This window comes from Myripristis murdjan, chromosome 4, assembly GCF_902150065.1.
Source record: "Myripristis murdjan chromosome 4, fMyrMur1.1, whole genome shotgun sequence".
In the NCBI taxonomy this organism is placed as follows: Eukaryota; Metazoa; Chordata; class Actinopteri; order Holocentriformes; family Holocentridae; genus Myripristis; species Myripristis murdjan.
In genome coordinates, this window is record NC_043983.1 from 34,022,653 (window position 1) to 34,093,151 (window position 70,499).

The window sequence follows — 70,499 nt, forward strand, 5'->3', positions numbered from 1 at the left end:
CTGCAAATACTGCATCCGAGCTTGAAATTATTCTGTGAAATGTTTAAGAAGAGGCTGCTTGTGTGTGAGTGAGTGAGTGTGTGTGAGAGTGTGTGTGTGTGTGTGGTAAGCAGACTGTGTGGTCTTGGATCAAGAGCTCAGTCCTTCAGAGCCATACAGCTGCTCAATTAGAGGCAGTGTTGTCCCTTAACCTCCCTCTGTGCAAGAATCACACACTGCAGATCAAACATGGACTCAGAGAGGTAATGAGATTTACGAGGCTTAAGGCCACTGCTTCTCACGAGTCGACTTCATAGGACGGCTTAAACAGTCCTGTTTGCATTGCCCGCTCCATCAGGCTGCTCCTTCTATCTGGGAGATGTGAGGGTTTTGTTCTGGCTAATGACTGTGTGTGAACGTGCGCCGCACATGCGTCCCCGCCGCCCGCGTGTCTCCGTCTTTTGATCATCCGGCGCCTCGACTTTATCAAAGCGGGAAGATTGCTGGAGATGTGAAGTGTGTGTGTGTGTGTGTGTGTGTGTGTGTGTGCACGTGGCAGCCGCTGTGATCTAACTACTATGGAGGAGATGTGGCTGTGATGCGCACATGCAGGAAGGCAGAGCCGGCGGCCCGCGCTGTGATGGATTATGTTGTGATGGATGCCGACTGGCCGTGCGACCTCGCGGCCCGGGTTCAACGCGCGGCCCGACCTGCTGGACACACTCGCCGAGGGAGAAACGCAAACCCGCACACCTCCATCCCCGGCTCTGCCCCGTCCTCTGCTGCCGGCCGCCAGGACTGCACAGTCACGGCTGAAATCAAGAAAAGCCCCTCGCTCCGTCTCTGGCGTGGTGCAGGGGAATCAAAGCCCCTGAAGACGCATTTCCAAAGAAAGAAGTCAATTCCTGCACGCGCTTTTTCACCCCTGCATCGATCTGTTTCAGGGAGTGCGTCGAACCTTTCTCGAGACGACTAACTCTGCGAAATAAATCGATGCAGAGGTGAGGAGGCACGTGCGAGAACCGGCTTCTGTCTTTGGAGATGCATCTTGACTCCGGGAGCCGTTATCCTGCACTTTGCTGAAGTCGGATATCAGCGGCCCGCCGTTTGCAAACACAGCGGCCTTCCGGGTCTCCACACCTGTACGAGAAGACAATTATACCTTTATCGCTTTAATGCACTTTTTGAAAAGCACCGTTACAAAATTCTTCACATAAAAGAAAACTATAAATGAAAGAATATGAATAAAAGCAGAACGGGCAAGGCCGTGCACGCCAGACTCCGTCCCTACAGGCTTATATTTCATTATAGAAGTGAATTCTGCACCACCACTTCCACTATCTTATTTCTGAAAAAGTTTATAGGCCTTCCCTGGAGTCCAGCAATAAATCAAAAACTAAACAAAAATAATATATATCAGATAATATAAATAAGAAAGCAAATAGGCATTTAGGTGAAAAACAAAAATAAGCAAACAAACAAACAAAAATCAATTGAAAGGCTGTATCATATTTTAAACCTGTGACCTGCGATCCATCCTTACAAATGCTCCATGTGCAACAACACCAAACATGAGCCGCTGAACTGCAGGGAGATGTGTGTAAAACGATGCACAGGACAGGTGGATCTGTTCTGTGTGATGTGATTCTGCAGCCGCAACACAACAACGCCATGGCTTTGAATATTTCTCATCCCGTAACGCCTGAAATGCAGCGTCAACATGGTGCTGACAGGTGCGCCGGGCAGGTGAGCTGAGAGCTGGAAACACCTGAGGGTCTCGGGTTTGGAGGTTTGAACATCCAGTCACCCTGCAGTCCAGCGGAGGAAGCTGACAGGTGAGGTTTCAGCTGCAGGTGTCTTCGTTTTCCTGATCCACATTTTCAGTTTTTATTTTGCGCCTCCATTATCTGAGTGAGGAGGAGGAGGAGGGGGAACTCAGGTATTTGACCACTATGATTGGGTTTCTCAATGCCCTCCCTATATGGGATATTGGGCGTTTAAAAAAAGAAAAAAAAAAAAAAAAAAGCAGAGTGCACCAGGACGCCTTTCATTCTGATGAGCGAGCTGAGTCCAGGTGCCCTAAATCATCCAATGTTTGCCACGCACCCAATCATGTGTCTGCAAACAGAACCCAAACAAAACAGACGTTAAAAATCAACTGACTTTCTGTCTTTGGACTAAAAACACTTGGTTATGGTGAGGAAACAGTCACGGTTATGGTTAGAAAATTAACATTACATCCAAACTACTGGATGTAAACTGGGGTCAGCTGAGTGAAAGGTGTGTTGATTGACCCACCTGCCACCCATAAACGTCCTTATGTCTCTCTTTTAACACGACACCACACTGTTGTTCTTTACAGGACCACTAGAGGGCACTCACCTTTAAAATCTAACTATCTAACTAACAGGTCCTAATCAGCTGCTGTACAAAAGACCTGTGGGGTCGTTTCCTGCTGGAGGACAGACTCATTTTGGAGTAGTTGCCCTAACCTGAGTCTAATTAAATTTTAATTTCAAATTTTCTTTTTTTTTTTCTTTTTTTTCTTTTTTTTTTTGTTTGCTTTTGTACAAAAAGTGCTCTTACACATTTACTTACACATTTGGCTCAAGTAAAAAAAAAATGCAGTTAGTGTTGGATATGAATTTTTTTCATTTCCAATACAAATAGCTTAATCACTAATAGCAGGAAGTGCTGATGACAAACGTCGACTCTCCAGTAAATAAAATGAATGATCATTGCCTCCCCCAGCATCCTTATGCTGTCCAAATGCTGATCAAAAACAACAGCAAGACTCTTTCAGACTGCAGAATCAGATTTGCCTCTCAAATCAGATCTTTGAGACAGACCGTCCACACTGTCATTTGCAAACGATCAGATCGGATTTCTTTGTCCAGACATCACCAACCAAATCTGCACGGGTTGCTATGGTGATGATGTAGCCGTCAGTAACTTTGTGCACTGGTGACGCAGCTTTCCGACGTGGAAGCTGCTGGCAGACAGTTTATTTCAGCGTCTGTCGACCTCTGTGTGGCTCTGACGTCGTCGCTGTGTCACGTAACAGACACTTTGAAACCCGATTTGAGCGTCCAGACTGAGATGCATCTGATTTGCATGTGGTTTCTATGGTGTCCAGACTTTCTGAAATCAACCTGGATACAGTCTAGATTTGACAAAAAAAGCAGATTTGGCCTGGCAGTGTGCACAAGGCTTTAGAGGAGGCCTGGATGTTACCGACCCGCTGCCTGACCTCTGGAAAAACTCCCAGTGGTCATTTTGTGCCATGAAATGCGGTGAAAGCCTTCGTCATTGTCCCTTCAACCGCAGCGACTCGACGCTGAGCAGCGTTCAATATTTCATCTGTGATCAGCAACTGTGCACATCGAAACTGTGATCCACGATTAATTGTGCAGCCGTGCTCGCCGTGCAGCGGAGCCAGGCTGCCGCGGAGACGAGCGCAAAGAGAGATAAACGCACAGAGAAAAAAAGTATCTGTGACAGGCTTTGTACCGAAACAATGAAGCCATCCACACAGGCGTACATACAGGATGAAAAAGCCAAATCTGCTGTTTTGAAAAGACACCCTGTAGAACGCCGCAGTTATAACTGTGGTTTTCTCCCCGCCTGGCGAATCGCTACAAAAGGGAGAGGAAAAGCACACCGGCATGTCTGCTGGAGATTTATCGTCTCCAAAATGAGAAAATGATCTTCTCCCACAAAAGGACCATTGTTCCCGTCTCTCTAAAATAGATCAGTGTTGTTCTCCCCGAGCAGGAGCGATTGTGTGAGACAGATTGAAGCGCACAATGGGGTTTGAAGCGTGGAGCGGCTCTGGCACAAACACCACCTGAGGTTCCTGAGGTGATCCGTCTGCGCTCAAGCCGAGGAGTTTCCTGGCAGGGGCGTGGCACCGGGACAAAACACCACCGGAGACATAAAAACAGACTGAAAAGTGGATTTTTTCTGCAGCCAGATGAGTCATTCCTTTGCCAGATTTCACAAAAAAGACGATCGTGATATGAAACTTAACAATGAACAAAGTTTTACTGCGACGGACCGAACAGTTTTCATCAGTTTTCATCAATGATCATTTCATTTTTTTGATGCTAGAGTGAAACAGGCACCTGGTGGACACAATACAGAGCTGCCAATCACCTTTTTTTTTTTTTTTTTGTTTACCAGATTATAAAAAATAACTCTTCTTCCTCTACTTCTTCTGCTTCTTCTTTTTCATCTTGTTGTTGTTGTTGTTGTTGTTGTTCTTCTTCTTCTTCTTCTAATGACCGTTATTTATTGTTAGTGGTTGTATTTGTAGTATTGATTTATTTCTTTGAATCTAGAACCTTCTGTGGTGCTGCATTTTCAGTTCTATAGCTGTGTCCCAATTCAGGGTCTGCATCCTTCGAAGTCCACGGCCTGCGGAGGACCCGGACTTCGCACGACACGTCCTCCCCGTCAACTGAAATGGGACGGTCTAGCCTTCGGAGTATTTCCTGGTCGCGTAACCGCTGTTACCATGACAACAAACTCCGGAGACAGAAAGATAACGTTTCTTTCTGTCAGACGAGACAAAACAGTAAAGAAAGGGGTTTGGTTTAATATATATGGCGTTGGATGTTCAAATGAGTAAAAACCGAATATTCTATAATAGTGAAATCTGAATACTTACATATACTAGATGCCGCCGTCGCCATTTCAGTTAACTTTTTTTCGACTGAGCAGCAGCATGTAAAGCATCTTGGGATACGGGAGCCCGAGAAGGACAGTCGCGGTGCATCCTCTGAATCGGCTACCAACGGCTGAAAAGGAGGACGCATTTGAAGGACGCATTTGAAGGATCCTTGGACTTTGGATGAATTGGGACAGGCCTTCGCGCAGTGTTGGGACATAACTGGCCTTCAAATGCCGACTTCGAAGGATGCAGACCCTGAATTGGGACACAGCTTATGTATCAGTGTTGGTTACTTTTGAAATGCAGAATACAGAACACAAATGAAAACAGGTTACAGATTACTGTTTATCCTGTTAAAAATGTAACAAGTAATGTAGCTGTTTCAATTCCTTCATCAAAGTAATGTAACACGTTACATTTGTTTACTTTCCTAACAAATGTTTTAAACCGAATAATAAAGCTGGAAAGTCCTAAAAACATCAGTTTGAAGGAGGAACCAGCAGAACTCAACACCGCCTGTCAGACTTTTATCACAAGTTCTTCAGTAGAACTTGAATTGAGATTTGATTTTATAACAAATCTTAAGTCTGTAGATCATAACAACCTGCCTCACACTTTGATCTGATTGGCAGATGAGAGAGAGGCGGGTCAAATTCAGACAGGAGAACCAATCAGAAACCAGACTCAGAGTGAACAGAGCCTGTCTGGACGCTCCTGACTTTGACGGTGTCAGATTCGTCCCAGTGGCTTCGTCTGGAGATCTGCCAGAGGACGCTCCTGCACCGAGAAAACACGCAAAGCAACAGGATGAATGTTGGATTCTACATATCAGCCGTCAGCAGACGTGACCCCTTTGTAGCGACAAAACCCCAGTAAAACCTTTCTTTGCCGTTTTCTCAGGATGTAAAGTTTCTGACTGGTGGTGCTGCCCGGGCTCCGGTACTCCACATGCCGCCCACAGCCTGCAAACTCAACTAATTAACATCCACGCGGCACAAACGAGGCATAAATAAGATGCAAAAATGCACGGGGTTATTTAATAAACTGCCAAAATACAAAACAAAAAAACATCTCCACCTGGAATCCTATATTTTACACTCACTTTTGCATCTGCAGCCCTAAGAGACTGAACAAAAAAAAAAAAAAAAAACACTGGAGGAATGACTGAATTAAACAACAATCTTCCAACAGCAGAATAGATAAAACCTTAAAGACATAAACCAATACAATCTGATAGAGCACATGAAGTCAAACTAAACACCCTTTCTTCAATCAATGTACAATATCTTAAAGGATAACATAAATTGAAATAGTCACAAAATATCCAACCACTGCAATAACACACTAAGTGAAAATACTATTTACAATATGGCTCTAACACGCTTTGTAATCATTAATATTTTGATAAGTAACTGTGTTTTAACTATATTTTCTTCTTAGCTGTACAAGATTACAGCTACTTTTATTTTGTAGTTTCTCTTCATGTCAGCAGTTTGTTGAGTGTGTGTGTGTGTGTGTGTGTGAGTGTGTGTGTGTGTGTGTGTGTGTGTGTGCGGAGCGGCACCTGAGCAGCAGCAGGTGGTCCGAGGAGGGAGAGCGAGCCTGAACAGAACCATGTGTTTGGGATAATTAGAAAGCCGTCTTTATGCCCAGACAAGCAGGGAGACAATTGCTCCTGCTTGTTTTCATCGGACCAACTGGCTGGCTGCTGTCGCTGGCTGCCGCCTGACGGCTGCCGACACCGCCAAGCCATCACAGCCGAGTCTCAGAAACCCCCTCACATCAAAATGCAGATGACTGAGACAATATACATGAAGACATATCAGAGAACCACATGGCTTAATGCAGACAGATCTGTGATGCGGGACTGCAAGTGAAAGTGCTCTGTTACACTGCACTGAACATTGGTGAACGTGGACTAATGCACACACACACGCACACACACACACACACACACACACGCTCACTGTGTTGCTGAGCCTCGTTTGCATGTACACACACACGGCCACAAAGCCTGCAGTTACAGGATGAATCTAAGTACTTCTGTTTGTTTGTTAGTGGAGATGTTTGGGAGGACTTCCTGGCTCTGACCGCAAATGAATCGAGACTCGGCGGCCAAGTGTTTGGTCAAATGCTTTGCAAATTACAAATTAAATTGCCGTATGATTCAAATTTAATACAGTGCAGCGGCTCGCCAGCCATTTGTGGTCTTGGCCAGGAGTCGTGCGGCTTTTGACAGAAATGAGCACAAATTAAAATATCCAAAATAAGTTTTGCTGTGTAACCTGTTTGAGCTGCTGGTCTGACTTTGTTTTTTTTTTTTATTACAGTGTTGTGTTTCTCAGACATTGAGTGACCATATTTTCAAAAACCCTGAGATGGGCTGCACTTTTATGCCTGCCCACCTGTATGAACTCACCTGTTTTCATCAGGATGGAGGACAGGTGTTTCAGCACCAAGGACAGAGCCTCAGCAGACAAAAAACAGTATTTCTGCCCCAAACCCAACAAAACTGTTTATTTGAACACTGCATAATAACACTAGTGAACATAAAACACATGGGCTGCATTGCTGTATTATAATATGAACTGTCTGTCACACATTTACAGTGAAACACAGGTTACGCGTGAACGTGCAGAGGCGTCGGCTGCCGGCTCTCACTTTCTCTGCTGCTCCTTCACATTCAGCAGAAAACAGTTCTGCTGCACAACATGTCTGTTTTCAAACTGTGGGCTCGTTTTTTTACAGTTCAGTTTTACTCTGCGCCGAACGGTTTGGTTGTTTATGATTCAGTTTTACACGCCTAACAGCAACACGCTGTCTCACCGTAACTTCACGCTCCAGCCGCTCGTCACAGGTGGGCGGGGCGAGGTGGTGAACGAGGTGATGGAGAGCAAGAGTCCTCAGAAGGGTTGTCAAGGGGGTGGAAAATTTCCAGAAACTTTCCACAAACTTTCAATGGGAAGTTAAGCTGCGGAATATTGGAAATATTCCACAAACTTTCCATTGGGATTAATGGGAGTGTATGGGAATTAACATAAAATTTGGGGTAATTTATACTAACTGTATCATACACAAACATAAATATAAACATTTTTTTTTTTTTTTCGGAAGCAGACGTGCATTCAAACTAGTACGAATTTATAAATGACATTTTCAACTTTGATTTATTTGTATCGATTCTTTCATTGAACAATAAAAAACACATGAAAATGTTGAATAAAATAAACATATTCCCTATGACCTCCCCCCCCAAAAAGTCCCATTCAAAACATAAAATGAAAGACCCCAGCTAGCTGCTGAAAAAACACAGTGGTTTGTTTTTTTTCTCTTTAAACTTCAGTATTTTACACTGCAAAAACTCAAAATCTTACCAAGATTATTTGTCTTATTTCAAGTCAAAAATGTCTTATTACTAATCAAAATATCTCATTACACTTAAAATAAGACATGATCACCTCAGAAGTAAATTGTTTTTAGACGATTTTCACTTGAAACAAGTGAAAATTCACTTGAAACAAGTGAAAATTTACTTGTTTCATTGGCAAAATTTGCCAGTGGAAAAAGTGAAAATTCACTTGAAATAAGTGAAAATTTGCTAGAAACAAGAAACAAATTTTGCCAATGAAACAAGTAAATTTTCACTTGTTTCAAGCAAATTTTCACTTGAAACAAGAGACAGTTGTCTAAAAACAAGTTACTTCTGAGGTGATCATGTCTTATTTTAAGTGTAATGAGATATTTTGACTAGTAGTAAGACATTGTTGACTTGAAATAAGACAAATAATCTTGGTAAGATTTTGAGTTTTTGCAGTGTAGATCAAATATTTACCTGGTAACCTCATCCCAACTGAGCTGACCAGTCCCCCTGCTGTGGTGCAGGCTTCTAGAAATGACCTGTGCATGGGATGGAGGGATGCATGCAAGGGGTGTGGCCTCATGCAGGGGGTGTGGCCTCAACAGCCCTGCAGTCAGTCATGTGCTGTGTGCATGTGGACTGCATGCAAGGTAGAAATTGCACTGAATTTGCATTAAAACTGTTTTTTTAACCAACATTATGCTGCAAGATGTTTTTTTTTTTTTTTTTTTTTCAACTACATTTCAGTTCCCTGTTTTAGGCAAACCTGCAACTTTGCAACTTTCCAGTTTATTCCTTTAAATTCCCATGGAAAGTTTCCAACCCCGCTCCACGTCAGTAAAAAGTCTGGAGGTTCGAGCGTTTCGTTTATGATTCACACATCGCCAACGGATTTCACTTCCCATGCGTCTGGCCCCTGCAGAAAGCATGGATCCAGCTTGAGCATGTATGCAGAATTTGTGTGTGTGTGTGTGTGTGTGTGTGTGTGTGTGTGTGTGTGTGTGTGTGTGTGTGTGTGTGTGTGTGGGGAGAGGAGCTGCTTGGTGCTAATGAGAGGCAGCAGGGTGGAGGATACTGAGTGTCTCTTCATTAGAGAGGACGGAGCAGGGAGGCTGCAGCGCGGCTTTAATTCAATTGCAGTGGAGTGCTGTGCGCAGAATGTTAAGTGGCTGCTGCTAAAACGCATCCTCGTGTGTGTGTGTGTGTGTGTGTGTGCGTGCGTGCATGTGTGTGTGTGATTGTATGGCCTCAACCTCCTCTTTTCACTCCAAATCCATTCTGACTCATCTCGGACCCTTCTTTGATGAAGGCTGAAGGCTGACCAACCACACACACACACACACACACACACACACACACACACATACACACACACACAGTCCACATGTCTCACCAGTCCTAATTGACCTTTAACAGGGTCTATAGATGTGAGTCAGTCAATGAAGACAGCTGGTGTTGTGACATTTATTGCGCTAACACACAGGAGTGTTTTCGCTCTCCTCGCTGGTTTCATGGTCGCCGCTCGCCGCTCATGACGACGACGACGACGACATGAAATCGATTTCTGCAAAACTAATCTGTAAGCTTGGTCTGATTCTCTCTCAATAGACGTGACCCGGCAGTCGCAGCATAGGTCAGATATATGAGGCTTTTTTTTTCATCAGCGGTCAGCTTAATTACAATGTTTTGTTTCATCTTATTTTAAAAGACAAAGGCAGATTTATTAATACAGCACAGTATCATAGACAGTCCTTTACAAAAACAGGGAATACATGCAGATAAAAGCAGGCATATAATGTGATATATGATGCAAAATTCAATACAATAAAATAATTAGCTAAAATAAAATAAAAATAATAAAATAAAATAAAATAAATAATAAATTAAAAGTAAAAAAAAAAAAAATAATAATAAAATCTTGCAAAGGCATATTTACAGTGAAATTGAAGAACAGGGAAGGTTAAAATAGTTCAAAATGATGCTTAAAAGTTGTTATTATTGGTGCTGGCATTATTTTTTTTATATATTGATGTATTGATTGATGTGATGTACTTATTACATCTTATTCCACTTATATTCAGGATATTATATCTTTTGTACATATCTAACCACATCATAACTCTTTGATTTTTTCTCTGTTTTTTGGGGGGGCTTTTAATTAATATTAATATTAATATTAATCAAATTAATCAAAAAGTTAAGGTGCTCGTTCCATTTCTTCTTTTCCTCTTAAACGTTCCTCACCTCAATCCATCTTCTGTTTTGCATCGAGCGCCTTTAAAATTTCTTAAACCACAACCAACCGTTAACGTGGCAGTAACAGGAAATGCCTTAAAACTCCATTCCAGCAATTATGAAAACAACAACAACAACGCAAAGTCGACGAGGACAAGTTACACGCCGACATTAACGAACGTCAGCGAGCTAACAGGGTCAGGGTTAGGCACCAAAATGACGTGGTTAAGGTTGGGGGAAGGTCACGGTTGACATCAGCAAGCAAGCTGACGTTACCTCACGCAGAATTTGTCACTCTTATACAATCTGTAATTTACGACAGCGTACTAGAGCCACTGCAGGGAGAAAAAACATCACAGTGTGTGTGTGTGTGTGTGTGTGTGGAGATTAAAGTCACTAGTGGCTGTAAATTAAAATTTCAACCAGTAAAACCTTCACAAATCTTTAAAGATCCTCTCTTATCCAAATCCAAATCCAAATCCAAATTTATTTATAAAGCACACTTAAAACAACCAGGTTGACCAAAGTGCTGTACATAGGGATAAAAGACATCAGAACATAGAAGAAACATAAAATCATAAAAAGAAAACGTAGATACATAAAAATGTAAAAAACATAAAACATACAAAGTGTAAAAACATAAAACGTAAAAGTATAAAAACATAAAACATAAAAACATAAAACAAAACATAAAAATATAACGACCATAAAATACAAGATTCTACAGCTCTCAGGCTGGGTTAAAAGCCAAGGAGTAAAAGTAAGTTTTGAGCAGTGATTTAAAAACCGGCAGGCTGGGGGCCTGCCTTACATAGAGAGGCAACTCGTTCCACAACCTAGGGGCAGCAACAGAGAAGGCTCGGTCCCCCCTGTTCTTGAGCCTTGTTATAGGGACTTCAAGTCGCATCAAATTGGCTGACCTTAATGACCTAGAGGGAGCATATGGCTTTAAAAGATCAACAATGTAAAGTGGAGCTAATCCGTGAAGGGCTTTAAAAACAAACAGTAAAATTTTAAATTCAATCCTAAAACGCACAGGGAGCCAGTGAAGGGCGGCAAGCACAGGGGAAATATGGTCTCGCTTACGAGTGCCGGTAAGGAGACGTGCGGCAGCGTTTTGGACAAGCTGGAGGCGGGAGAGGGAGGCCTGGCAAATTCCAATATACAGGGCATTACAATAATCAATGCGAGTGGTAATGAATGCGTGGGTAACCCTTTCAAAGTCCTTACGGGATAAAAATGGCTTAATCTTAGAGAGAAGCCTCAATTGGAAGAAACCAGATTTGACAACCGAATTTATCTGTTTATCCAGTTTAAAATTACAGTCCATTTTAACACCAAGGTTATTTACCACATGCTTGACAAAAGGTTCTAAAGGGCCTAGATCTAGCTGAGAGTCAATAAGGGTGTCACTTGGTCTGAATATCATGACTTCAGTTTTGCTCTCGTTAAAGTTTAAAAAGTTTAAGGCCAGCCAGGCTTTGATGTCACTAAAACACTCCACACTCCACCTGTCTCTTCAAAATAAAAGTGTGTTTCTCTACCAAACTGGCATCCTGTTGGTTTGTCCCGCCCAAACCTTCAGTTTCAACAGGAAATACGTCAAATCAAGAAAGTAAGAGTCCTTTCCATGGGGTCTTTAAAGCCGTGCCTTTACGAGAAACAAGAATCGGATATTCTCTGAGATTAAAGTGCTCCATAATTTAATTTTTTGCTCCATACATTGGCCCTAGTACGGTCGTCATAGTGATTTGTGTTTTGATCATATTGTTATCGTGGCATCGGCATGTAGCTTTAAGCGATTTCTTGTTGCCACCATGGAATGCATTCTTGCATATTTCACAGATTTCTACTTACTCATGTCGTTACACATTCACAGCACCAACAAGGTGATGCTTTCATTAATGTTTCCTTTCATTTATTTTTACTTGCAGTAGGTATCACACAAGTTTTTTTTTATATTTTTGTGCAACAGATGGGTGCAGTGTGTGTGTGTGTGTGTGTGTGTGTGTGTGTGTGTGTGTGTACTGGTGTGCTGTACTGGCCCAGTGACGGCAGCGCTGCAGTGCTGTGGTACAGTAAACCTCCTGCTGGGAAACTCAGATTAAAGATGACTCCACTGCACAGCGACACACACACACACACACACACACACACACACACACACACACACACACAAGAGAAAACCCCCTGCCAGTGTTCAAGTCTTTCTTCATCACACACAGCCTCAGAAATAAAATAATTTTCTACCAAAGAGGTACATGTACTGTGTCAGAGCGTGTGTGTGTGTGTGTGTGTGTGTGTGTGTGTGTGTGTGTGTGTGTTTATGCTGGTATAGAAAGAAAGGTGCTTTAACAAACGTGTGTGCCAAAAAAAAAATCCCCAGTCCATGAATTATGCTTTTAAATCTGACTTTTTTGAGGCCAAAAAGCCTCTCCATATTCATGAAGACTTGAATAATACATGAAAAAATAAAGAAAAGACACTGACAAGGTTTAATAGCAATATCATCTGACTCCAGTATCTTCAAGTATCCACTAGAAAAGGAACGGGGCTGATGTGGGGCTTCCCAGCGGCTCGCAGCAGACAAAATGAAGAAGTCGGCAGCGTCTTCAAGCAGCAGCCGAGGCAGAGGGCTCGGCTCGGCCGTCGGATGATTGCTCCTTTTTTGTTTTGCACTGACAAGACAATGAATAAAATTTCACCCTTTGCACAAAAGAGGCTGCCAACCTTTTTATTTTGTCTATCGGAGGGATCCACTTTAGTCTCTCACACCAACTGTCAAATTTAGATTTTGTAAAAAAAAAAAAACATTAAGCCTGTGTACTATCCATACAAAACTGAGTAGGTGGTGTGTTTCAGCTGCAGAATTTGTGTTTGTGGGTTTTGTGTCTGCAATGTGATTTTACTGGTTATCCTCAACCCAGAATGCATTGTGTCACCTCAGCCTGTGCGATGGCGGGCGGCTGTGATGCCGACCAGCAACATTAATACACCAGCAGCAGTGACTCACTGGCGCTGCAGGTACCGTCACTGTGGCCGGTTAGCTGGAAGTCACTGGGAAAGACGCCGCACATCCTGCCTTCAAAATAAAAGCACCGCTCTCAGATATAACGGCGAAGTTATTTGTGAATGAGCAAATTTCCAAACAGGCGTTATCTGGATAAACTGATCACATTTTGGTAATCTACATGGCTGCGCTGTCACATGAATTTTTAAAAAAAAAAAAAAAAACAACTTATTAAAGTGACATATTTACAGTGTTAGAATGAGAACAGCTTTCAGAGCCTGATTTAAAATCCCAATTTTGCGGCGGTCGGAGCAAAATGCATTGTGCGATTCTTAGCGATACACTTCACGCTGTCTTTTCGAGGCTGCAGTGGCTCGGTTTTAAAGCTAGAGTAAAGACATCGGTATCATATGAAACTAGACGACCCAAGGAATCAGTCGATGCAGATGAATCGATGCGGATCTCTCCTGCATCCCCCCTCCTCCGGTGTTTGCACATTAAAAAACAACCGAGGAGGAGTAGGACAGATTCTTCAGAGGTTTTGATTCACTGCAACAATAAGAGGCCCTTGATCCAAAAACAACCCAACCCAAAAACACACAAATCCTACACAACATGAGGCAAGACAAACAGGCTCTCAGTGTGAAAACAAGGATCTTGAAATGAATTCTGAATCTGACAGGAAGCCAACGTAAAGAAGACAAAATGGGTGGACCATCAGAAGACGGTCCAGAAATATTAGGCTGATAGGCTCAGTAGTATTGTCGTGGATTTTTCTCTTTAGTTAGTCAAATAAAGGATCTGGAATCAATAAGTTGTCTTTGGGAATTTTATTATTCAGCGCTGAAGGGAAGAACCAAACAGAGTGCAAGGCAGTCTGCAGGGATGTTCCGCAGAGTGTTTATAATCAGAGATATTTATGCAGAAAAATCAGACAATGAGTCAAAAAACGTTGACATCCTGTCTGGTTATGAGCCACATGTGCCATTTCCAAATTAGGTAATACAGACAAGTTAAAAGTTCAAGCACTTTTGGTGCAAAAGTTCAGGATCCTTAAAAGCAAAGAGTTCAGCTAGGGTCTTACGCTAGCGAAAGTTTTAGTTCCTTAATATCGAGTTCAAAAGGTCTAACGAAGGTACATCTGATATGGAAGTGCGAGCACAACCGTAGAAGTGTAGACATTAGACACAGAGAACAGGAACCTAAAGCAGGAACATAGACACTGTCTGGATGTAATCAAGGCAATCTTAAGGCATATTAACAAGTAAACATGAGCCATTGTATTTGTAGGCATGAGCAATAAATTTCCATTACAGTATATGAGATTAGCTGCAGACAGATACACACACACACACACACACACACACACACACACACACACACACACACACACACATTTGTAAGATAATGTTGGTATTTTCATTTTTGCTGGTCGCTGGTCTTTTGGAATTATTCCTGTCCAGATTTGCACGCCAAGAGAAGAAAACACACCAGGTGGAGATCTGCACTCTTCTGTGGCAAACTGTATAAAAAACTACAAAGTTAAATATTTACATTCAATAGGTTGATATGAACTTTATCCTTCCTGCACATATTTCATTCAACAAGTCCTGAAACCCGTACGACCACACAGGTGGTGTGTTCCTACCCTCTCAACACGAGCCACAGGAGCATTTCCCAAATTAGCGTCGCAGTTTGGTTTAATTTAGGCACCAAAAACACTTAGTTAAGGTTCGGGGGCCTTTGTCGTCATGGTGACCATAATAAACACGCAGAAACAAGTGAAACAGAACACCCGGAAACAAACTCTGGACTCGTTTCACACAGGAATCGGACTCCGGTCTCCGGGTTGACAGTCGGGGCGACCGGTCCACCGCCCCAAATGGATTTTGTGGCTTGTAAAACTACGACACGTCACCTCACCGCCCCACACGCCACATTGTTGTTATTTAGATGGCCACTAGAGGACGCTAAACTTTAAAATGTTAACTCTAGGTTGTAACAAGCTGCTTGTGTGACCTAGGAGATCGTTTTTTGGGTGGAAGGCAGTCTCAGTCCATTCATAATATAACAACAATAACCAGCAACAAACCAGTTTATGCATGTATCCCTACTTCTAGTGTGTGTGTGTGTGTGTGTGTGTGTGTGTGTGTGTGTACCTGCAGCAGCTCTCTCATGCCCCTGTGTGTGAAGCACCAGAGCCCTGCCTGCTTCAGAGCCACTGAATTAGTGTGAGTGATTAGCAGCCTCTCGGAGAGAAATTATCCAGCCACTTGATCCCCGACACTAAACAGGGACGTCTCATTAGGTAAACACACACGGCTATCATCTTCATCACCGCTGCTCGGGCACAAAAGACACAGAACGAGGAAACAGCGAGCCGCACCACCAGGTACGCAGCGGCTTTACATCAGCAGACGTCAGGGGTGGGGAGCCGGATCCTCGGCTGAAACGAGTATCCGGTACGGATCAAGCACTTTTGCCGAGCTCGAGTATGATCCGAGTAACATGAGTCAATATCCGTGCTCGTGATGATTGACAATCCTCATTGGGCAGCTGACTTTGTGATAGGCCAGTCACACGCAGCGCTGATAGTCGGTAGAGTTTCTGCTAAACGTGATTGGTAACAGACGAGCTGCTTTTGAGCAGACAGGCTGAATACGACTCGTGTTGTGTCTCTCACTGTCGACCAGTGATGGGAGTAACGGCGTTACAAAGAAACGGCGTTACTAACAGTGTTACTTTTATCGGTAACGAGTAATCAAAGAAATTACTGTTTCCCCCGTTACAACGCCGTTACTGTTACTGACAACAAAATGCGCCGTTACTAGCCGTTACTTACTACCAATAATTAATTTATTATTTTATTATCCTATTCAAAAAATGTGCGTCTTGTGGAGAAAAAGCGGTGTGTCAATTTTGAAACCAGTCGGACTTTGCAGTTTTTCATAACTTATCAACATGCATGGAGAATGACTGAGCACAAGTTACAAGAAGTTCATGTGTTCCCTGACAGCAGAGCGGACAGTGTCTCCGCCTGCTGTACAGAAGACCGGGGGTTCAATTCCCCACCTGGACAAGCTGACATCACTACTTTAAACTGTAATGAATTACTTTTTCAAAGTAACGTGCCCAACACTGACAATGATAGATGAAATTTGACAGCAATGTCCACACTGCAACAGCAACGCAAAAATATGTGCATTAATAAGAGGATTTAAGAAAAATGAACTAAAAATTACTTTCCCCAGTAATTGAATTACTCTTCTGCAGCAGTAATTGAGTAGTAATCAAAATTACCTTTTTTACAGAAGTAATTAGTAATTGTAACTTATTAGTTTTGTGAGTAATTGGTCCCAACACTGGTGTCGACACACCGCTCAGGGTTTTTTTGTGTGTGTTTTCTACCATCTGCTCGCTCTTACCGGCTGGTTTTTGATATAAAGCCAGTTGGAAAACTTTGCTCGTACCGGACGCGGTGCAGAGTCACAGTCTTAACACACAGACCACTTACAAAACCGTTAAAAATAAACAGAAAATTCTGAGGTTATAAAGCCAGTAACGTCATTTTAAATCCCACCCACCCCAGAGAACAGATTCTACCTGCTGTGTCAGAAACTAGACCTTCATAAGACCGAAGGCATTTCACAGTTAGCGTTCAGATAGCAAAGTTACTTACTCATGAATTACTTTGTGCTTTCATCCTTTTAGAATTTCATTTCAAATGTTCAAAAGTAAATTTTTACAGTAGCACTTTTACTTGTACTGCAGTAAAACATTATCACAGCAACAATACTTCTTCTGCTGGAGTAGAAATCACTGGTACTCGTTCCGTCACCTCTGATTTGCAGCCGGTGGAAACTCAGTACATCAGCAGTGGTTAATTATGCGTGGACTGACCTTTGACCCTCAGGTCTTGTTTTAGGCAGGTACAGGTCAGCAGAAATGAGTTGTAAATAACTGCAGGCAGGTCGTGGGCAGATTAAATTAAATCAAATAACAACATTAAAAAAAAAAAAAAAAAAAAAAACATACACAAGACTAGTCTGTGCTAAATTAGGTCATCCCGGGTGAGCTGCTAACAGACGGATTCAGGTATGTATGCATGTGACACACACACATACACACACACACACACACACATTTCCGCTCCCCTCCCAGTCTCGCTAACTAATTAATAAACCTTGCCGTTACTTGAGTATCAGTTTGTAGTATTCCGCACCTTTTTAGTCTATTTATTAACTATAATGATTTTAATTGTTATTATTTTCTTCTGCGATTGTTTTTTTTATTGTATGGATTTTCTCATTTTCTTTTACATGTTTGTTTCTTTTCAATTGTTTGTTTTCACTTTTCTTGTTTTTATGTACGAAATGTGCTATAGAAATAAAATTGCACTGCCTTGCCTATTAGAGTTTGTTCCCTGGGTCCAGCCTTGCCCCCTGCATCGTTTTCATAAAGCAACATCATCGAACCAGTGAATGATTTCTGATTTCTGTCTGGAGATTTTTCATTTAAAATCAGGTTTCTGTGGTAAATATGATATAGTGCTTAGGTCAGATTAAGAGTTTTATATAGTTCAGAAAATAGAAAAAAAGAAGAAACGAAAAGACAGAGACAGTGTCCTAACAGAACTAATAACATGCACTGTAGTGAAACTATGTGAGCTGCTTACATTCAACAAATCCTAATGAGTAATGTGATTCACTGGAGAAGCGCCACAATATGACAGCTTTAAGTTACTTCCTTAACTTTGCCTGCAAAGTCCACAACATGTGATATTTACAGAATGATTTTCATAATGTAAATTGACTGTCGACATTTATTAGCGGCCATTTTTTCTCTTAAAAAATTATTTGTCAATGTAAATGGCTGTTTTCTTAGCAAACATGCTCCCGAGTCATCGAGCCGGTCAACACGCCATGCAGAGCAGATACTTTGGATAATTAAAAGTTTTTCTGCCCTCCTACAGTAACACTGGAGTTTTCTAATGAGAAAATAGATTCTTCCTCCTGTAATGGGTTTCATGGTGAAGTCAAGTCCAGTTCCATTCAGCCACGACTGCAGCTCATTATTCCAGGAGAGTCACACGATCTGGTAATTGGGTATGAAGTAAATGGATTTTTTTTTCATTCTTTTTTCTTTCTTTTTTTTTTTTCTTTTTGTGGGTGGATGCCACAGAGGCGTAATAAATAATTATATGGCATTAATTATGTTTTAATCTCATGTTCAGAGAACTCACTTTAATTGCCCTGAAGTGATTTGAGAAGAATGGAAAAAAAAAAAAAAAAAAAGATTTTATTAAAATATTCAGAGCAGTCATGAACTAAGCAGTGTTTTATATTACTTTAATTTATTCTGTTTTACACATGTAACCAACCCTCCTCTCCCTCTCTGTCGCTGTATTTTTGGCTCGTTTATTCTCTCTTCTTCCTTTTCTGTTTCCTCTCTGCTTTCTCTCACTTTTGTCTTTTGCTCCATTGCCTCATAGTTCGCTAATGACCAGCAGCAACACATGTAAAGATGGGTGCACATACACACACACACACACACACAGAGAGAGAGAGAGAGAGAGAGAGAGAGAGAGAGAGAGAGAGAGAGAGAGAGAGAGAGAGAGAGAGAGAGTTATTAGGTACACCTTTCTGTTTATGCCAACAGCTCTCTAACCCCGAGCGGTGATGTGACGGTGGCTGCGGTCCAGACTCACCCAGTTTGCATCGCCAGGCCAATTTGTGCATTTTCTCCGCTGCTTTAGCTAAAAGCCCAAAGTTTTTGTCTCCTGTCGCTCCGTTCGTTAACACATTAATGGAAATGAAGTTGGCAGCGGTTCGTTTGTCTTGTATTATCTCAACATAGCTGCAGCGCGAGCAAATAGCTCACTTGATCACCAATTGCAAGCGCAAATACATTCAGCTGGGAGACAAATCCAACAAGGCTGGCACCCCTGAGCCCTAAAACCCTTTTATAATTGGAGCACTCTGTGATCTGATCTGCCCTTCAAGGACAGAAAAGCCTCTACTCTGCTGTGATGACTTTCTGGTGACACAAGCTGCACCTTTCAAAACATCTCAGATGTTCTCACCTTGGGACGAAAATGCAAGGATTTATGTACCTTTTGCATAAGTCCATTTTTTGGCCAGGAATTTCAGTCATTGCGCCAAGGTGGAACTAAATACATTAACTCATTTTAGTGTAACTGAGTTTCTTTTTGAGTACTTGTACTTTTTTGAGTGTTTTTTAAAGTCAGTAATTTAACTTTACTTAAACCATGTCAAAGTCAAAAAACGCACATTGAAATTGTGATAAAGCAGCGTCAGCATTTTTTCTTTTGTTAAACATGGGTATTTCAAATGAATGGTTGAAAGGGTTAGAGACTGCAGCTGTCCATAAGCTCAGTCCAATTTTTGGTGATGGGTGAGCATCATACAGTATGTTTGTTTTCTTAAACCTTTGCCTTTCAGTTGGCATTTAAAGGGTGTCATTCAGAGAGTAAACAGGTCCACTGGTTGATTATGTTAGCTGTTTCATCTAAATACGAGCTAGCCAGGAGTCGAACCTGGACTCTTCTGATCCGTAGTCAGACGCGTTATCCATTGCGCCACTAGCCCACAAAAGCCCTCACACAGACTGTCCCAAAATCGCTGACCCATGGTGCAGTCTCTAAAGCCTTTTTGGTCTACAGTTTGAGTCCCACAGGACACAATGCTCTGCACACAGACAAGATATTGACAATTACTGGCTGTTTTCAGCTTTGCTCAGCTGCCAGCATTATTCAAAAAATGTCAGACGCAGACACACAAGCTCTGCCGTGACCCGGATTCGAACCGGGGTTGCTGCGGCCACAACGCAGAGTACTAACCACTATACGATCACGGCAAGTCAGACCCACGTTGGACTGCTATAGGCCAAGCATCATTTAAAGACCCCATGTAATGGACTTTTACTGTCTTGATTTGATATAGTTCCTGTTGAAACAGGAAGACTCTGGGACATGGTGCAGGGACAGATCATTCACAAGTGCCTACTAAATAGTATGGTAGTATGAGTATTGGAATGCAGGGAAGGACAGATCATTCACAAGTGCAAACCAATAGGATCTCTGTTTGGTAGAGAAACACTTTTATTTTGAAGGGACAGGTGGATGAGAGAGGATGTTTGAAAGATTTATGAAGTTTTCATTGGCTGAAATTTTACAGCCACTAGTGCAGGATGATGTCACTGTTTGGCAGGGAGCAGAGGTCATGTGAGGTCACTTCATGGGGACTTTAAGTACTTTTTTTGCTTGAGCTTTGTCCTTCACTGCATTTTAAATCAGATCCATTACAGGGAGCAACTGCAGGGATCAATAACACACGGTGGTACCTTTCACAATAAAAGCTCAGTCAGCAAAGACCAGAAGAGGAATAAGTTTCACAATAAAAGCTGCACAATGAAAAACTGCAGCAAGGACCATTTGGACTCAAGTGGCAAAAATGTAGAATAAGTGTGGAAAAAAGGGGGGAAAATATCAGTGAGTCAGCCTGATGAGAACCACGTAGACTCTAGACACTTCAATTGACCCTCAACTCAGAGCTGCCACTTCCAAACTTCCACATTGGCTCCACCCATGGGTAAGTGACATGGGGTGCCAAGGACGAGGTGGCCGAGTGGTTAAGGCGATGGACTGCTAATCCATTGTGCTCTGCACGCGTGGGTTCGAATCCCATCCTCGTCGATCTGTGCACGCTAGGAGTTTGTGCAACCCCCAGTTGTTGGTGGTACAAGCTTTATGAGTCAAACAGCGATCCTTGTTTTTTTATGGCAGGGGTGTCCAATCATGTGGCATAGAGGGCCAAGAGGCTGCAGGTTTTCATTCCAACCAAGACCTGCACCAGGTGACTTCACTGATCACCTCACCTTGTATCAGAAAGGAGGAACTAATCAGTGAAGTCACCTGGTGCAGGTCTTGATTGGAATGAAAACCTGCAGCCTCCTGGCCCTCCATGCCACATGACTGGACACCTCTGCGTTATGGTTTATCCTTTCACAAGAAACTCTTCACACACAAGACCCAAGTCACTGAAAGCCTTCATGTGCAACTGTCAAGATTAACTCAACATCACTTTTAGTATCCACCAATTCTGAGTCGCGAGTTTGCCATGAGGTGGCGGGTTTTTGTACACGTGTCAAAAAGGCAGTGCTGTAAGTGCATTGGCCGGGAATCGAACCCGGGTCAACTGCTTGGAAGGCAGCTATGCTCACCACTATACCACCAATGCTGACATCAGCTACCCCCATGGGTGAGTTTTTGCAAATGTGGAAGCGGCATGCAGCCCAGAGTCTGATGCTGTATCTGGCAGCAATCACCCATCGTTGGTGGTGCAAGCTTTACAAGTCAAACAGAAGTCCTTTTTGCCAACTCACCATTGCTTTTACTCCAGTAGATTTTTTACAGCACAGCTTCTACTTCTACTGCAGTCAAATATCAGCAGAGTAACAGTACTTCTACTGCAGTCAAATATCATCAGAGTAACAGCACTTCTACTTCTACTGCAGTCGTATCACCAGAGTTGTACTGTTACTACAGTGAACACCATGGCAAACCAATCTGATGCTTTGATAAATGCTGCTCGCTGCCTGCTCAGACCTTTGGTGAGCTTCTGTATTTTGCTGTCAGTGGGCTCTTAGTTTGAAACCAATCTACCCTGAGATTCATGTCAGAAACATCATATTTCCTGTACTTATGAGTCAGTAGCACATGATCGCCCCCCTCAAACTCAAGAATATCGATGACATCCAAGATTCTGAGTTGTGATGTCTCATGACAGCAGAAGTAGTTGCAGCAGCGGACTCTCTGCTCCTCATTCTACTCATGAAAATCCATTGCAAAAACACCTTTCGAAGGCCATCCATGTTTGATGCTTTCAGGTTTCTGTGGTCACCTGATCGTTCCAACCAGAGCACACAACAGCCAGCCATTAGAGGCAAAAGGCACCTGTTGGCGCCAGTGTGAGATGTGGGTGGATGGTGATGTCTTATAAAATGCGAGAAACTTCGCACACAAGACCCGAGTTCCCAAGTCCCACTTTTCGTGAGACCCTTCATCAGCGACTTTGACCGTGATGCCCAGTCAGTGTGTCACTTTTTGTATCCAACAATTCCGAGTCACAAGTGACGTGTATGTGTGTCAATTTAAAAGTCTGACATCTTAGTGCATTGGCCGGGAATCGAACCCGGGTCAACTGCTTGGAAGGCAGCTATGCTCACCACTATACCACCAATGCTGCTGCTGGTGTGTGAGTTTTTGCAAGTGTGGAAGTGCCCAGGGACTACAGGTGGAAATTAGCAACTGTTGCTATAACCTGGCCCAAGACATCTTTTCTTGTCCTACAAGATTAATTTTTATTTGTGCACTGTCCCTGTTTCAAATAAATAAATTCCTATCCTATCCTGTCCTAAACCATGTGAAGGTTAAAAAAACGCACACTGAAATTGTGATAAAGCAGCATCAGCATTTTTTCTTTCGTTAAACACGGGTATTTCAAATGAATGGTTGAAAGGGTTAGAGAGTGCAGCTGTACATCAGTTTTGTCCAATTTTTGGTGACGGGTGAGCATCATATGTTTGTTTTCTTAAACCTTTGCCTTTCAGTTGGCATTTAAAGGGTGTCATTCAGAGAGTAAACAGGTCCACTGGTTGATTATGTTAGCTGTTTCATCTAAATACGAGCTAGCCAGGAGTCGAACCTGGAATCTTCTGATCCGTAGTCAGACGCGTTATCCATTGCGCCACTAGCCCACAAAAGCCCTCACACAGACTGTCCCAAAATCTCTGACCCATGGTGCAGTCTCTAAAGCCTTTTTGGTCTACAGTTTGAGTCCCACAGGACACAATGCTCTGCACACAGACAAGATATTGACAATTACTGGCTGTTTTCAGCTTTGTTCAGCTGCCAGCATTTTTCAAAAAATGTCAGACGCAGACACACAAGCTCTGCCGTGACCCGGATTCGAACCGGGGTTGCTGCGGCCACAACGCAGAGTACTAACCACTATACGATCACGGCAAGTCAGATCCACGTTGGACTGCTACAGGCCAAGCATCATTTAAAGACCCCATGTAATGGACTCTTACTGTCTTGATTTGATATAGTTCCTGTTGAAACAGGAAGACTCTGTGGGACATGGTGCAGGGACAGATCATTCACAAGTGCAAACCAACAGGATCTCTGTTTGGGAGAGAAACACTTTTATTTTGAAGGGACAGGCGGATGAGAGATGATGTTTAAAGATTCATGAAGTTTTCATTGGTTGAAATTTTACAGCCACTAGTGCAGGATGATGTCACTGTTTGGCAGGAAGCAGAGGTCATGTGAGGTCACTTCATGGGGACTTTATGTACTTTTTTTGCTTGAGCTTTGTCCTTCACTGCATTTTAAATCAGATCCATTACAGGGAGCAACTGCAGGGATCAATAACACACTGTGGTACCTTTCACAATAAAAGCTCAGTCAGCAAAGACCAGAAGAGGAATAAGTTTCACAATAAAAGCTGCACAATGAAAAACTGCAGCAAGGACCATTTGGACTCAAGTGGCAAAAATGTAGAATAAGTGTGGAAAAAAGGGGGGAAAATATCAGTGAGTCGGCCTGATGAGAACCACGTAGACTATAGACACTTCAATTGACCCTCAACTCAGAGCTGCCACTTCCAAACTTCCACATTGGCTCCACCCATGGGTGAGTGACATGGGACGCCAAGGATGAGGTGGCTGAGTGGTTAAGGCGATGGACTGCTAATCCATTGTGCTCTGCACGCGTGGGTTCGAATCCCATCCTCGTCGATCTGTGCACGCTAGGAGTTTGTGCAACCCCCAGTTGTTGGTGGTACAAGCTTTATGAGTCAAACAGCGATCCTTGTTTTTTTATGGCAGGGGTGTCCAATCATGTGGCATAGAGGGCCAAGAGGCTGCAGGTTTTCATTCCAACCAAGACCTGCACCAGGTGACTTCACTGATCACCTCACCTTGTATCAGAAAGGAGGAACTAATCAGTGAAGTCACCTGGTGCAGGTCTTGGTTGGAATGAAAACCTGCAGCCTCCTGGCCCTCCATGCCACATGATTGGACACCTCTGCTTTGTGGTTTATCCTTTCACAAGAAACTCTTCACACACAAGACCCAAGTCACCGAAAGCCTTCATGTGCAACTGTCAAGATTAACTCAACATCACTTTTAGTATCCACCAATTCTGAGTCGCAAGTTTGCCATGAGGTGGCGGGTTTTTGTACATGTGTCAAAAAGGCAGTGCTGTAAGTGCATTGGCCGGGAATCGAACCCGGGTCAACTGCTTGGAAGGCAGCTATGCTCACCACTATACCACCAATGCTGACATCAGCTCCCCCCATGGGTGAGTTTTTGCAAATGTGGAAGCGGCATGCAGCCCAGACTCTGATGCTGTATCTGGCAGCAATCACCCATCGTTGGTGGTGCAAGCTTTACAAGTCAAACAGAAATCCTTTTTGCCAACTCACCAGATTGCTTTTACTCCAGTAGATTTTTTACAGCACAGCTTCTACTTCTACTGCAGTCAAATATCAGCAGAGTAACAGTACTTCTACTTCTACTGCAGTCGTATCACCAGTGTTGTACTGTTACTACAGTGAACACCATGGCAAACCAATCTGATGCTTTGATAAATGCTGCTCGCTGCCTGCTCAGACCTTTGGTGAGCTTCTGTATTTTGCTGTCAGTGGGCTCTTAGTTTGAAACCAATCTACCCTGAGATTCATGTCAGAAACATCATCTTTCCTGTACTTGTGAGTCAGTAGCACATGATCGCCCCCCTCAAACTCAAGAATATCGATGACATCCAAGATTCTGAGTTGTGATGTCTCATGACGGCAGAAGTAGTTGCAGCAGCGGACTCTCTGCTCCTCATTCTACTCATGAAAATCCATTGCAAAAACACCTTTCGAAGGCCATCCATGTTTGATGCTTTCAGGTTTCTGTGGTCACCTGATCGTTCCAACCAGAGCACACAACAGCCAGCCAGTAGAGGCAAAAGGCACCTGTTGGCACCAGTGTGAGATGTGGGTGGATGGTGATGTCTTATAAAACGCGAGAAACTTCGCACACAAGACCCGAATTCCCAAGTCCCACTTTTCGTGAGACCCTTCATCAGCGACTTTGACCGTGATGCCCAGTCAGTGTGTCACTTTTTGTATCCAACAATTCCGAGTCACAAGTGATGTGTATGTGTGTCAATTTAAAAGTCTGACATCTTAGTGCATTGGCCGGGAATCGAACCCGGGTCAACTGCTTGGAAGGCAGCTATGCTCACCACTATACCACCAATGCTGCTGCTGGTGTGTGAGTTTTTGCAAGTGTGGAAGTGTCCAGGGACTACAGGTGGAAATTAGCAACTGTTGCTATAACCTGGCCCAAGACATCTTTTCTTGTCCTACAAGATTAATGTTTATTTGTGCATTGTCCCTGTTTCAAATAAATAAATTCCTATCCTATCCTGTCCTAAACCATGTGAAGGTTAAAAAAACGCACACTGAAATTGTGATAAAGCAGCATCAGCATTTTTTCTTTCGTTAAACACGGGTATTTCAAATGAATGGTTGAAAGGGTTAGAGACTGCAGCTGTACATCAGTTTTGTCCAATTTTTGGTGACGGGTGAGCATCATGTTTGTTTTCTTAAACCTTTGCCGTTCAGTTGGCATTTAAAGGGTGCCATTCAGACAGTAAAGCAGGTCCACTGGTGGATTACATTAGCTGTTTTAGCTAAGTACGAGCTAGCCAGGAGTCGAACCTGGAATCTTCTGATCCGTAGTCAGATGCGTTATCCATTGCGCCACTAGCCCATAAAAACCCACATGTAGACTGTCCCAAAATCGCTGGCCCATGGTGCGATTTCTAAAGCCTTTTTGGTCTACAGTTTGAATGCAACAGGACACAATGCTCTGCACACAGACAATATATTGGCAATGACTGGCCATTTTACGCTTTGTTCAGCTGCCAGCAATTTTCAAAAAAAAGTCAGACACAGACACACACAAGCTCTGCCGTGACCCGGATTCGAACCGGGGTTGCTGCGGCCACAACGCAGAGTACTAACCACTATACGATCACGGCAAGTCAGATCCACATTGGGCTGCTACAGGCCAAGCATCATTTAAACCATGTGAAGGTCAAAAAAAGCACATTGAATTTGTGATAAAGCAGTGTCAGCATTTTTTCTTTTATTAAACGCGGGTATTTCAAATGAATGGTTGAAAGGGTTAGAGCAGTGGTGTCAAACTCGTGCCATGGAGGGCCAAGAGGCTGCAGGTTTTCATTCCAACCAACAACTTCACCAGGTGATTTCACTGATCACCCTACCTCGAAACAGAGAGGCGGGACTAATCAGTGAAATCATCTGGTGGAGTTGTTGGTTGGAATAAAAACCTGCAGCCTCTTGGCCCTCCATGGCACGGGTTTGACACCCCTGGGTTAGAGACTGCAGCTCAGTTCAGTCCAATTTTTGGTGATGGGTGAGCATCATATGTTTGTTTTCTTAAACCTGCCTTTCAGTTGGCATTTAAAGCATGTTGTTCAGAAAGCAAAGGAGGTCCACTGGTGGATTATGTTAGCTGTTTCAGCTAAGTACAAGCTAGCCAGGAGTCAAACCTGGAATCTTCTGATCCGTAGTCAGACGCGTTATCCATTGCGCCACTAGCCCACAAAAGCCCTCACACAGACTGTCCCAAAATCGCTGACCCATGGTGCAGTCTCTAAAGCCTTTTTGGTCTACAGTTTGAGTCCCACAGGACACAATGCTCTGCACACAGACAAGATATTGACAATTACTGGCTGTTTTCAGCTTTGTTCAGCTGCCAGCATTATTCAAAAAATGTCAGACGCAGACACACAAGCTCTGCCGTGACCCGGATTCGAACCGGGGTTGCTGCGGCCACAACGCAGAGTACTAACCACTATACGATCACGGCAAGTCAGATCCACGTTGGACTTCTACAGGCCAAGCATCATTTAAAGACCCCATGTAATGGACTCTTACTGTCTTGATTTGATATAGTTCCTGTTGAAACAGGAAGACTCTGTGGGACATGGTGCAGGGACAGATCATTCACAAGTGCAAACCAACAGGATCTCTGTTTGGTAGAGAAACACTTTTATTTTGAAGGGACAGGCGGATGAGAGAGGATGTTTAAAGATTCATGAAGTTTTCATTGGTTGAAATTTTACAGCCACTAGTGCAGGATGATGTCACTGTTTGGCAGGAAGCAGAGGTCATGTGAGGTCACTTCATGGGGACTTTAAGTCCTTTTTTTGCTTGAGCTTTGTCCTTCACTGCATTTTAAATCAGATCCATTACAGGGAGCAACTGCAGGGATCAATAACACACTGTGGTACCTTTCACAATAAAAGCTCAGTCAGCAAAGACCAGAAGAGGAATAAGTTTCACAATAAAAGCTGCACAATGAAAAACTGCAGCAAGGACCATTTGGACTCAAGTGGCAAAAATGTAGAATAAGTGTGGAAAAAAGGGGGGAAAATATCAGTGAGTCGGCCTGATGAGAACCACGTAGACTCTAGACACTTCAATTGACCCTCAACTCAGAGCTGCCACTTCCAAACTTCCACATTGGCTCCACCCATGGGTGAATAACATGGGACGCCAAGGACGAGGTGGCCGAGTGGTTAAGGCGATGGACTGCTAATCCATTGTGCTCTGCACGCGTGGGTTCGAATCCCATCCTCGTCGATCTGTGCACGCTAGGAGTTTGTGCAACCCCCAGTTGTTGGTGGTACAAGCTTTATGAGTCAAACAGCGATCCTTGTTTTTTTATGGCAGGGGTGTCCAATCATGTGGCATAGAGGGCCAAGAGGCTGCAGGTTTTCATTCCAACCAAGACCTGCACCAGGTGACTTCACTGATCACCTCACCTTGTATCAGAAAGGAGGAACTAATCAGTGAAGTCACCTGGTGCAGGTCTTGGTTGGAATGAAAACCTGCAGCCTCCTGGCCCTCCATGCCACATGATTGGACACCTCTGCTTTATGGTTTATCCTTTCACAAGAAACTCTTCACACACAAGACCTAAGTCACCGAAAGCCTTCATGTGCAACTGTCAAGATTAACTCAACATCACTTTTAGTATCCACCAATTCTGAGTCGCGAGTTTGCCATGAGGTGGCGGGTTTTTGTACATGTGTCAAAAAGGCAGTGCTGTAAGTGCATTGGCCGGGAATCGAACCCGGGTCAACTGCTTGGAAGGCAGCTATGCTCACCACTATACCACCAATGCTGACATCAGCTCCCCCCATGGGTAAGTTTTTGCAAATGTGGAAGCGGCATGCAGCCCAGAGTCTGATGCTGTATCTGGCAGCAATCACCCATCGTTGGTGGTGCAAGCTTTACAAGTCAAACAGAAGTCCTTTTTGCCAACTCACCAGATTGCTTTTACTCCAGTAGATTTTTTACAGCACAGCTTCTACTTCTACTGCAGTCAAATATCAGCAGAGTAACAGTACTTCTACTTCTCAGTGTTGTACTGTTACTACAGTGAACACCATGGCAAAGCAATCTGATGCTTTGATAAATGCTGCTCGCTGCCTGCTCAGACCTTTGGTGAGCTTCTGTATTTTGCTGTCAGTGGGCTCTTACTTTGAAACCAATCTACCCTGAGATTCATGTCAGAAACATCATATTTCCTGTACTTATGAGTCAGTAGCACATGATCGCCCCCCTCAAACTCAAGAATATCGATGACATCCAAGATTCTGAGTTGTGATGTCTCATGACGGCAGAAGTAGTTGCAGCAGCGGACTCTCTGCTCCTCATTCTACTCATGAAAATCCATTGCAAAAACACCTTTCAAAGGCCATCCATGTTTGATGCTTTCAGGTTTCTGTGGTCACCTGATCGTTCCAACCAGAGCACACAACAGCCAGCCATTAGAGGCAAAAGGCACCTGTTGGCACCAGTGTGAGATGTGGGTGGATGGTGATGTCTTATAAAACGCGAGAAACTTCGCACACAAGACCGGAGTTCCCAAGTCCCACTTTTCGTGAGACCCTTCATCAGTGACTTTGACCGTGATGCCCAGTCAGTGTGTCACTTTTTGTATCCAACAATTCCGAGTCACAAGTGACGTGTATGTGTGTCAATTTAAAAGTCTGACATCTTAGTGCATTGGCCGGGAATCGAACCCGGGTCAACTGCTTGGAAGGCAGCTATGCTCACCACTATACCACCAATGCTGCTGCTGGTGTGCGAGTTTTTGCAAGTGTGGAAGTGTCCAGGGACTACAGGTGGAAATTAGCAACTGTTGCTATAACCTGGTCCAAGACATCTTTTCTTATCCTACAAGATTAATGTTTATTTGTGCATTGTCCCTGTTTCAAATAAATAAATTCCTATCCTGTCCTGTCCTAAACCATGTGAAGGTCAAAAAACGCACATTGAAATTGTGATAAAGCAGCAGCATTTTTTCTTGTTAAACACGGGTATTTCAAATGAATGGTTGAAAGGGTTAGAGACTGCAGCTCAGTTCGGTCCAGTTTTTGGTGATGGGTGAGCATCATATGTTTGTTTTCTTAAACCTTTGCCTTTCAGTTGCCATTTAAAGAATGTTGTTCAGAAAGTAAAGGACGTCGAGTTGGGGGTTTTGTTACATGTTTCAGCTAAATACGAGCTAGCCAGGAGTCGAACCTGGAATCTTCTGATCCGTAGTCAGACGCGTTATCCATTGCGCCACTAGCCCATAAAACCCCATCTATAGACTGTCCCAAAATCACTGGTCCATGGTGCGATTTCTAAAGCCTTTTTGGTCTACTGTTTGAGTCCCACAGTACACAATTCTCTGCACACAGACAAGATATTGACAATTACTGGCCGTTTTCAGCTTTGTTCAGCAGCCAGCATTTTTCAAAAAAAGTCATACGTACACACACAAGCTCTGTCGTGACCCGGATTCGAACCGGGGTTGCTGCGGCCACAACGCAGAGTACTAACCACTATACGATCACGGCAAGTCAGACCCACGTTGGACTTCTACAGGCCAAGCATCATTTAAAGACCCCATGTAATGGACTCTTACTTTCTTGATTTGATATATTTCCTGTTGAAACAGGAAGACTCTGTGGGACATGGTACAAGGACAGATCATTCACAAGTGCAAACCAATAGGATCTCTGTTTGGTAGAGAAACACTTTTATTTTGAAGGGACAGGCGGATGAGAGAGGATGTTTGAAAGATTTATGAAGTTTTCATTGGCTGAAATTTTACAGCCACTCGTGCAGGATGATGTCACTGTTTGACAGGAAGCAGAGGTCATGTGAGGTCACTTCATGGGGACTTTAAGTCCTTTTTTTGCTTGAGCTTTGTCCTTCACTGCATTTTAAATCAGATCCATTACAGGGAGCAACTGCAGGGATCAATAACACACTGTGGTACCTTTCACAATAAAAGCTCAGTCAGCAAAGACCAGGGGCCTCATTTATAAACATTGCGTACGCACAAAACGGGGCCTGAAATTGGCGTACGCCACTTTCCACGCAAAGGTTGTGATTTATAAAAAAAAAACTTGACGGAAAAATGTGCGGTCCTCCACGTAAATTCTGAACCATCCGTAAGCCTACGCACATCTTGGAGACAAGGGGAATTTGGCAACGCAGATGGTGAATTGAATCCAAACTGCATCATGATTCGTCTCACACATTTATTTACACTCCATATCAAACGTTAATTCTAAATCCACTTCATCACAAACATTCCAAACAGCAGTGTTATTTGTGCTGGAGCTACTGAGCCATAACTATTACATAAGGAACTTGCAATTTAAAAAAAATATTGTAACGAGTGTAACTGATGAAATTATTATCATTAGTTGGAGACAAATTACACAAATAACATTAAAGAATTGCAGCACAGTGTGTTCCCCTGTCACACTTCCGTCTTCAAATCATGCCAGGTGGTGGATATCAGAGTGAAATGTAAATTGTGACAAGTTTTGAGGCAAGCAGTCTAATTGCTATAAACATATAAATACCGTGGTGACACTCGTGCGTAATTGCTGGCGTCTTAATAATAATAATAATAATAATAATAATAATAATAAAAACTTAATGTAGAAATTCTAACCATACAAGCCTGACGTACTGATGCACTTTTCCGCTATAACCTGCAGCCTGCCAGTAGCGACTATCACCTGCAGGCTGCAGGTGATAGTCGCTACTGGCTCTTAACCCCCCTCTCCAAACCCCCAGAGCGCGTTTAAGAAGACAGCAATAAGGCTCAGTTTTTAACAAATTCTTTTAATGTGTTTGCTATCTCAGACATAACATCAGACACATTAGACACACAGCGTCGGTCAGCACCCGGCCACTGGCAAACACACCGTGCGCTCGGGGCGCACTGGTGCTGGGGACAGCCGGATCCTCAGCGCCTATGGCCCCCTCGCCCGGACTCTCCTCACTGGGTCTTATTTTAGCTTCCACCTTCAAATCCGACCTTTTTTTTTAACAGCGGTAACAACGTGTTGCCACTCTCCACACTTCCTTTTATTTGTAACGCCACTACTGTGGCTGCCAAATAACATGCACGTTCTCCTCTCCACCTCACCCACAAGCACCTCGATTTCCGTATCTGTAAAATTCCGTCCCTGCGTTCCAATACTCATACTATCATACTATTTAGTAGGGAAAAAAAGATTTAGTATGTCCCATTACATAGTGTGTCAGATGCAGTATGCCAAGAGTACCAGGATGTTCTACTATATCCGGTCAGATTTCGCAGTATGGATTTCAGCATGCTGCTCTGGCCATTCTGACCCACAATCCTTTGTGCAGCGGACGTTACGTCGCACTGCGTGTACAGGCCACGCCCACATACGGACGACAACAAAACACATATATCGCACAAAACTCGCTCAGTGACAGCAGAAGCGACAGGAAGACAGACGATAATAAATCAGACAGAGGACAGCGCAGTATGAAACAGCACCAGCATTTTGACAACAACATTCAAATTTGCCGCTACGGACGGCGGCGGAAGTGAGCGAGAGGGCCAGACTTCAGGGACAATGTATGTCGTGTGTCCCAATAGTATGCATATGCATGCATATTTCATACTAAACTACATACTTTGTAAGGGCAGCTGCAGTACCTACTAAAAGTAAAAAGTATAAGTATGCGATTTGGAACGCAGGGCGTTTTTTCCTCCTTTCTGTCGCAGGTTGCCATGATTAACCGTAACACACCATTGGTCAGCTGGATCATTTACATATTCATCAACATTCATGAGGTTCTTTGCATTGGCCATTTATGGTTGAATGTGGGCGTGTAGTGGGCGGAGGATGAGACGCCCCTCAAACTCAAGAATATCGATGACATCCAAGATTCTGAGTTGTGATGTTTCATGACAGCAGAAGTAGTTGCAGCAGCGGACTCTCTGCTCCTCATTCTGCTCATGAAAATCCATTGCAAAAACACCTTTCAAAGGCCATCCATGTTTGATGCTTTCAGGTTTCTGTGGTCACCTGATCGTTCCAACCAGAGCACACAACAGCCAGCCATTAGAGGCAAAAGGAACCTGTTGGCACCAGTGTGAGATGTGGGTGGATGGTGATGTCTTATAAAACGCAAGAACCTTAGCACACAAGACCCGAGTTCCCAAGTCCCACTTTTAGTGAGACCCTTCATAAGCGACTTTGACCGTGATGCCCAGTCAGTGTGTCACTTTGTGTATCCAACAATTCCGAGTCACAAGTGACATGTATGTGTGTCAATTTAAAAGTCTGACATCTTAGTGGATTGGCCAGGAATCGAACCCGGGTCAACTGCTTGGAAGGCAGCTATGCTCGCCACTATACCACCAAAGCTGCTGCTGGTGTGTGAGTTTTTGCAAGTGTGGAAGTGTCCAGGGACTACAGGTGGAAATTAGCAACTGTTGCTATAACCTGGTCCAAGACATCTTTTCTTGTCCTACAAGATTAATGTTTATTTGTGCATTGTCCCTTTTTCAAATAAATAAATTCCTATCCTATCCTGTCCTAAACCATGTGAAGGACAAAAAACGCACATTGAAATTGTGATAAAGCAGCAGCATTTTTTCTTTCGTTAAACGCGGGTATTTCAAATGAATGGTTGAAAGGGTTAGAGACTGCAGCTCAGTTCGGTCCAGTTTTTGGTGATGGGTGAGCATCATATGTTTGTTTTCTTAAACCTACCTTTCAGTTGGCATTTAAAGAATGTTGTTCAGAAAGCAAAGGAGGTCGAGTGGGGGGTTTTGTTATATGTTTCAGCTAAATACGAACTAGCCAGGAGTCGAACCTGGAATCTTCTGAGTAGTCAGATGCGTTATCCATTGCGCCACTAGCCCATAAAACCCCACTCATAGACTGTCCCATGGTGTGATTTCTAAAGCCTTTTTGGTCTACAGTTTGAATCCCACAGGACACAATGCTCTGGCCGTTTTCAGCTTTGTTCAGCAGCCAGCATTTTTCAAAGAAAGTCAGACACACACGCAAGCTCTGCTGTGACCCGGATTCAAACCGGGGTTGCTGCGGCCACAACGCAGAGTACTAACCACTATAACTACTCTCTGGTTAGTCACTGAGTCCACGCTTCTTACTGATGTAATAAAGTGCATTTATTTTCCAGGACACATTGATGTAATGCCTTCATTAAACACCATGAAAACTAAAACAAAAAGGAGATAAACAATCTCAGTGAATATTTTCCATGACAGATAGTAAATGTCAAGAATATCAAGTCAAAGGCTTGAACTGTAAACACAAGCACTGTGAGCCTACTAAGCTAACTGTGAATAGCCAATAGCCAAATACAAGCTAGCTAGCTCATACACAATAATGAAATGCAAACGAACTATTGTTATGCAAATAAACGTTAACATTTCAAACCACTGAGTGTTATTTTATGAACAAAAGGGTCAGTCCAGAACAAAAGAAAGTAATTACCGTATGCGCCCTTGACCAGTTGTAGAATAGTTCGTTCCTTTCTCCTGCTCTGCTCTCTCTCTCTCTCGAGACTCTACTCTTACTTGTGTCTCTCTATTTCTCCCCCTAGTGGACAACAACATTCAGGTTAACAGGTTTCACATAAACAGAAATAAAAAATAAAAATGTGCTTATGACATCATTTACAACCACTATACGATCACGGCAAGTCAGATCCACGTTGGACTGCTACAGGTCCAAGCATCATTTAAATGGGATATTGTCTACATCTCTAGCATCTATGCTGGGAGTCCCACAGGGGTCAATTTTAGGGTCACTACTTTTCTGTGTATATATTAATGACTTGCTCTCTGTCTGTAGGGGCGTAAATATTATTATGTATGCTGATGACACTGTTTTATATACCCATGGGAAAAGTGCAACAGAGGTGGCCAAGAAATTAACAAGTGTCATGAACAAGGTGAATGACTGGTTATACAACTCATGCGTTTCATTAAATGTTGAAAAAACTGTAACCATGTTCTTTGCTAATGTAAGGTGTAAACTTAAAACTTATCCTGAGATCTTAGTAAATGGGCAAAAAATAAAACATGTAGAGCAATTTAAATATCTGGGGGTAACTCTAGATCCAACACTCAGCTTTAGAGGTCATGTCAAAAAGCTGAGTAACACACTGAAATATAATTTAGCAAATTTTAGATATATAAGAAACTCTCTTACCATTGCGACATCAAGTACATACTTAAATGCAATGACCATTCCCCACCTCCTATACTGTATTACATCCTGGTCTCAAGCATGTAAAGCAGTTACAAAACCCTTAAGGCTGAATTATGCTTCCGCGTAGGAAGAGCATACGGAGGTTGTGCGAAGCTTACGGGGGTTGTGCGACCGCCGCAGGGCCTTGCCGCGCGCCTCCCAAAAATTGTAACTACGCGGACCCTACGCAGCCCCACAAGAGCTGTGATTGGTCCGCCGAAGTACATCATTTCCGGCATTTCGTTGCAACCGGCATCACATCCTGTTGTTATGCCGGCCGGCAGCGCCGTTTTTAAAACAACTGTTGTGTCTCGACTCGTCGGTTGTGTTTGAAAACTTTGGAGAGTGCTGGATCTCACGGAAGAACGCCTGGCCGAGGAGGTGCGCAAGTACCCGCACCTATACGACTCGTCCTCTCGCCATTACAAAGACGTACAGAAGAGCAGCGACCAGGGTCTACGTTGGTGGGCGGAGAATTGCTCAGTGTGTTTCGCAGAGGTATGTTGGACACACACACGCTGCGTAGGAAATGCGTGCTTCGCACAACCCCCGTACACTCTTCTAACGCTGAAGCATACATCTTTTCTTGTCCTACAAGATTCATGTTTATTTGTGCATTGTCCCTGTTTCAAATGAATAAATTCCTATCCTGTCCTAAACCACGCGAAGGTCAAAAAACGCACATTGAAATTGTGATAAAGCAGCCTCATTTTTTCTTTTGTTAAACGCGGATATTTCAAATTAATTGTTGAAAGGATTAGAGACTGCAGCTGTCCATCAGTTCAGTCCAATTTTTGGTGATGGGTGAGCATCATATGTTTGTTTTCTTAAACGTGCCTTTCTGTTGGCATTTAAAGAATGCTGTCCAGAAAGTAAAGGACGTCGAGTGGGGGGTTTTGTTACATGTTTCAGCTAAATACGAGGTAGCCAGGAGTGGAACCTGGAATCTTCTGATTCGTAGTCAGACGCGTTATCCATTGCGCCACTAGCCCATAAAACCCCATCTATAGACTGTCCCGAAATCGCTGGCCCATGGTGCGATTTCTAAAGCCTTTTTGGTCTACTGTTTGAGTCCCACAGTACACACTGATCTGCACACAGACATGATATTGACAATTACTGGCCATTTTCAGCTTTGTTCAGCAGCCAGCATTTTTCAAAAAATGTCAGACGCAGACACACAAGCTCTGCTGTGACCCGGATTCGAACCGGGGTTGCTGCGGCCACAACGCAGAGTACTAACCACTATACAATCACGGCAAGTCAGACCCACGTTGGACTTCTACAGGCCAAGCATCATTTAAAGACCCCATGTAATGGACTCTTACTGTCTTGATTTGATATATTTCCTGTTGAAACAGGAAGACTCTGGGACATGGTGCAGGGACAGATCATTCACAAGTGCAAACCAACAGGATCTCTGTTTGGGAGAGAAACACTTTTATTTTGAAGGGACAGGCGGATGAGAGAGGATGTTTAAAGATTCATGAAGTTTTCATTGGTTGAAATTTTACAGCCACTAGTGCAGGATGATGTCACTGTTTGGCAGGAAGCAGAGGTCATGTGAGGTCACTTCATGGGGACTTTAAGTACTTTTTTTTGCTTGAGCTTTGTCCTTCACTGCATTTTAAATCAGATCCATTACAGGGAGCAACTGCAGGGATCAATAACACACTGTGGTACATTTCACAATAAAAGCTCAGTCAGCAAAGACCAGAAGAGGAATAAGTTTCACAATAAAAGCTGCACAATGAAAAACTGCAGCAAGGACCATTTGAACTCAAGTGGCAAAAATGTAGAATAAGTGTGGAAAAAAAGGGGAAAATATCAGTGAGTCAGCCTGATGAGAACCATGTAGACTCAAGACACTTCAATTGACCCTCAACTCAGAGCTGCCACTTCCAAACTTCCACATTGGCTCCACCCGTGGGTGAGTGACATGCTGTGCCAAGGACGAGGTGGCCGAGTGGTTAAGGCGATGGACTGCTAATCCATTGTGCTCTGCACGCGTGGGTTCGAATCCCATCCTCGTCGTTCTGTGCACACTATGAGTTTGTGCAATCACCTGTTGTTGGTGATACAAGCTTTATGAGTCAAAAAGCGATCCTTGTTTTTTTATGGCAGGCATGTCACCTGGTGCAGGTCTTGGTTGGAATGAAAACCTGCAGCCTCCTGGCCCTCCATGCCACATGATTGGACACCTCTGCTTTATGGTTTATCCTTTCACAAGAAACTCTTCACACACAAGACCCAAGTCGTCGAAAGCCTTCATGTGCAACTGTCAAGATTAACTCAACATCACTTTTAGTATCCACTAATTCTGAGTCGCAAACTTGCCATGAGGTGGCGGGTTTTTGTACATGTGTCAAAAAGGCAGTGCTGTAAGTGCATTGGCCGGGAATCGAACCCGGGTCAACTGCTTGGAAGGCAGCTATGCTCACCACTATACCACCAATGCATATATTAGCTCCACCCATGGGTGAGTTTTTGCAAATGTGGAAGCGGCATGCAGCTCAGAGTCTGATGCTGTATCTGGCAGCAATCACCCATCGTTGGTAGTGCAAGCTTTACAAGTCAAACAGCAGTCCTTTTTGCCAACTCACCAGATTGCTTTTACTGCAGTAGATTTTTTACAGCACAGCTTCTACTTCTACTGCAGTCAAATATTGCAGAGTAACAGTACTTCTACTTCTACTGCAGTCAAATATCAGCAGAGTAACAGTACTTCTACTTCTACTGCAGTCGTATCACCAGTGTTGTACTGTTACTACAGTGAACACCATGGCAAACTAATCTGATGCTTTGATAAATGCTGCTTGCTGCCTGCTCAGACCTTTGGTGAGCTTCTGTATTTTGCTGTCAGTGGGCTCTTAGTTTGAAACCAATCTACCCTGAGATTCATGTCAGAAACATCATCTTTCCTGTACTTATGAGTCAGTAGCACATGATCGGCCCCCCTCAAACTCAAGAATATCGATGACATCCAAGATTCTGAGTTGTGATGTTTCATGACAGCAGAAGTAGTTGCAGCAGCGGACTCTCTGCTCATCATTCTACTCATGAAGATCCATTGCAAAAACACCTTTCGAAGGCCATCCATGTTTGATGCTTTCAGGTTTCTGTGGTCACCTGATCGTTCCAACCAGAGCACACAACAGCCAGCCATTAGAGGCAAAAGGCACCTGTTGGCGCCAGTGTGAGATGTGGGTGGATGGTGATGTCTTATAAAACGCCTTCGCACACAAGACGCAAGTTCCCAAGTCCCACTTTTAGTGAGACCCTTCATAAGCGACTTTGACCGTGATGCCCAGTCAGTGTGTCACTTTTTGTATCCAAAAATTCCGAGTCACAAGTGACATGTATGTGTGTCAATTTAAAAGTCTCACAGCTAAGTGCATTGGCCGGGAATCGAACCCGGGTCAACTGCTTGGAAGGCAGCTATGCTCACCACTATACCACCAATGCTGCTGCTGGTGTGTGAGTTTTTAGTGTGGAAGTGCCCAGGGACTACAGGTGGAAATTAGCAACTGTTGCTATAACCTGGCCCAAGACATCTTTTCTTGTCCTACAAGATTAATTTTTATTTGTGCATTGTCCCTGTTTCAAATAAATAAATTCCTATCCTATCCTGTCCTAAACCATGTGAAGGTTAAAAAAACGCACACTGAAATTGTGATAAAGCAGCATCAGCATTTTTTCTTTCGTTAAACACGGGTATTTCAAATGAATGGTTGAAAGGGTTAGAGAGTGCAGCTGTACATCAGTTTTGTCCAATTTTTGGTGACGGGTGAGCATCATATGTTTGTTTTCTTAAACCTTTGCCTTTCAGTTGGCATTTAAAGGGTGTCATTCAGAGAGTAAACAGGTCCACTGGTTGATTATGTTAGCTGTTTCATCTAAATACGAGCTAGCCAGGAGTCGAACCTGGAATCTTCTGATCCGTAGTCAGACGCGTTATCCATTGCGCCACTAGCCCACAAAAGCCCTCACACAGACTGTCCCAAAATCTCTGACCCATGGTGCAGTCTCTAAAGCCTTTTTGGTCTACAGTTTGAGTCCCACAGGACACAATGCTCTGCACACAGACAAGATATTGACAATTACTGGCTGTTTTCAGCTTTGTTCAGCTGCCAGCATTTTTCAAAAAATGTCAGACGCAGACACACAAGCTCTGCCGTGACCCGGATTCGAACCGGGGTTGCTGCGGCCACAACGCAGAGTACTAACCACTATACGATCACGGCAAGTCAGACCCACGTTGGACTTCTACAGGCCAAGCATCATTTAAAGACCCCATGTAATGGACTCTTACTTTCTTGATTTGATATAGTTCCTGTTGAAACAGGAAGACTCTGTGGGACATGGTGCAGGGACAGATCATTCACAAGTGCAAACCAACAGGATCTCTGTTTGGTAGAGAAACACTTTTATTTTGAAGGGACAGGTGGATGAGAGAGGATGTTTAAAGATTCATGAAGTTTTCATTGGTTGAGATTTTATAGCCACTAGTGCAGGATGATGTCACTGTTTGGCAGGAAGCAGAGGTCATGTGAGGTCACTTCATGGGGACTTTAATTCCTTTTTTTGCTTGAGCTTTGTCCTTCACTGCATTTTAAATCAGATCCATTACAGGGAGCAACTGCAGGGATCAATAACACACGGTGGTACCTTTCACAATAAAAGCTCAGTCAGCAAAGACCAGAAGAGGAATAAGTTTCACAATAAAAGCTGCACAATGAAAAACTGCAGCAAGGACCATTTGGACTCAAGTGGCAAAAATGTAGAATAAGTGTGGAAAAAAGGGGGAAAATATCAGTGAGTCAGCCTGATGAGAACCACGTAGACTCTAGACACTTCAATTGACCCTCAACTCAGAGCTGCCACTTCCAAACTTCCACATTGGCTCCACCCATGGGTGAGTGACATGGTGTGCCAAGGACGAGGTGGCCGTACCCTGCGGCGATCGGCCTGCTTTCGAACTCCTAACAAAGTCCAAACAAGTCCTAACAATTCCTAACAAAGTCCTAACAAGTCCTAACAATTCCAAACAATGTCCGAACACAATTCCTAACAACGTCCTAACCAAGTCCTAACAGGGGCAAAGCCACCTGTCAATCACAGGGGTAAAGCATCCAATCAGCGAACGCCGGCCATGGTTTTCCCCGCCTAAAAACCGCAGCACGGAATCACGGTATGTAGACTTACTTAATTTTCGTAAAAACTTTTCGTAAAAACAACGCCACATACTAGCCGAATATTAAAAGGTTTGACAAAACAATGTGCGATTTAATTTTCCGTCCCATCAGGACGTTATTCACCTTGTATTTCGACTACTTGAAACGTAACCTTTTTGCTAACGGAGTGTCTGCCTGCTAAGCTAGTCTATTCATAGAAGAGGTATCACTTCGACTTATTTTTCGTATTCAATCTGTTATCACATGCATACTACTGCTCATTCATTGATAGTCGAATTGTTAGGTCTTTTTTTAATAAGTAATTTACATTTTTAAAACAAATAATAATTTAACATATTGTTAAATTATTGGAGTCACGCTTACTGGTAAACATCTACTCCTTCAAGATAATTTATTATGTTCCACAACTCATAAACATACACTAACATCAGAAACTTCGCTCTTTTTTAGGTCTTGCTGTTTACATCCCTGTAATAAATTGTGCCAAGTTTAATTTTTCGTCAGTGGGACTGTAGCCTATTTTTATTTGTATTTTTATTGAAATCTTTCTGTGTAACAACAATAATGACAACAACAACAGCAATAATCCTAATCATAACAAATAATGAATTTATTTACCACCTTTAACCCTTAGATGCATACGTGGGGTCAAAAATGACCCCGGATGTGTTTTTTTTTTTTTTGCAATATCTTAGTCATTTTAAATTTTTATCATTTAATCTTCCATGTATTCCTCAAATAGGTTGACTTTGACATGAGGCCATTTGGATTTGTATCTAACTGTTATATTTTTTAAGTAATTGCACTTTTTATATCAATACCCCACTCTTCCATACGTGGGGTCAAAAATGACCCCAAGCATTTTCTATGGAATTTCAAGGGTTAACCCTAGGAACCTTTGATTTTTATCAACTGTGAATGTAAGGTATACATCTAGTGTTGATCCACACATCTAATGCCAGCAGTCTCACCACCCTGAAGGTTATTTTTACACAGCAAGAAGTATTGTTAGTATTATCATCATTTTTATACCTCAGAATATATATATATATATATATATATGATGACTGGAAGGTATCCCGTGCCTACAAACCTACATCACTGAAGCTATGGGAAGGTGTAGAATGACAAAAGCTGCAATCCAGCCACAGGAGAGAAGCAGACAGAGCCAGCTGAAGAGACAGAGGTGTAAGATATGTCCAAGAAACAAAGATCGCAAAGCCAGCTATAGTGTTGGAAATGCAGTGACCCTGTGTGCAGCTCACAGCCACAAACAAGGAGTTTGTAACAGCTGCTCACAGTGAGGAGAGAAGACACGCGTGTGTGTGTACATATGTGTGGACGTGCATAGACAGACAGACAGACGGACACACAAACAATGAATGTTGACGTTTTGATAGCTGCAATATTTTGATCAAATGAAAGAAGGTGATAAATCAGGGCCACTCAACTTAAGATGGCTCAGGGGCCACTCAGCAAAATTCAGCTGTGTCCAAGGGCCACAAGCTAAACATGTCTGTCCTATTTTGGACATTTAAACAATAATTTTGTCAAATGAATGAAACATACAGAAAACAGCTACATTTCCATCCAAGGCCAAACCTCACTGAATAAAAGATTGTCATGCAATGATTAATGATGAAATGATCAGGTTACAACAAAATGAGGCTTTATTTCCAAAAAGATTAGATAGAATCATAATATTTTTATTATATGATAGTGGCGGGCCGCATAAAAATGACGTACAGGCTGCATATGGCCCCTGGGCCATGGGTTGAGTAGCCCTGTGATTAATGAACATGTAAAACATGAAATTATTCTTGTGTTGACCAAAATATAATAAGAATCATTATTTTAAATCCAAAATGAAGAAATATTGCATTAAACACATTGTTTCTAATAGGGATAATTTTTGGATGTTTACTTTTTTTGACCTATTTAAAATATGTTTTTTGATAAAATGTTTATTAAAAGTGATAAATGGACATGTCAAACATGAAATAATTCTTTTGTTGACTAAAATACAATAAAAATCATCATCTTTAACCAAAATGAAAGACATTTCTGAAGTTTACAGCGTAAAACCCATTCATTTCAATTGGGGTCATTTTTGACCCCACTCATGGAAGAGTGTAGGGTTTGGTGAGCCATGCATCTAAGGGTTAATAACATACTTATACAAAGTGACTCACAACAATAGTAAAACAATCATGCAAAACATACCTACCGTACATGTATAATGTCCTCTTCTCTGTCTGTCTGTGTCCACCGCCTAGACATTAACCTGTCTTATATTTAATATTTTCAGATGACCAAAACAGGAAAGCCTGATAGCTACTGGAGGGAAATCTGCATTAAATATGCCCAGGGCCAGTACCACTTCTCCACTGGTAAACGACCAGGGGCCAAGAAATGGAAGAGGGCCCTGGAAAAAATTGATGGTTGCCCCCTGATGAGCAGTAAGAAGGATCTGTTTGGAAGAAGCCTTCAGTGTTCGTGTGGGTTTCATAAGGTAAGTGAAATTATTTACTAAGTCATGGTGAGTCACTCTGGCGTGTGGATTTATTTTTTGAACAATATATATTTGCACAATTCTAGAGAAAACGATTAGTGTATTATTTTAGTTGCATATAGTATGACCCTCTTTTTGTACTCCCCCGCAGCCAGCAGATATGTCATCAGGCGCTGGCTCCAGTAAGGCAGGAGAAGTTGAGGCAGAGGCAGGGCAAATCGAAGCCGGCTCAGCAGTAGGGAGAGGAGACACGGTGGCAAGTGGAGGCACTGAGGCAGGGAGAGGAGACACGGAGGCAAGAGGAGGAGGCACAGAGGCAGGCTCATCAGTGGCAGCAAAGGGAGTGCAGTGCTACAAATGCCAGAGGTTTGTGGAGGGGGAGAAATTTTCCGAGCACCTCTCTGACCACCACACAGAGGAGGTGTGTGACACCTGTGGGGCCAAGGTGGAGGGTACTGTGGGTCTTTTGAGCCACATTCAGGAGGTTCACTACTCAGCTTTAAGTGTACCATCAACACAAAAGCCACCACCACCACCAAAGCCAGTTTCATCTCAGCTGCCCCCAGCAAGTAGCTCAGCCACACAACACACTGCACCTCCACTCAAACCACCGCCAGTAAACTGGAAAGGTTTCCTCCCTGACCAGTTTAGGAAAGTGATCCAGGAGGCAGATCAGGTGTGGATTGCAAAATGCCTTTACGAGCCCTCAGGCAAGCTTAAAAGCCGCATCACATCATGCTGGTTTCATCCACCTCTGGAGCCCAAACCATCTCCCCCTGAGCCTGGATGGTACTACCGCCAGAGGATGTTCATCTGGGCACCTATGAGGATGTGGGGGATCCCATTAAAATGCCCACAGTGTTCCCGGAAGATGAACAGCTCGGGTATATACCGAAAGGTCAGAGAGGTGATTGACGTGGATAGTCGGTATTACCTGGTGGGACTGGATTATCCACGCTGCAGCAAATGCTCCCAGCCGGTCTGCCCATGGAGCCAGGATATGCTCTCCCAGCTGGATGTGGCACACAGGAGCCTGTTCCCCGCTGTCCTGACAACACAGCTGGCTCTGGACAGAAAATGTGTGACGTTCCTGAAGCCAAGGACCAATGGCAACAGTTCGTCCTACCTGCAGTCTGTCCTAGAGGAAGCACACAGCGAGGAGTGGGCCCGGCAGACCATCCGCTACCTCTCTGACTGCGAGCGCCACATGAAGATGGCTACCTTTGTCCCTTCTGCAGCTGCACATATTCCTCCACCACCCTTCAGGCCCCTTCCTCTTGCCCAGTGGTTTGAGACGGTCCACTCCAACGACATCCTCAGCCATCTGGATGAGATGAAGGGAGTGATCACCTCTACCTATGGAAGGGTGCTCAAGCTGGATTCCACCAAGAAGGTACAGCTATGTAAATGTCAGTTTATTTGTAGTGATGAGAAGATTTTTAACAATGTTGTTCCTCTTGACTTAAATAAATGTTTAATCTTAATGTATATAGGTGACCAAGAAACTTGCTGGCGGCATTGAAAACACAGCCACGTGGATGACAAATATTGGCAATGAATTTGGCCAAGTGCTAAATTCTGTTCTGACAACTGGTGAGGGGGCTGGCCTGGATGAGCTGTGCCAAGGCATTGTGCGCCGCTATAGAGATGCTGGAGAGCCACAGCCAGATGCCATCTACGTGGACAGAGATTGCTGTGGTGAGAGTGGTGAGTGGCACAATGAAACTAATCATTAGTTACAGTTCCAATAAATTACTTCAGAATGAGCTACATTATAATGTGTCTAAATAAGTATAATATAGATAATTTGCACTCACTTGATTCTGATAAATTCAATCACACAATCACGTTGTGTCAATTCTGAATTCCCCTCTAAGAGGATCAGTAAAGTTTACCTCATATATTTAAAGTGTGTTCATTTATTTGTTTATGTTGCTTATCTACACAGGAGGGAGCCCGGTTCTATCTTGGTTCCGCCCATGGACATCAGTGGTGAGGCTTGATGTATTCCATTACATGAGGCGGTTCACCAAAGGCCTCACCACTGAGCATCATCCTCTCTACGGCACGTTCTGCTCTAGACTGTCCAGCTGCATATTTGAGTGGGATGAGCAAGATCTTCAGCAGCTCAAAGATGCCAAGAAGGCCGAGTTCATGACAAAACATCAGGGTCTCGCCCCTTCAGAAAAACAGATTTTGTCCAGTATCACTTCCAGTGAGCTGGCAAAGCACTGCCGAAGGAGGACCCGAGGGATCGAAGCAACTCGTGCCCTGATCCAGGATCTGCTGGACTCAGTCTGGAACTTAACCGATACTACCGGTTTGCTTTTGGTAAACCATGACAGCATGGAACGTGTGTGGGAGACGCAGAAGAAGCACTTGCCCTGCATCCAAGACCCACCTGGTGTACAGCTGTACACCAAGACAGGGTCAAGTGAAAGAAAGGGTGGCAAAACTCTTGATGTGCTGCGCTGTGCCAGAGGATCATCTTCTCTCGAGAGTTTTCATCGGCATCAGTGCAGCTTCATTCCAGGTAAGTTGCCACTTCACATATGCAACAATTAATATACATGGCTGTGTCAATGTAATGAGTTGGCAGAGAAGAAACATCTTATTTACTGTCAGTAATCCTTTTGTGTTTCAAGGGTGGAGATGCAATGCTCTGCACACGCAAATGTACATGATGGAGGGTGTGTCCAGGTGGAACACAAATCGGGCTCAGCAGGCTTTGAGCATGGCCAGTACATCATCTACCAAAATCTATGATGTGCGCCTAATGTCAAACCTGGATGACCTTAGCAGAAGAATCCTTGGACACACACTGCTGCCAGAGTTTGTGCGGCCTGGGAAACCCACTGGTAAGATATTCAAAAACAAAAAGAAACATAGGGTGCTTTCACAACAATTTCATAACTCGTGATTCTAGCTCGATAATTTGTTTTTCTTTATATCTGTGCACTGCAGCTGAGCGTATTGCTGTGGAATACCTGCTGGCACAGTCTAACAAGGGGGACCTGCTCAGTCCACCAGGAAACGAAATTGGTGCCACCTCGACCGAACCACTGGAGGATCAGGATGAGGAATGTCATGATGTCACAATACCTTGTGCGTCTGACATTTATTCATACCAGGGACAAAGTAGTCAGGTAATGTGAAAACTTTTTCATTAGAGTAATATTACACTGAAAGTAGGGTGCAGTTGGATCCTTAATCTTAAAATGTCTCAAATTTAACTTTTGATATGCAAGGTCAAAAAAAATGTCTTAAAATGTGCAGAAGGCATTAAATTCCATTTCAGCTTTTGTTATTTATCATTATTATCATTATTTTCTTATTTAACATACACCAAACAATCAACCTATTAGTTAAAGTAAAACAAATAGAGAGAGATAGAAAGTATAATGAAACTAATCATTAGTTACAGCTCTGTATTATGGAATGACTTGAAAATGAGCTTCATTAACCCCACTTGTGCAGATACCCTGTGGAAGTGTGTATTTTTCCTATTGTTGCACATTCGTTGGATTGTGTGTGCACATCAAAATTTGCTGATGTTTTCAAATAACTCCTTTAGGAACCTGCATTAAGTGGCACTTTTGAGAGTCCTGCGAGTCCATCATTGGAAGGCACATCCTCAGGGCCTCGCACATCAACTCCGGTAAAGTTGCTAAAATTTGATCACAGGAGGTAGTGTGTGATTTATCTTTGCCTTGGAATCGGTTTTGAAGGAATTGTTTTTGTTTTTCTTTCCATTGTTAGCATGGCCGGTGTGATTCCAGAGGAATTCCTGGATGGGAGGCAGTGGATGATTTGGCAGAGTACCTGGTCAGCCTCAACCGTACCATTACTGCCTTGTCAACAACGGAAATAGCAGAGGTACTTAGGTTGTATTCCTGCCTGGATCCCATCGACCAGTCACCTCCCAAGTACTCCTTGAAAAGTAAAAAGAAGACCTTGCCTGGCCCATGGAGAGCTTCACGCAAGCGTAGCGGCTCTGCACCTGGCCAGCAAGCAGCTGAAAGGTAATTTAAGCATGTAGTGTGTGTGTGTTTGTGTGTGTGTGTGTGTGTGTGTGTGTGTCTAGAGGTGCTTCTGACGCATGTAACTATACACAGGTGTATGTGTATATGTGTTGTGATATGAACAGTTGGTGTTGTGCACTCACTATGATACTCTCATCTATTCTCAGACTGTTCATGGTTCATGGCCAGGCTGCACACCGACCTGATGTAAACAGGATTTCTGAGTGTGTTGCGATTAAACTTTTCAAGGAGTTCAAGGAAGGCAGGAACAGGCCAAAGGACAACAAGGGCAAAACCTTTGGCATTCCTCAGTCAATCGTTATGACATATTGTCATATCAAGCAGTTGATCGAGGATGCCAAAGACATACTGGACCAGACCAACTTGGTGCTTGTGACCATTAACAACACCACTGTGTCCTCCTGGTGAGTTTATTTTTCTTTTTTCATTTTTTTGCTTCATACATTCACTTGGGTGTTAAAATGTTGACATAAGAAAATATATACATAATTATATGGTAAATGGTAATGGTAAATGGACTTGCACTTTCTATTGTGCTTTTATAGTTTCTTGGACCACTCAAAGCACTTTACACTGTTTGTCACATTCACCCTTTCACATACACATTCATACAGCTCTAGGTACAGTGCAGGAAACTAACTATTTACACACATTCTTACACCCAATGGACACATATAAACAATATCCACAAACAATCATTTATTTATAAAGATAAAAACAATTGTGCTCCTCTGAAAATGTCTTTTCAGGCTTCAAGACAGACAAAAAAGGGCAGACAGGGATTCATTGCTGCAAGGGGTACAGCTTCCCCAGCAAATCCATGCTGCAGGTGATCCCCTCCCCGAAGCCAGGGACCTCCCATCTCAGCCTGTGCAGCACGGTCATGCTGAAATGGAGTTCACTGAGCCAGAGAACCATGAAGGGGAGGCAGTGATTCGACCACGTCGCCATGCCAGACCACAGGTTGCCCACACAGACACTGGAGGAGATGAGTTTGAGCAGCATCAGCACTCAGCTCCAGAGTACGACTCTCAAGCATCTCAATCTCAGGGCTGGTCTGCTTTTCAGCCGCTGCCACTGCCGCCACCAGCGTCTCACTCTCAGGGCTGGTCCCCCTATCAACTGCCACCGCTGCCACCAGCCTCTCACTTTCAGGGCTGGTCCCCTTATCAACCGCCGCCGCCCCCACCGCCACCAGCGTCTCACTTTCAGGGCTGGTCCCCTCGCCAACCGCCGCCGCCCCCACCGCCACCAATGTCTCACTTTCAGGGCTGGTCCCCATACCAGCCACCGCCAACACCAGCGTCTCACTCCCAGGGCTGGTCCCCATACCAGCCACCGCCAACACCAGCGTCTCACTCCCAGGGCTGGTCCCCATACCAGCCACCGCCAACACCAGCGTCTCACTCCCAGGGTGAACTTTCCGATCGCGTTCCCAATCGGTTCAGAGAATGGCGATTGCGAAAGGCAGTCTTGGAGGATCAGGAGCGAGAGATGAGAGGTGATCCCCCTAAGAAGCGTAAAACTAAGGAAAGCTACCACTATCTGTGTAAGGTATGTGGTAAGGCAAAGAACAAGAGCACTGGCCACACACAGATACGGGGGAAATGGTTCTGTCCTGAATCTGGACAGACCATCACAGAGTGGAAAAGCTCATTGTAAATATTGTGTATATAGTGTGTAAAAATGACTGTATATTTTGGTAAAACTCTTGTATATATTTATTTAGTTCAAGCTGTTGCATTTGTTATCCAAATTTGTATTGTTATTGTTATTTTTATTACTATATTTTCTTACAAGAAAAAAACAAAAGCATCCATCCTCTGAATTTGAGGTGTGGAAAAAAAAAAAAAAAAAAAAAAAAAAAAAAAACAACAACAAAAAAACTCCAACTCTTGTGGTGTAACAGTAACACAGCCATCCTCTGGGTGGAAGACTCCAGGTGCAAATCCTGGCAAGAGTGTGCAATTTGTTGTTGGACAAATTATAATTAAATAGAATTACTATCACAGGTGTCAAACTGGTGCCATGGAGGGCCAAGAGGCTCCACCAGGTGATTTCACTGATTAGTCCTGCCTCTCTGTTTGGAGGTAGGGTGATCAGTGAAATCACGTGGCGGAGTTTTTGCCCTCCATGGCACGAGTTTGACACCTGTTGTAAATATTTTTTTCTCTGACAATAGAGTAATAATACACTAATAATAATAGTAGCAGGTTACAATAACAAATGTTTTTATTTGAATTAGAAATGTGTTATGTTGTCTTCAGTTAGAGTAGCATTTGGATGTTAAGTTGCAACAAAAGAACTTTGGGTTGCTAGGCAACGGATCTGTTATTTTATTTTTCCTCTTGTGTCTGTTGTTTCCTCGTTGTAACTGTTCAGCATTACTTTTTTAATCAGTAAATATGATCGGCCTGAATGAGAAGCAGTGTTGACTGTCATTTTTAAGAAGCTCCAACATTTTTCACAACACCCCTGAATTAAACTGTTTGGTCTCCAAAGGGAAAATGATCAATTTCAGGTCCTGTCTGACTCATTTACCAGGGGTCCGTTTCACAAAGCAGGTTTAGTGAAAACTCTGAGTCTTTTTATATTTATATATTGCATCAATAATTGTAATGTATTTCAATATATGGAATAATAGATAAATAATTGCGCATTTCAGATATTGCAATATGCTATTGCATATGAGTATATATTTGTTTATATCCTGTAATATATATCATTTTATATTTATAAATATCCTCCATAATGTATTTAGATATGTGATGAATACTGGGTACATATATTTAAAAACATACATGATCTATGACTTTCCAACATGTATTGGAAATATATGTACAGATATATACCATACATGGTCCATGCATATGTTATGGTTGTTTATTGGAAAATATGCAATGTTAAAAAAACATCCCAATATATTTTTATTATGTTGCGATAATATACATATATGGTATATGCATATATTGCAGTATAATTGTCCCTCATTTCAGGGTTAACAGACTTTCATTAAACCTGCTTTGTGAAATGGACCCCAGACCTTGACCCTTGACCTGAGTGTTGACAGATTCTTTGGTTTGTCAGAGACGTGCTGCCACCTACAGTAGGTTTTAGGAATGTCAAAAGCGCTGAGGTATGTTGCGCAGTGTCGGATCGAATCCCACAAAAGACATGAAAACTAAAGTGATGATAAACTGTGCAATAAGTTCAGAATTGTGTGTAAACAATGTTAAGAAGAATAGAGAATGAAGAAAAAATTGATATATGTTGTGTTTTCCTTCTTTTTTCCTCTCTTTCTCTCTCCCTCTTCCCCCCCTCCCCCTCCTCTTTTTCTTTCTTCCCCCCCCCCGTGCAGTCCCTTTTGCCCCGTTTTTGGCCGAGTGGTTAAGGCGATGGACTGCTAATCCATTGTGCTCTGCACGCGTGGGTTCGAATCCCATCCTCGTCGTGCTTTACAAACTATGAGTTTGTGCAATCACCAAGCTTTATGAGTCAAACAGCAGCCCTTGTTGCCAACTCACCAGATTGCCAGGGAGCTTTATGGTTAATCCTACTCCAGTGAAAACTCTTCACACACAAGACTTAAGTTCCCGGGACCCTTCATGTGCGAGAATCTACCTTCAACAGTTTTGCAGTAAGAGAAGTTAGTTTGAAGCATGTTCTCTTAGGAACTTTAAAACTACATTTTAAATGAGTTGCTTTTTAATTTTACTTCAGTAGATTTTTACAACACAGCTTATACTTTTACTGCAGTGAAATATCAGCAGTGTTGTACTGTTACTGCACTCCAACCAGAGAACCTGAACACCAATCAAATCAGAAACTGCCACTTCTAAAGTACATAGTCTTGGCAAGCACTTGAAGGCACCATGATTCTCCAGCTCATTCTCTCTCCCGGGTTGTCAGATGCTGCCATGAGGCGGCGGGTTTTTGTACTTGTGTCAATTTGAAATGCAGAGTTGCAAGTGCATGGGCCTTTGTGGGTTTTTTTGGGAGAGTCCTTTCTTGTCCACCATGAGGGTTGATGTTCTCCATAAACGATGGGCCGGTAAAGCTGTTTGAGACACGAAACAGTGATTAAGGGTCATGCAAAAATCTAAACTTGAATGCTAATCTAAATATTAGATAAGCAGCCATCCATATTAGGGATTAATCAGGTCAATAGTTTTCTGTAAGAGGCTAGAAAAGGCTTAAGTCCACGCCATGCCAGTTTTGTTTAGCTGGTTAGCCAAGTGTGCTAACATCCTGATGTTCCCTGATGTTCCCTGATGTCAACTCAATGATATTTGACTAGTTTCACTTTGCTTTTTCTGTTGTGTTAAAGTTTCTCCAGACCTTGTCACCTTAAATTCAGTGAGTAGCGACTGAACATGCATAATAAACTAAGCGTTGAATAACCAGAGTGGCCAGCCCTGTCAGACGGAGCTGCTGGCCCGGAGGATTGTGGTTTCAAAGTAGATTTTTGATGTGTTACATGATATAAATGCAATTCCAGAGCAGCTCCCATCCCCCCGAGAAACAAAACAGAAGCTAAAAGCGCACATCCATCGCAAACTCTAACAGCTGCAGGGGTGTGTCTGGAATACCCTCGTGCATGCTCCATCTTGGTTTGGCTCACCTTACAGAGTTTGGTTTGATCTGCTGCTCATGTAAAAGGTTTGTTTTGGCCCCGTGGAGCACAGCGCTGCTCTCTCTCCATGTGTTTGAGCTGCTGCAGACGGGGCTTCAGCAGGTCACATGCAGCACATACTAAAGATATCTGACCACCAGGGCAGCAGATCCTGATTTAAAAAGACCAAGAAATGCAGTGGCATTAACAAAATATTTCAACGACCTTCATATTTTGTCTGTTTGTTTGATAAGGTATTCTTTCAGGTTGAACTGCTTGTCATCAGGGATGGGAAAACATCAAAACTCAATACATCACAATACCAAAACATGACAATACGCATCAGAATCATAACATTATCAGCATTTTATTCTGCTGGAGCGACTGAGGCAGCTCGCCCTGTCATCATTTCACAAGCTCATTACATCACCTGAACTTTCTAATGGCAACTTTTATTTTTCATATTCTATTTCACAGTAAATAACATGTTCCCACTGCGACATTACCACCTTAATTTATAAGTTCATTTTGCAGTTAGTTAGACTGTAATTTCATTTATAGTCACACAGAAAACCAGGCGATGCATTTCCCACTTAGCGTTTCAGTTCTCTAATGAGCATTTTGACAAGATATATTCGTTTCTAATTGGATGCACACATTTTGCGACCTTGTAATGTCATTATTGCTGTTAAGTTCTGTGTAAGTGGCTGTTGGCTTGTTTTCTCCTGGTGACCTAAATGATGGGAAGGTGGGTGGAGGGCTGCAAAATATAGTCTACCAAGTTACGCATGTGTAAGTTGCTATTTTTTTTTTTAAGTTGAGCTCTGTTTAGCTGGCACCTTTTAGGGCCCCAAACTTCAATTTCATTTGCTTGCTTTGTGTCCTTTTTGAAGTTTGTGGCTAAATAAAACCTTTATTTTAAATAAAACCACTGTGGCTCCTCTTGCCGGCTTGTTTGCAGAAGGATTAGCGGCTCAGAAATTAACATAACTCAGCGCAGTCATCATCTTGTCACCGAACATCTTAGATTCTGAATCATGAACTGGAATATCACATTTCAGATCGTACCACATAACTAAAGCATAATGTGTCATCCCATCCCCGCTTGTCATTACATGCAACCTGAGGAAGATCGGGTTCAGAGTGAGGGGAAACCTCACAGCACGACAACAGCAGCAGCAAAACAAGAGAAGAATGAGAAGAAAGAAGAATACTTATGATTTAATGCACATATTGAAACTTAAAACACATAATGCACAGACTACTGATGCAACTTAATGCACATACGTTTTAAAATTTGTAAGATACACATTTTTTAATTTCATTTTCTTTCTATTTTCTTATAATTTAATTCTTCTCTTGAGAATGGAGCAGCTGCAACTGAACCAATTTCCTATCAGTGATCAATGAGGTGTTTCTGGTTCTGATTATTCCTTACTCTTTATGTGGATCCTCATCAGCTTCCAGAAAGTGGTCGCTAATCTTCCTGGGCTCCCATGCAAAAAAAGGCAATCATTAAAATCCAGACATTGTGCGTCAGTGACACACAAAGACAAAATCAAAGCCAAATGTAAAGATCAGTAAATAAAGTAAAATAACAAAAATAGGAACCTACAATTTATGCAACAGTGAAATGATCAGATATGCAGCGACAAAAAGCAAAAAATTAAACCCAGCACAAACACTGACAGATGATCAAGCTGATCGACAGGAAGAAGAGATGGACAGACAGAGAGACAGACAGGGAGACAGACAGCAGGGGAAGCATGAAGCGAACAGTGAGACGCGCACAACTTTGCCTTAAACGCTCGTCTCCCCTGGCAGGCTGTTCAGTTTTTGTCCCCCAAGATGCAGCAACCCCCCCCCCACCCTGTCTGTCCACCCTGCTGTTCACCCGTCTGGCCATCTGTCTGTCTGCTGAGCATAATATCTTGGACGGCTCCTGGTGAAACTTCTGGGAATGATGCATGTCCTTGCTTTGTTATGGGATTTCGAAATTGCACAGAGCGGTGAAATTTAAAATTACACAGATTTTTGTGCCCGCGCCACCTGGGCACCATGTGTGGATCATTTTAAAGTTTGAGCGCAGTGCTGTGAGACAAGCTACTGTATGTAAAAACAAAGGAAGAAATAAGAGGGTATAAGACTCGATGAAGCGAGCACACTAATTACACTAAATCCCATATTAATAGTCCCTACAGGGCTTTAGATTTGGCTCGTTCTTCGCACTTGGCAAAGAGCGAGCACAGATATTGTCTATATTCCACCTCCAGGGGGCGACACACAGCACTAAAACTGAGCGAAACAGAGTCTAATGAACGGCGGTCAATGGGACTTTTTCAGAAAATCAGCTCTGTAAATGATAATAATCCCCCAGCAGCAGCACAGAGCCTCAATGCGAGTGGAAATCTGCTGCAACTCACATCATTTTACAGCCATGGATTTCAGCTCAGCGCACACTTCTGTCTGCATTTGGAGTCAAATGCACTGATCAGTTTATAGCATTTAGCCCCATTGACCGCCATGTATTCTGTTTTGTCTGGAGGTGCCCAGCACTGCCTCCGATGGCCAAAAGGCTGTACTGCACTGACCAGGGTTCAGTTTTAACTCTCTGTAGGCCAGCGGGTCCTGCAGCACTTTGGGTTATTGTAGATTTTCTTTCAGTCCTAGAAATTCAGGGCTGAACCTGCTCCATATTAGAGCCTTTTTAATGCTAATAAAGCCAGCATTAGAGTGGAGGTTACGTTAGCCCAGGGACGAGAGCGTGGTTAATGAGAGGTGAACGGGGTCTAGGCTCCGTTAGCCCCGGGTTAGGAGCCGCTGAGGCCGCACCATCAGCAGCTCTGGTCAGTGAGACAGAGAAAAGCTGAAAGCTGACAGCCAACCTGAACCAAATGATGCTGTTTGTCAGGGGATGGGAGGCCGGGATAAATATGCCAGTCAACATCGGCATAATGCCCACTTATGTCAGCCTAACGTCAGCTTTATTTCAGTCAAATGTCAGCCTAAAGTCAGAGTTCAGCCTGCCGCTCCGTCAGCGCCGCCGTGACAGGGGATGTGTCATTAGCCGTGGAGATTTCACTCATGCACACACACACACACACACACACACAGAAACACACGCACAGATATGGAGCATGACTCTCTCTCTGACTGCTGTGCTGATGGTTTAATGACAGCAGGAATCAGCCCGTGGATCGCTCAGTGTCTGACCTGGAAACTCCGACAGGATCCACCTGTTGCCTGCTCGCAACTTCTGCCTCTTTTAAAGCCCCGTGAGATGGGCTCTTATTCTCTTGATTTTACATATTTCCTGTTGAAACAGGAAGCTTGGGGGCGGGACACAGTGCACACACAGTTTGGGAGAGAAACACACTTTTATTTTGAAGGGACAGGTGGATGAGAAAGGATGTTTTTAACCCTTTCACGCATAGTGGTCACTACAGTGGACAGCTGTTTTAAAGTCATTTTCTCCTAAATGCAATGGTTTCTATGGTGGAATTGCATATCAGCTGTTAGAGCGCTCTCTGCTGCTCGTCCCCCATTGAGGTTTATGCAGAGACTGTCAATTCTTGTTGCTGAAAACATGTTAATACTAGTATCATGACATGGTAATACCAGTCCTGCATCCTTAAAGAAGTATGGAGACTCACAAAAGTGTTCATGCCCTAAGAAGAGTAAAAACACATAAGAAAAAAATCTGGACTCAGGCTTTCATAAATCATGCATGAAAGGGTTAAAGATGTGTGAAGATTTTATTGGTTGAAAATTTTAATTTCCAGCTGCTAAAGCAGGATGATGTCACTGTTTTACAGGACGTCGAGGTCATGTGAGGTCATTTCAGTTTAAAAGCTGCAATAATAACATTTTCACCCCCTCCTGGGAACAAATGACAACATGTGACTCAAAAGCAGAGACACACTCATACTAAGCAGCACACACTGTACAGTACACTCCTCTCCATAGCATACTGTGTTTTTCTGCCAACCAGAAATGATGCAACTTTACATTTGAAACACTGAGCAAGCTGGTGAAACATTTTCTCAACAGATATTGTGTCGTATTTTTGGTTTTAATGACCTTTTTACCTTAAACGGAGGCAGCAGTTAAAAGGCATGTCCTAGCCGACTTGATCAGAGAGAGTACGTTGGTTTAACTCTGTGGTGATCGACGGAGCCGCACATCAGTGGCAGGATTTTCTTTCAGGCTCATCCTCTATTTTGGAACAAAGACGTTTCACGGCATGAATTATGGATGTTTTTAAAACTGATACCTTGACATTTTGCAAATTCATTCCATTCTCATCGGAAATTAAGTCTGCTGTTCATTACCGGGCACCTGCTGCAACATGAAGCCCGGCTGATTCCCCTCGGCTGCTCCTGCTGTAAATAAAACATACACACAGTCTTCCAGCCGCAAAAAAACACAGCAGACTCTGTCTTGTGATGACTTGCAGTGTTGTAATGACTCTCTGTGGACGCGTGTGCACTGCAAAAAAAAATTCAAGGCAGTTCAACTTAAAAATTTAGGTTTCCCTGCTGCCTTATGATCTCTGATGTAAAAGAAAGGAAGATTTTACATCACTCATTAGAAAAAGTTCATGCTTTTTGCAGTGTGTGTGTGTGTGTTTGTGTGTGCGTGCGTGAGCAGAGGTGCAGGAAGGTGTGTGTCAGTGGCAGGAAAGCAGAGCTGTGCAGTTTCTGGTGTTGTGGATTATGGCTCTTCAAAAAAAAAAAAACAAAAAAAAAAACATCATTATTATTATCTGTGCATGAGTTGGTCAGTTTGATTTAGCTAATACAGCAAGTAATAATAATAATAATAACAATAACAATAATAAGAATAAGAATACATTTTTCATTTTACCTACATTTGACTGTGACTGTCCATTTTTGTATTTTTCATTAGTTTTAATTTTTATTTCATTTTTAAATTTTTTGTTTTTAATCCAGTTTAGTCTCCAGAGTGGGTTTGCTGATTTCGGTTGAGTTTTTATTGTTTCAAAAATTGTTTTTCTTAGTCTTCCTTATTTTTTATTTTTTTTTATTTTTATATTTGAGGTTATTTGTCAGAATACACATTCCAATCCAAATTTAGAGTGTGGATCGGGCAGCGCATTTTTGTCTGAACCCGACCTGAGCCCCAGATTTTGCTCGTCCTCCATCGCCGGGTTACATTTATCGCCTGAAACAGCCCACGTGTTGCCTTCAGTGTCATCACATAAACAGTGAGTGCATCATTTTTATATATTTTACACCAGAGTTTCACTAAAATAACACTGAACAAACATGAACATAATTTCTACATTTTTTTCCAAACCCGGTCTGACCCGACGGGACCCGACGGGGTAACCACACTCTGATCCAAAGCCACAACATCATGAAGTCATGTTGAATTTTGACAGGTTTTTTTCTCATAAATTTGCAACTTTAATCTTACAACTTCTGTGTTTTTTCTCGCAAATCTGTGATTTTACAATCTCAGAATTTTCATGTTTTTTTTTTTCATAAATTTGTGAGTTTTTTTTCTTGGAAATGTACCACTTTAATCTTGGAAATTCAGAGTTTTTTTTTCTTTTCTTTTCTCTCTTATTGCATTGGACAAAGCCGGTGGACGGCGGGCCGGTGAGACGTCACACCTTCTTTAGCTCAGCTGCCAGCACAGCCGTGTGCTGAGAAGTTTAATAAAGATTTAGATGTAGAGTAAAATTCATTTTCCTTCAGCGAGCTGCTGTGGAGGAGGCAGCTGGACTGCTCAGCATTAATAACGTCCTCTGGTTTGGACAGCGAGGTGTGTGAGGACCGGAGCCCACAGTCACTACCAGCACTGCCCGAGGAAACACGATCCAACGGATGAAAACATGGGGAGAGGATTCCAGAGAGAGGCAAACAGAACGTGTGTCTGACGGATATAATCAGGATGTTAAAAACAGGTTAAAAGGATAAAGACAGAAAAAGTCGACAGATCCCAGTGTGAAAGTCAACACCAGCCCACCTGCTGCTCCTGACAGGAGACGTGAAGTTAACGCTACGATGGCACCACCGACAACACGACACTTAAGCCATGACCTGAGCGGGCCGGATGATGCTCCGCTGTGATTGGCCGGTCAGTGTGCGAGGGCGGGACTTCATGCACAAGTTATGGCAGAGGGAACAGCTGCAGTCGCCGTCGTGCAGCTGCTTGCGCTCGAGCAAATCTGTGAATCTGCGGTCACTCCTGAGCTGCGGCGCGAGTTCCAGTCGTGGCTGACGGAGGCGCACGCCGTGGGTTTAACCGGCAAATCGTACGACAGCTTCCACAGCGCCGCGTGACGCTCCATCTGGTTATGACAGGTGATTTAGCCTAAAAAAAAGCCTTCTGATCTGATTGGCTGGCAGCATCAGTCGGTTTGCATTATTCTTCTGCTCCAGATGTAACTCAGTTCAGTCTTCAGCATCACAAAGCAGCCATTCTCTGATTGGTCCATTTCCAAGAAGCCCCCCCCTTTTCTTTTTTCTTTTCTTTTTTCTTTTTTTTTTTTTTGTAAATTCAACTTTGCCAAAGAAACAAATCACTACAATTTTCACTTTTTAGGGTGAGCAAGGAGCAAAAGTAAACCCATTTATAACACCCTCAACTTTTAATTGTATACATAATGCCAGGCAGAATGCCAGTTTAAGCTTCTTTGCATTTGATTTTGTAATACATGTTTTTTTTTATTTATTTATTTATTTATTTTAAAACAATAAATGAATTCCCTTCCTTTATATTGAAAATCTTTTAACTCCCCAAGATGTAAAAGCAGTTTTAGATCCACAAGGTCATTTTGATTCTGGATTAAATATAAAAGATGGCAGCTTGTGCTTTTTGATTCAGCTTCTTGTACTTACAGGATTGCTCATAATATTTCCTCAAAGACATAACGGACATCGATACCTTGTTATTGCTCATTAGATTATAAAGTATTGTTGTTTGTTTGTTGTGTTTTTGCTCGATCGGAGGAAACCCTTTTAGTTTCTTGCAGTAGAAATGATCTTGAAGGAAGGAGGTGAAGCTGAGCTCTCGGAGAATGCGCCCGGTTTAGCTGTGTAAACATATTTCTGTGACTTATAATCCATCAGCACAGTGTGAATTTATGAATTTTTCATGGTGCAGGTAGTTTTGCATTTTGCATGTTGCTTTTACATTTTATAGATCAGACTTAGAGCGCTCCACCCGGGAGGAGCAGCTGAAACATTTACACTCCACATACGTTTGAATCCATGCTCTCGTTTGTCACGGATTCTGTAACGATCGGTTCAAAACACACGAGTTTAGCTCCGAGTTTAGGAGTTTCGGGGTGTTTTAAGATCTGCGAGAAAAAGCCCAGGCTGGAATGACGGGAGCCGGTCCGCCTGCCGTCCCAGACGTCGAGATTTTGTCCATCATGTTTGAAATCCTTGCTGCAAAATTTGGGACGATCATGTACAACAAGCAACAGAGCGGCAACGAGCAGCAGCCAATGGGAACGCGAGATGAGGAGGAAACTGGAGGCAGAATATTGACCAACAATAATCAACAACTTCCTAAAAAAGACAAAACAATAGAAAACACATCACACAGCTTCCTATAATGCAACAAGTGTGCACAGTAAAATGACTATGTTCATTTGAATTTTTTAATAATGCCGTTTTTTAATCAAACTGTTCACGGCATTTTTGATCATTAAAGCTCAGACTGGCTCAACATCCAGTCACAGGAGAAACGCAATTCTTCTAGAAATCTGCACAGAATGAATTTTTCTGTGTTCCTCAAGGTCTTGGTGTCCTGATGTGTCATTGTGGAGGGATTTTTGAGCATTTTTATTCATTCTCACATCACATGGTGAAAAATGGTCAAATTTTGCACCAAATCTGTGGAGCAAATGGTGTCAACCCACAAATTGCTGCAACAATTTATGAGACATAAATATGCACGTTGGAAAGCTTAAACACAATAAACTTTCACAATCTGAAGAGCCGCCTGTTAAAAAAAAAAAAAAAAAAAAAAAAAGTTTATTCCAGATTTATGACTATAATAACTCGACACACAGAGCTGAGCTGCATCTCAAAATTAATCTTCAGGCTCCAGCTTCACCGCCTCTGTTTAGCTTCTGCTGTTGACCTTTGACCTCCTCCTGAAGCCCCCCTGCCTCCTCTAACCCTGATCTTGGAGATGGGTGAGTTTGATGCCGTCTCAGGTGGGAGGTGCACCTGGTCTTTGCTCAGGTGTGTCTCAGCCACAGGGGGAGATGAGCTGCCTCGTCTGAGCGGGCCTTTACAGAGCGTGGAAGGACGTTTGCACATGAAATATGAAAGCTATGAAAGGAGACAAAAGAGACAAAGGCGTGAGATGCAACAGAAATCCTTGGCTGGTTTCAAAATGTTCACATAAAAAAAAAAATGTCATTAATGCGAGCCGCGCGGGAGGAGACTTTGAAAAAGCTGCAGTCTGACACCCGCTCACATCTGAGGGGAAGGTGACATGAGTTTCTTTTTTTACAATCTTTACAAAGATTTTGCAAAAACTTCAACAAGGATCCCAGGCTGTCTGAAGAATATTAAGGAAGATTATAGAAAGATTATAGGAAGATTATAGAAAGATTATAGGAAGATTATAGGAAGATTATGGGACTATAATAGTGATGCTTCTTCAGGTAATCAGTTAGGGGTGGATTAGGAGTAATACTAGTGTTGGGGGTGTGTGTGTGTGTGTGTGTGTGTGTGTGTTTATGTCTTTGTCTGTCTGGGTTACCGTGACAACAGGTGTGTGAAGGTATGCAGCCTAAAAACAGTCCTGGCTATTATGGGATGTAGCTGCATCGCATGACAGCTGGAGGATGGTGGGAGCCTTCAGCAACGTTACACACACACTGTCTCACACACACACACACACACACACACACAGCAGCTTCCTGGAGGTCCCCGCCATGCTCACTATCTACCCGGCTCGCTGCTTCCTGTTTGGTGCTGAGGGAGCGCTCCTATTGGCTGTTGACGACGTCCGTGTCATCGAACTCGACTTCTGGTGATCTCAGTTTGACTCGTTCACTAAATCAGTTTTGAAAATAGAATTTGATTTAAATCCCTGCCTTTTATTTACTAAATGACTTTTATTTAGATCCAGAAAACAAATGCAGATTATTAATCACCGTAACACACTTTGCCAAGAAATGCAGTTGAGATGTTTCTCGACCACGTTTCAGAAATCTTGCCTTCAGAGAATTGAACTTCAGAAAAACATGGCAGAGGACAGTTTTTTTTTCAAGATCTCTGGTTCCCGTTACTTTCCTGCTTTGAAAAGTTTTCCAGACGTGAAAGTGAAGAACCGGAGCTTGTATGGAAATATAGCAGAGTTTGTGGATTTTTATGTACAGCGGTCCCTCGTTTATCGCGGGAGTTAGGCTACATTCTAAAAATAACCCGCAATAGGCGAAATCCACGAAGTAGTCAGCTTTATTTTTTACAATTATTCTAGATGTTTTAAGGCTGTAAAACCCCTCACTACACACTTTATACACTTTTCTCAGACAGGCGTTAACATTTTCTCACTTTTCTCTCTTGTTTAAACTCTCAAAGTTCAAACCTTCGTAGAAAAATAAGTCCAGTAAAAAAGTAAAAAAAATCTGCGAAACTGCGAGGCCGCAAAATGTGAACCGCGTTATAGCGAGGGACAGCTGTATTTTGAATTTTGAGTGTATGCAGGTCAGAGTGCATGCAAGTACATTTTCATGAGCTGAAAATGTATCTTTATTATTCACTGTCTTATGTTACTCATGCATGTCTATTTGTTGTCTCAGTTGTTTTGTTTGCAGGGGAGCGGCGTGGGAGGGAGGTGCACCGTGCTCTGGTGTATCTCCGTGTTATGGTGCACATTGTGAAAATAAAAAGCCGTGAAAAAAACATGAAACATCGTCTGGATGTTCCATTAAAATCAAATGAGTCGGACTGAGCTGTACGAGCAGCTGACACCAAAACGCTCCGGATGACAGGAGCTCCAGCTAAACTCTGGTGATTTCACGCCAGCCGAGGAAGTCTGCGTCGTAAAATCTCCTGAACATCAGTGAGACGGTTTGAAACGTCGTTTGGTGTCAGGCCGGCTGAAGGTTTCTGACTCTGCGCGGGTCTGATGTCTCTCATGAATGTGCAGAAGAGAAGAAGAAAAACAAGAATGAAATGCATCACGGCTGAGCGGCTTCTTTTGCCCGACACTTTAGTTTACATGAGACTCGTCTTATTCATGACCCGCTCGTATGAAACGTGGCGCCTGGCGACGGCGGCGTGCGGCATGTCAAACATCGCCACGGGCCGACGAGCCTCAGTATCTATCACTGTCTGCCGGCGCATCATCGGGTGACAGCCGCTGGATCTGCTGCGGTAAACAGCTGTCTCCGCTAATTTATGTGAAGTGGCATGAATTCCCACTGTCGCTTTCGCATGGAGCCGAACGCGCTCTGAACTGGTGTCCGTCCTCAGGCCTCATGGCAGCACCGCGGCGGCGTGGACATCGTCACCGTGGAACGTCCAGGTTTCGTCCGAGCGGGTAGTGAAGCAGACAGGCGGAGGAGTTTGATGTGAAGCTGCCGAGCCGACATGCGACTCAAAGGAGACGTCACACCTCTGCAACGACTCTAAACTTCATACACATAACTTTTTTTTTTTTTCATGTGAGGATTTTAAAACCAGTCAAGGATTGTTTGTCGTCTGTCAGTCCTTCGTCTCTTTGCCCTCCCTTCTGCAAACCGATGAACATACATTTCATATTTTATGTGAAAACGTCGCTGCACACTTTCTGTTAAAGGCTCGCCCTGCGTTCCAATGCTCATACTATCATACTATTTAGTAGAGAAAAAAAAGATTTAGTATGTGCCAATACATAGTATGTCAGATGCAGTATGCCAAGAGTACCAGGATGTTCTACTACATCCGGTCAGATTTCGCAGTATGGATTTCAGCATGCTGCTCTGGCCATTCTGACCCACAATCCTTTGTGCAGCGGGCGTTACGTCGCACTTACTGAGTTGCATGTACAAGCCACGCCCACATACGGACAACAACACACACACATATCACACAAAACTCGCTCAGTGACAGCAGCAGCGACAGGAAGACAGAAGATAATAAATCAGACAGAGGACAGCGCAGTATGAAACAGCACCGCCATTTTGACAACAACATTCAAATGTGGAGCTACGGACGGAGGAGGAAGTGAGCGAGAGAGTCAGAGGTCAGGGAGGACGTGTGTAGTGTGTCCCAATAGTATGCATATGCATGCATATTTCATACTAAACTACATACTTTGTAAGGGCAGCTGCAGTACCTACTGAAAGTAAAAAGTATAAATATGCGATTTGGAACGCAGGGCTACTCTGGCCGGCCTCACGTCCCCCCGGGAAATAGAGCTGATCTTAAGGTTCCTCTTTGCACCTTCAGGAGCTGATTCAGCAGACGCACCTGCAGGTACGGTGGCCCTGACAGCTCAACGCCCTGCAGCTTAAAAAACACACACAAATGAGACAAAAAAACCAAAACAAACAAAACAAAACAAAAAAAAACCATGGAAATTAAGAAAACACACGTGCAGCATTTAGAAAACCTGCTGCAAATGCAAGCACACCACAATATAGAAACCTGCAGAGGGAACCACATTTTAATTTCATTATACAACCTGTTATATAAACTTCCTTGTATCCTTTTACAAAACCCGCTGCAATCACAACACACAACAAGAGAAGTGTTTCCAGAGGACACTTAAAGGTGACGCACACATCTGGTCGCTGTAAACACCGACTCCTAAAATTAGTTTTCACCACGAGCAGCTCGGTGCTGACCGGCTCGGTTCAGGGCGTCGGTGTGCGGCTAACGCTGCTTAGTTGATGTTAGTTGATGTTAATGAGCTGCTGACCACAGGTAGGGTGGAGGGGTGACGTTGTCGGCTTTGTGCTGGTCTATTAACATTAATCCACTTCAATAGAAAATGCATTTTCAACACTGACAGCTAATTTTGGGAGTCATGGCCTGTGTTCAACATCTCCTGCTGACGTACTGTTCACACTGAGTTTGATGTCAGATTGAGTGGCTATGTTGGGCGTTCCATCTAATGCGAGAGATGCCCGGATGTACATTGACAAGATTTTTTGTACCTGCAATGTGAGCTTGCTGGTTATCCAAAGATTTTTTTTGTTGTTGTTGTTTTATTGTTTGTTTGTTTGTTTGGATTGCTGAATTTTTTTCCCTACTTTTATTCTTTGGTGACACCGTGTGGTTGGCCTACAAGTTTTTAGCTACCCACCAGGCAGGGGCCCCGGTGCAGGCTCTGCAGAGGGGCCCCTGAGACAGTAGAGCACTTAGCAGCAGGGGGCGCCATAAGCAAGCAGCCGGCAGAGTGAACAGGAACATCTGCACCGAGCTGGGGCTGGACATCCTGGCGTCAACATGGAAGAACCTCTCCAAAGCTGGTGGAGAACCACAGAGCCCAGATCCTGTGGGACGTCCAGCTCCAGACGGATCAGCTGGTGGCGGCTGATCGACCAGACATCGAGCTGGTCGACAAACAGCAGAAGAAGTGAAGAGGTGACAGCAACATCAGGAAGAAGGAGCACAAGAAGCTGGAGAAACACCAAGAGCTGAGAGAGGAGCTGGAGAAGATGTGAAGAGTGAAGGCAGCAGGTATATTTATTAAGATAAGGAAGCTTGTTGTTGTGACAGTCTGCATGTTATAAAAGTGAGAAAAACATGTCATTATGAATGAAAATATCTTGCTAGAAATTGATCCCTTCACCCTTTCTTTCTCTTTCTTTCTTTCTTTCTTTCTGTCTTTCTTCCTGTGGCATCGACACACTGCTGTAATCCTCAGCACTCCACACAACAGAAAAAAGGCTAAATATTACATATTAACATGTAAACCGCTCTCCATTCCCTATGGCTGAGCTCATTTCTACCAAAATGATGCTTTGAGTCTGTCACACACACACACACACACATGCAAATACACATGCACACATGCACACACACATGCACACACAGATACGATGAGCATGTGGACTTACACACACATGCCCATGCATGTACATCACAGTCTTGCACACACACACACACACACACACACACACACACACACACACACACACACACACTTGAAGGCACCACACCACGGTCCTAACTTTGGCAACTTCAAAATGATCCAAAAAAATAAAAATAAATAAATAAACAAAATAAGAAAGGCGGTTGGTGGTGATAAACAACTCTTAACTTTTCTTAAAAAGCGAGCTGTTTTGAAGGCACGGAGCGCTGTAGGGCATTTCAAGGTCCCGTCTAGTCCAATGAAGATTGTTTACGTGAGTTAAAAGCCGCGAGAAAGAAAAAAAGGAGAAGAAGAAGCAGCGTCTGACTCTCAGCAGACAATGACACTTCAAACACAGCCGCTCAAGCAAACGCTCTCATTTTCATACATAATCAAAAACTCCATTAGGACTTGCGCTGCTTCTCAGATACGTTTGGACCCGGCTCCTCTGCACCAGGAAAATAAAATAATAAAGCAAAAAAACACAAACCTCATGACTAGACCTCACTCATATCGCTTATTCAAAATGCAAAAAAAAAAAAAAAAAAACAGAACAGAGGGAGAAATACATCCTCCGTCATTCTTTTGTTTTACCTTGTTCAGAGATTTTTTTTTCCCTGTGTTTTTGATGGGATCAAACATGTTCCTGACGAGAGAGAGTGTTGCTCCTAATTAGATCCAGTGTTTGTGACACGGGGGGCACGCGGCGAGAAAATGAAGTGTAATTAGACTGAAACCCACTGGCATCGTCTGTTTCATCTGCAGAGTGAAAAACACGACGTGGAGATGGAAAGTACATCGTCCCCCTCATTATAACGCCATAGCACCTTTGTTTATTTAATATTCACTTAGCCTAACAACTCGGAATATTCTATTTGTACTCACGCTTTCATGTATTTTAAATGACTATAGATATTTTCCATAAGACTTTCTGGTTTTTAGAATTTTATATTGTTTTGATGGTGTTGTTGAAGCCACAGGGACGCGCCTGTCAAAGTATTAAAAACTGTTTTTTCTTTTTTTTTTTTTTTTTTTTTTTAAAGTTACACGATGAAAGGACTGTTCCACCAAACATCAGTTAACAAAGCTGAATTAAACACAGACCAAAAAAAAAAAAAAAAAGAAGAAGAAGAAGAAGAAGCCTTATGCCTTATTTTATTTTATTTTTTTAAATGTTTGGACGTGAATCCCAGATGGAAAATTTGGAAGTGAGCAAGAATCTAATTGCCAGAATATTCCTTTGAGATCCAAATGGTACATCACCCCTCTCTCTCTCTCTCTCTCTCTCTCTCTCTCTCTGTCTTTCTAACACACACACACACACACACACACACACACACACACACACACATTTTACAATTAATGTAGATGCATGATTAATTTTGCCCCATGTACTCCCCAGTCAACATCAGCCAGAGCAAAAAAAAAAAAAAAAAAAAAAAAAAAAAAAAAAAAAGCTGTCTGAATGCTAATAGCAAATGTATATGAATGAATATGCATTTATTAGTGAGGCTCCCTGTGTGGCTTCGCTGACAATATGAAAAGTAGAAAAATTGAAAAATTAATTCAGCCCCTTTGTCTTTAATTGCACGTTTCCTCGTGCCACGGGAGGGAAGGGCTCCTCCGTGTCAGAGCGCAGAAAAATTCAAGGAAGAGACGGGAAAATTCAGAGTTCAAGCAGCAGATCAGGCCTCAGCGCCTCTCACCTGGCCTGGAGGGTCTCACTGAAAACACGTCATAACACATGCGATCCATTCTTAACTGTTAGGAAATAAGACATTCTGATTTCATTTCATTTTATTTTATTTTTTCAAAATGACTATAATTTGTCCTCTCACTAAGACATCTTACATACGATGTGTGATCAGTCTGCGTTTATTAGCAGTCTCTTTGATTACAGATTTATTTTTTCTCCGATCTTAATTTTTTTCTTGATTGCTTTTAATAGCAAAATTCAAAAGAGGACAGTAGCGCACCCTGCAGGTGAATCTGACTCTCTACTCCACTTTCTAGACAGAGAGGAGCACATCACTTTTTTTAATTTAAGGCTAAGAATTCCAAATGAATGTATTTCAAACTAATTTTGAAGCACAAGAAAATGTGCAAAACGCAGAGGGGAGTGAATATTTTTTTAATTCACAGTAAGAGAAGCAGGCTGTGGATTTGGAGCTGATAATCCTGTTGACCCTTTGCTCTTTGTATCTCTGATTTTCGTGACTTAGTGGTGAAGATACACTACAAGCTCTAGTGAAAACCCCAAACCCAATAAACAATACAAATATGGACAAAACTCAACATCTAGTTTATTGTCTTTGTGCCTTTAAAGAGAGAACAAAAGAGTGGCTTATGTTTTTTTATTAAACGCTGTCAGACCTCGAAAGCTCATAAAAATATAATTATGAAGATACAAATCGCTACCATCAGTTTTGCTGATTTCACGTCAAATTAAGTGACCACGACTTGAGGCAGAAATGTTGCAGGTGACCCCGAGGCGAGCCAGGAAATCCCTCCAACTCCTGATAAAATGATTCCAAATCAATATCTGTCAGTCGATTGGTGACGTTGAGAGCCACCACCATCTGAGACAGGGCTGCAGATTGAGGAATGCAAATGATTTATAACAGACTGAGGAGCTCTGTCGCCTAAAAATCACATCCTCACATAACTGAACTGCAATCTCAGTTACTGTTTGAGGGGGACGCACTTTGTTGTGGATTATGTTTGTCTGGAACACATCGTAAGAACGTCTGTAATCCCTCAGAGTCGTGGCGGCACTGGGAGGCAGGCTGGGTCAAACAGCTGACCGTCGCCCAGGCAACCAGAGTTTGAGTCCAGCACAAAGTGACAGTGGTGAGCAAAAATTACATTACATTACAGCAACCAAGTGATAGGTAGATAGATAGATAGATAGATAAGTACACTTTATTGATCCCAAACTGGGAAAAAAAATTATACCACAGGTATAAATATACCACAGGTATAGGTTGGGTTTATACCTAAACCCAGCCTTTCCTAACCTCAACCATACCTAAACCTAACCTTTCCCTAACTTTAACGACATTGTTTTTATGCCTGAACCCAACCTTTCCTTACCTTAACCAAGTGTTAGTTTTGCCTAAGCAAAGCCTTTTCTTAACCTTATCCACACTGTTTTTGTGCTTAAACCCAACGTTTCCTAACCTCAACCACGCCTAAACCTAAACTTTACCTAACCTTAACCACATTGTTTTTATGCCTAAACCCAACCTAACCTAAACCTAACCTTTCCCTAACTTTAACCACGTTGTTTTTATGCCTGCAGCTAACTTTTCCTTACCTTAACCATGGCTAAACCTAACCTTTCCTAACCTTAACCAAGTTGTTTTTATACCTAAACCCAACATTTCTCTAACCTTAACCACGTTGTTTTTATGCCTAAATTGAAGCTTTCCTTACCTTAATCACACCTAAACCAAACCTTTCCCAACCTTGACCAAGTGGTGTTGTTACCTAAACCTAACCTTTCCTAACCTTAACCACGTTGTTCTGGTGGCTAAAGTCACAAAAATGACAAAAATGACACCCAACATGATATGCAAGATACACTGATTAGAAGAAATATTTTTGATACATCAGAAACAAATGTAAACCGCAATTAGTTAAGAATGCACTTCAGTTGTTTGACAATGTAGTTTTAGGAGACAGGCTTGGGCCCAGATCCTTACAGTCACTGCAACCTGAATAAACCAGTTGTTGCCACCCAGTCCATATTGAACAGGTGTGTGTGTGTGTGTGTGTGTGTTCTGAACCAAAGAGTCTTATGGAGGAGGGAAGAGCTGCAGTTTTGGTCGAAATAACAATATCTATTCATACACCTGAAAAATCTGAAGACCACGACTTTAATTCACACCCTAAAACTATCATCAGTCAGGCCTTAGTGGAAATGTCCGATTCATTTTGACTCAGAACGTCCCCGCGCTGACCCGGACCCTCACCTGGCCTGGCTGCTATATTTAGACGCCGATCGCACACACAGATGGTGGAGATTTGTGATGCAACTGCGAAGCTCCTGCAGCAACTTACCCTCTTCTGTCTCATCTTGGTTTCTTCTTTGGTGCTGAGCGAGAGGGAGCCCAGCGCTTCCAATCTCATGCCCTCGAATATTAATACCAGCGACCTTGATCCGAGCGCTCGCCTCACATTACAGTTAATTTGATCTCACATTGTGACAAAAAGCAAAGGTCAGACGCTGAAAGTACCAGGTTTTGATTACATCTGTCTTTGTGAGAAGAAATCGTGCTATATATATCATATAATCTGAGGTCTAATCAGATCCCATCAACCCTAGGATATGCCAGAGTCCCCATATAGAACAGAATTTACCACAAACACCCTCAAACCCAATTAAATCAACTCATTTTCTGTGTGACAAGTTTTTATTCTGTGATCACTATGATCGGCTATGAGATGGTCAATCTGATCAATTAGAGATTGGACTAATAATGTATCACTGATTCTTGAGAATTTGGATAAATCACGCCCCACTAAGAAAAAAGCTATTTCTGTTGGAAATTTACAACATTTTAATGAATAAAAAGAATCAAGGGCATAATCAGGGGGTCCTTTGCACATTTGTAAGGTTCTTTTATAGGTTTATTTTTAATTTGTATTAATTTAATGGTTATACGTTGGCCCATGGCCTACAAAACCAGTTGTCCTCGGATAGGAGATAATCATTTCAACTTGATTAAAACAACAAAAAGTAATAATTTCATTGAATAATATCTTTACCACATGAAAGAGTACATCATAATATGTATTAAAAACTACAAACGATGGGTTTTGAACAATATTTACTATTATTTTGTGGTTGCTCAAAATGTGTCCCAGATATTCGTCACCACCGTTAGATATATATTTAAAAAATAATAATAAAAAAACTACAAGGTCAATTACATTCCTGAGGAGCCCTTTTCAAACCTTCAGCTCTACTGCATGCTTCAAGACCGCTCAGGCTCCTGGAGGTTTTCTATTTTCTCTTAAATCTCTTCATATTTTGGGACACTGCTACTGTCACAACCATAACATGTCAACACCGTCACTTCTGTATAAAAAAATATTAAATTAGATTATGGAATAAATGTATACTTTTTAAGAAGAGGTCTGATGCAGGTAGCAACAGGGGGGAAACAAGCTGGCTAATGTGAACAACTCATGCTCATCATGTGAAAGAGCAGGTTTTTGTCACCACCGTCAGACGTCACCACCGTCAGGTTTTCTGTGTGACGGTGATGACTGAAGTCTGAAAAATGCTTATAACAGAGCTCAGGATTCTTATTTCTTGTACCAAATAGTTAAATAAAGTTGTTAAGCAAGAAGCCATTGACTTGAGTGGCATAAATTTTGGAAATGTATGTTTTAATGAGGCGACTGTCACCACCGTCAGATTAGTGTCACCACTGTCAGAGGCAGTTATATTTATATATAGTTATATATAGTTATAACAGCCAAGACCTTGGCCTATAATGATATACCTTCTGATTTTGTAATTTAACGCACCTTTTTTTTTTTTTCAAAATTAAAACCTGAATCAGTGATATTTTGATAGTGACCGGTGTCCCAGTCGATGTTGGTCACCAAATGTTCGACTTAACCCTCCTATTATGTTTGGGGTCAGTTTGATGTTTAACGTGCCTAAATAAATGATTAACTTTTTTTTTTTTTTTTTTTGCTTCATATTTAATGAGTAATGGGTACTACGAGGGAAGTATGAAATTAACATGATGATATGTTGTCAATGTCCTGTACACACTTTGTAACGCATCGGTTATAAATAACAAAAATCTGTACTTAGAAATAATATAAAGCCATTAAAACACCAACAATTAATATTTCTTTCCAATTTTAAGGTCAGTCAGTGAGATTTCATGGTGATTTGCATATTTTTCCATAGTGGCGTAATAGGAATACTGGATGTATAAGTGGGGGTGGGGGGTGTTATGTTTTATTTAAAGGGCTATTTAGGTTGTCAACAAAGACACATAAAGTTTGGTAACAATTTTAATCATAATAATTTTGTGGAGGTTTAAACTGTTGGGGTCAAATTGAGCCCAAACAT

The 70,499-nt window shown here is 42.7% G+C and overlaps 26 non-coding genes across 26 annotated transcripts; 4 read left to right on the forward strand and 22 right to left on the reverse strand.

The window, feature by feature from the left end:
* Positions 1-19,789: 19,789 nt before the first annotated feature.
* Positions 19,790-19,862, reverse strand: trnar-acg (transfer RNA arginine (anticodon ACG)). The gene has a single exon. It is a non-coding gene; the product is annotated as a tRNA-Arg (tRNA).
* Positions 19,863-20,058: 196 nt separating this feature from the next.
* Positions 20,059-20,130, reverse strand: trnah-gug (transfer RNA histidin (anticodon GUG)). Its single transcript has one exon. It is a non-coding gene; the product is annotated as a tRNA-His (tRNA).
* Positions 20,131-20,886: 756 nt separating this feature from the next.
* On the forward strand, positions 20,887-20,968 carry trnas-gcu (transfer RNA serine (anticodon GCU)). Its single transcript has one exon. It is a non-coding gene; the product is annotated as a tRNA-Ser (tRNA).
* A 472-nt stretch (positions 20,969-21,440) lies between these two features.
* Positions 21,441-21,512, reverse strand: trnag-ucc (transfer RNA glycine (anticodon UCC)). The gene has a single exon. It is a non-coding gene; the product is annotated as a tRNA-Gly (tRNA).
* Positions 21,513-22,445: 933 nt separating this feature from the next.
* On the reverse strand, positions 22,446-22,517 carry trnag-ucc (transfer RNA glycine (anticodon UCC)). Its single transcript has one exon. It is a non-coding gene; the product is annotated as a tRNA-Gly (tRNA).
* Positions 22,518-22,958: 441 nt separating this feature from the next.
* Positions 22,959-23,031, reverse strand: trnar-acg (transfer RNA arginine (anticodon ACG)). The gene has a single exon. It is a non-coding gene; the product is annotated as a tRNA-Arg (tRNA).
* A 196-nt stretch (positions 23,032-23,227) lies between these two features.
* Positions 23,228-23,299, reverse strand: trnah-gug (transfer RNA histidin (anticodon GUG)). The gene has a single exon. It is a non-coding gene; the product is annotated as a tRNA-His (tRNA).
* A 694-nt stretch (positions 23,300-23,993) lies between these two features.
* trnas-gcu (transfer RNA serine (anticodon GCU)) lies at positions 23,994-24,075 on the forward strand. Its single transcript has one exon. It is a non-coding gene; the product is annotated as a tRNA-Ser (tRNA).
* Positions 24,076-24,547: 472 nt separating this feature from the next.
* On the reverse strand, positions 24,548-24,619 carry trnag-ucc (transfer RNA glycine (anticodon UCC)). Its single transcript has one exon. It is a non-coding gene; the product is annotated as a tRNA-Gly (tRNA).
* An 899-nt stretch (positions 24,620-25,518) lies between these two features.
* trnag-ucc (transfer RNA glycine (anticodon UCC)) lies at positions 25,519-25,590 on the reverse strand. The gene has a single exon. It is a non-coding gene; the product is annotated as a tRNA-Gly (tRNA).
* A 440-nt stretch (positions 25,591-26,030) lies between these two features.
* On the reverse strand, positions 26,031-26,103 carry trnar-acg (transfer RNA arginine (anticodon ACG)). The gene has a single exon. It is a non-coding gene; the product is annotated as a tRNA-Arg (tRNA).
* A 199-nt stretch (positions 26,104-26,302) lies between these two features.
* trnah-gug (transfer RNA histidin (anticodon GUG)) lies at positions 26,303-26,374 on the reverse strand. Its single transcript has one exon. It is a non-coding gene; the product is annotated as a tRNA-His (tRNA).
* A 513-nt stretch (positions 26,375-26,887) lies between these two features.
* Positions 26,888-26,960, reverse strand: trnar-acg (transfer RNA arginine (anticodon ACG)). Its single transcript has one exon. It is a non-coding gene; the product is annotated as a tRNA-Arg (tRNA).
* A 196-nt stretch (positions 26,961-27,156) lies between these two features.
* trnah-gug (transfer RNA histidin (anticodon GUG)) lies at positions 27,157-27,228 on the reverse strand. The gene has a single exon. It is a non-coding gene; the product is annotated as a tRNA-His (tRNA).
* A 694-nt stretch (positions 27,229-27,922) lies between these two features.
* On the forward strand, positions 27,923-28,004 carry trnas-gcu (transfer RNA serine (anticodon GCU)). The gene has a single exon. It is a non-coding gene; the product is annotated as a tRNA-Ser (tRNA).
* A 472-nt stretch (positions 28,005-28,476) lies between these two features.
* trnag-ucc (transfer RNA glycine (anticodon UCC)) lies at positions 28,477-28,548 on the reverse strand. Its single transcript has one exon. It is a non-coding gene; the product is annotated as a tRNA-Gly (tRNA).
* Positions 28,549-29,431: 883 nt separating this feature from the next.
* trnag-ucc (transfer RNA glycine (anticodon UCC)) lies at positions 29,432-29,503 on the reverse strand. Its single transcript has one exon. It is a non-coding gene; the product is annotated as a tRNA-Gly (tRNA).
* Positions 29,504-29,933: 430 nt separating this feature from the next.
* Positions 29,934-30,006, reverse strand: trnar-acg (transfer RNA arginine (anticodon ACG)). Its single transcript has one exon. It is a non-coding gene; the product is annotated as a tRNA-Arg (tRNA).
* A 196-nt stretch (positions 30,007-30,202) lies between these two features.
* On the reverse strand, positions 30,203-30,274 carry trnah-gug (transfer RNA histidin (anticodon GUG)). The gene has a single exon. It is a non-coding gene; the product is annotated as a tRNA-His (tRNA).
* A 5,626-nt stretch (positions 30,275-35,900) lies between these two features.
* Positions 35,901-35,973, reverse strand: trnar-acg (transfer RNA arginine (anticodon ACG)). Its single transcript has one exon. It is a non-coding gene; the product is annotated as a tRNA-Arg (tRNA).
* Positions 35,974-36,169: 196 nt separating this feature from the next.
* trnah-gug (transfer RNA histidin (anticodon GUG)) lies at positions 36,170-36,241 on the reverse strand. Its single transcript has one exon. It is a non-coding gene; the product is annotated as a tRNA-His (tRNA).
* A 692-nt stretch (positions 36,242-36,933) lies between these two features.
* On the forward strand, positions 36,934-37,015 carry trnas-gcu (transfer RNA serine (anticodon GCU)). Its single transcript has one exon. It is a non-coding gene; the product is annotated as a tRNA-Ser (tRNA).
* Positions 37,016-37,367: 352 nt separating this feature from the next.
* Positions 37,368-37,439, reverse strand: trnag-ucc (transfer RNA glycine (anticodon UCC)). Its single transcript has one exon. It is a non-coding gene; the product is annotated as a tRNA-Gly (tRNA).
* A 935-nt stretch (positions 37,440-38,374) lies between these two features.
* trnag-ucc (transfer RNA glycine (anticodon UCC)) lies at positions 38,375-38,446 on the reverse strand. Its single transcript has one exon. It is a non-coding gene; the product is annotated as a tRNA-Gly (tRNA).
* A 438-nt stretch (positions 38,447-38,884) lies between these two features.
* On the reverse strand, positions 38,885-38,957 carry trnar-acg (transfer RNA arginine (anticodon ACG)). Its single transcript has one exon. It is a non-coding gene; the product is annotated as a tRNA-Arg (tRNA).
* A 196-nt stretch (positions 38,958-39,153) lies between these two features.
* Positions 39,154-39,225, reverse strand: trnah-gug (transfer RNA histidin (anticodon GUG)). The gene has a single exon. It is a non-coding gene; the product is annotated as a tRNA-His (tRNA).
* Positions 39,226-70,499: the final 31,274 nt, after the last annotated feature.